Source organism: Labeo rohita, chromosome 7 (genome assembly GCF_022985175.1).
Source record: "Labeo rohita strain BAU-BD-2019 chromosome 7, IGBB_LRoh.1.0, whole genome shotgun sequence".
NCBI classification, from domain to species: domain Eukaryota; kingdom Metazoa; phylum Chordata; class Actinopteri; order Cypriniformes; family Cyprinidae; genus Labeo; species Labeo rohita.
In genome coordinates this window covers 38,010,770-38,082,858 of record NC_066875.1, presented here as the reverse complement: position 1 = coordinate 38,082,858, position 72,089 = coordinate 38,010,770, and the positions used below count along the sequence as shown (strand labels likewise).

Below are 72,089 nucleotides of genomic sequence, written 5' to 3'. Positions count from 1 at the left end.
ATATTTGGGAGTTATGTACATATGGGAGTTTTTGCTAAACTTGTGTTTCCATTGGGCGTATTTTCAATACGCAATTTTACTTTGCACAATTTGAAAGGTAAAGGAAACACAGCTCCCAAGACATTATAGTGCTTAAAAAAATTATGTGAAAAATGTTGCTTTGTTAGAAAGTAATGCTGACAATAGAGGGTTAAAAAAGCCAAAGTGGGGACGTTAGACAAAATCAGCTTTATAAACACAAGCACAGACTGTGGTTGTGTGTGTTTTCTGTCGTCTTTAATTCTGTGTTTGTACATCTTTGATCTGCCTCTGTTGTTCTTTTCGTTCTCTCTCCTCTTCCTCCTCTCTATATTTTTCTGCTGACAACCCAAAACACTTTCTTGTTAAACTTGAATTGATTTGTGCTTGTGTGTGTCAGTCTTCTCGACAGTATACACACGTCCCATCAGCCGTGAGCTATTGAAAGGAAACCGTGTGATGTTTTGCCCAATGAAATAATCAAATGCCCGAAAATATATTTTACTGCAAAGTGCATTAAGGGGCATGACCCTTCTGTGACCCTTGGGCGTGATCGATGGCCGTTTCGCATTACTTAAATGGGGTCATGTGACTGAGCGATAGAGTTACGCCATCAGTGGGTGAAATGGCACCCAGCCAATCGATGGCAAGATCATAGTGATATGGAGATAGAGAAAGGTCATATCAGGGTTAAAAGTGTGTGTGTTTGAGCTCTGTTTCTTCATTATTCTGTCATCACGCTTTTCATCCCTTTTCTCTCTCTCTTTTTGTCCTCTGTAATGCCATTAAGGGCGAGCCGCCTTTCTAACCCAGTTCTCCAGTGAGCTTTGACCTCTTGAGTAAGGTGTGTACAGTATGTGTGTCAGAGACATTTTCGCTGTACTCTGACCTGTTGTGTAAGGTCTGTATGTTAAGGTGTGTGTGTTTGTGTTCGTGTTGTGTAAGACTCCACGTTAGTGTGTGTGCGAGGTGTGCGATAAGAACTGGAGCCACTGAGACTGCACAACGACGAGATTCTCTGCAGGTCTGTACGAGATTTAGTGGCTTTCTCTGGACTGAGATCTGCGCGCGTGTGTGTGTGTGTTTGCTCAGCCTCTGCTGTGTTTCACACTCCAGCAACCCGATCCATTGCCTGTAGATGTGGGAGCCTGTATAGACGACCCCCATGTGTGTCTGTGTGTGTATGTGTGTCATGTTGCAGTCAAAGTCATTGTTGATGTTGTAATTGATTTCTCACCACTCTTGTTTCTGTAGTGTGAGACGTCTGGAGCACTAATTCAGCTGCCTTAATGCAGGTGTGTGTGTTTATGAATGTGTTTTATGAATGACTATTGGTTCTGTAGATGAAGTTGAATTTGTCTTTGTGCCATTATAATAAATAGGCAATTTGTCTTCATCTTTTGCCCTTAGTTCGCAGTTCACCTGCATGAAAAGTGCTAGGCCAGAAACGTTACACACATGCGTTGACACATTGGCAACATGTGGTGTGTTTGAAGACACTTGCGCAACATTTAATATATTAAATTAAATTAAATATTTAAATAAAACTCTGTTCCAAATGTTAATTTTATTTATAGAATTTAAATTTAGATTTTATATATTTAATGATTATTTATATTTACATTAATATTTTCAATTAATCCGTGTAATAAATAATGTATTTTCTTTTTTTCTTTTTCTTTTTTTTGATATACGTCCAAATGTAACAGCCTATCGAAAAAACAAAAAAAGATGTAGGACAGGGGTTTGCAGATTTTTAGATGTGGCCATTACACTTGGATGTCAAAAAACAAACAAAAAAACTTGAATTTTTTCATAAAAAGTTTTGAAATCATTAAATATAATAAAAATATAAATGTAAAAATAAATAATCATTAAATATAGAAATTATTAATTTTAGTGCTGTCTTACAATTAATTGCAATTAATCGCATCCAAAATAAAAGTTTTTGTTTACATAATATGTGTATACTGTGTGTATTTATTATATATATGTAAATACACACATATACGATATATATTTAGAAAATATTTACATGAATTTACATTGTTTATAATTATATTCTTATAATTGATATTATATATAAATATATTTGATATATAAACAACATATTTTTCTTAAATATATACATGCATGTGTGTGTATTTATATATACATAATGAATATACACAGTACACACACAAATATTATGTAAACAAACACTTATTTTGAATGCGATTAATCATTTGACAGCAGTAATAAATTTTAATTAAATAAATAAATGAAACATTTGAAACTTAGTTTCATTAAAATACATGTTATCTAACTTTAAAAAGGGAATGCAAGCTTGCAGTCGACTGTAATAAAGGGGTGGGGTTTAAGCAAATGATTGCAGAAGTCTGACAAACATCATCAAAGAGAAGTCTGTTGTTTTCAAGTTAAGACATTTTGATAAGGTTGATAACATATACTTACACAGTTTCTTGAATTTTCATGCCATGCTGACTTGAAACTGATTAACTTGCTGCTTCTAAGACTATTATTTAGTACTCATTCCCACTACTTTGATGAAATAATAACAAATGATATTAGTACTTAGCAAGTACCACAGCACCATCGGTCTATATTGCTGAGCCCTGATGAGTGCCTGAATGTACCCATGATATTGAAACAGGGCTCTGTTTTATGGTGTTGTAATGTGATTCTTTGTTCTACGATCATAATAATACCAGTCTTTTTTTATAGAGACACTTTAAGCTCTTAGCTGTGAGGTGGCATCATGAATAAGAGATGGAGAAAGAGAGGAGGGTTTTGTGGATTTGAGGTTTGATGCTGAATACTGTCTGAATCATTCGGTGTGCATGCGAGCTGGCGTAGATGTGTTACCACCTTGAGCGCGGCAGGTGCGAGATACGAGGAGTGTGTAAAGCTGATCCCATTTGTTTTTAGCAGCAGTATCACAGGCAACTGTGGACATTGCTTTCATTGAATGTTTATGTGGAGCCATTTGCTTGCAGCTATAGTGGCGTCCCCTGCTGTGTGTGTATGTAAGTGTGTGTGTGTGTGTGTGAGCATTCATGTGCTCTGGTTGAGAATAAATAGAACAGCAGTGTGATTTCACACCCCTCCTCCTCTCCTCCCATCCCCCTCCTCTCTCTCTCCCTCTCGCTTTCTTCAGCATCAGTGCATCTGTGTCATGTCACAGGGTTCTGCCGTCCCAGCATAACCCACCTCCCCCTCCTTCACACTAAACGCTCGCTTTTTCTCTCGCTCGCTCTCTATACATCATCTCTCCTTATATATTTGCACTTACTGTACATATATACACACACTCCTTTGATATGACAGCATCTGTCAAACATGCATTTGAAAAATTCATTTAGTTTGTCTTTTTCTATGTCTGTCATCACACACATGCGCGCACATGCAGCACATTTTTTCGTGTATACGTGTGCATGTGTGGACTGCAAGAGAGAGTGAGCACAAAAGGCTTTTGTATGTTAATGCGTGTTTGCATGTGTGTTTGTGCAGCCTCAGGCTCCTCCCCCAGGGAGAGAAGGACAGGTGTGGAACAGATTGAGTTCTGCCTCATCGACACTGAACACACACACACAAACACGCATGAACACACCTGCACGCTCACAAACACACATACAGCATCACACACCAACTCGACACAAAGCATGTTCACATACATAAACACAAATATGCGCAATTATTAGGGCTGGGCTTTGACACAAATTTCATGATTCGATTCTGATTCACAGACTTGTGATTTGATTTGTTTCGATATTGGTTATTTTAAATATATATGTGACCATGGACCAAAAAAGCAGTCATAAGGGTCAATTTTTCTAAATTGAGATTTATACACTATCTGAAAGCTGAATAAATAAGCTTTCCACTGATGTATGGTTTGTTATGATAGGACAATATTTGGCCGAGAGACAACTATTTGAAAATCTGGAATCTGAAGGTGCAAAAAAATCCAAATATTGAGAAAAACGCCTTTAAAGGTGTCCAAATGAAGTTCTTGGCAATGCATATTACTAATCAAGAATTAAGGTTTGATATATTAAGGTAGGAAATTTACAAAATATCTTCATGGAACATGATCTTTATTTAATATCCCAATGATTTTTGGCATAAAAGAAAATTCAATAATTTTGACCCATACAACATATTGTTGGCTACTGCTACAAATATACCCGTGCTACTTATGACAGGTTTTGTGGTCCAGGGTCACGTATCAGGTACAGTACATACCAAATTTTCTGAAGGAGAAAAAAACCTCAAGTAATGAGAGTCAGTTGGTACTACATTATTATAATATTAAAGGTTAAAATTAACCGATTTCTGAAGTATTTATACTAATAAAGTTACAATTACATAATTGTATTTCTACCCTAATTCGTTTTTTTAAATATAAACATTCAAATGGTGGCTGTCATAAAAACTTGATGGATTTATTTAAACTGAAACATTGAATAACAGTAAAAATTATCATAAATATATGTTATATGGCCCATATATTCAGCAAAATGCTCATCTTTAGAGTTAGTTTTTTTAAGCTGAATAATGAGTTTATGGTCACTGAATATGTTTTTCCTGAGGTAAATGTGATGTTACGTGACATTGTTTACAAGCTGTTATATTGACGTTTTTGCACGGTTGAAATACTGATTGAGCAATTACGGATTTTTGTAAGTTGTACTCTTTCTTTTAACAAACCTTCGGATGTTCATTTATGTTTATTTCGTGCTGTAACTGGTTAAAGTAGAGAAGATGACCAGTTCATGCGCACTTCGCACTGCCGCTTCTCTTGGACTGAGGCGCCACAATGCCATTTATTGTTTGAATACTGTAATAAAATCGACAGAATTTGAAATCTGAGACTTTGTTTCATATCAAAAGTAACAAAGCACGAACCTTATTGCGATTTGTTGGATGCAAGGTGCTGCAATGTTCCATTCATTAACTGAAAGCAGGCTAGACTAATCGATTCTTGGAATTTAAGAATCAATACTGTTTTGTAAAAATAATAATTGATTAAAATTGAGAAATCTGTATTTTTTACTCAGCCCTAACAATTATTTTGAGTTCAATTATATTGTCACCTTAGAATTATAAGGTTCTATCTGCATTCTGAGCACTTCTGAGTTCTATAGACTTCTGTAGATAGAACCATTTATTTTCTCAAAAAAAGGCCCAAAATTTACACAGCTTACAAAAGAAACATCACATAGTGTAAAAAAATTGTCACTGAATAAGAATATGTGAAAGACTCAATTTTGACAAAAATGTCAGATATAACCTCATAAGGCAACAGTATACTCTTACTATCTCTGAAAGTAATGGCAGAAATAGTAGCAATCTAGCATATGTATATCTTGAATTCGGCCGCTGTCTTTTTATGAGTGAGTCATTGAATTGTTCACTCAGATGATTTGTTCAGATCACTTATTCATTTAGGAATGAAACACCACTGGTGTGTGTTGCTCAGTGACAGCAGTTGATTGTGCTTTGACTGTGCATTGGTTTGTTAAAATCTCTATTCCTTTTACTAGACTAGAATATGCTTTTATACTTCGTGTTAAACCCAATATAGAGGGGAAGATATAGGGGAAGAGTCTAGAAAATCCCATGATCACAGACTGATGTTCTGCTATGAGGATTATCAACTGATGCTATGATTTAGTGTGTGGTCTCACATGATATTAAACACAGTTTCTTCATTTTCCAGTCTAAACGAAATCAAAACATCAGCACGAAACTCCCCGAATCCCCCTCAACATCCCCACATTTCACTGAATTTCTCCTGCTCTGTCTTTTTCTCAGTCTGCTTTCTCTTCCTCTTTTGGAGACATTATCGCATACTCATCATGCCTTAGATTTGTTGCATGCTTTAGATTTATTGACAGTGTGATTTTGATTGAGCATCTGGTGTTAAACCCGGTGTTTATACACAGATTTGTATAATTTGAGTGTGTTGCTATTTGAAGTGTACCCTAAGTATTTTTGTGTGTGTGTGCATTGATACTAGTCTGTGTGTTGTTTTTTGCTTGTGTGTGTGTGGTCTTGTGGTGGTTCAGAGACGCCATGTGTGGATCATATGTTTAAGCGATTTTGTAAGTTTTTGTGTGAATGTGAGTTTTAGTGTAAACAGATGCACAACACTACAACTGTAAGCCCACACACTCACACAGACATGGAAAATATTAAGTACATGTATGCACATACAGTGTAGAAAAAATTGTGTAAGTTGTTGTTTTGCATATGTAAAACATTAGTCATTTATATGTACCCATATTCATCAAGAATCAAACTGACACAATGTCAACACATTTCATTACATACAGATCATGGTAACCAGCCAAACCTTGACCTCTTGGTTACTCCAGCACATCTGATGGCAATAATGTACCAAAAGATTTTTTTTTGCTGACCAAAATTGAACACCAAATGTATCAGCAATGTATCACCAGCATCTATTAAATAGGTCGGTTTGCAAACCATCAGATACAGTTTTAATTACTTGCTCTATGTCTTTTGTTCAACAGCTGTTTGTAACCTCAACTTTCTACTCTTCTGTGTCAGTCTTCAACACAGCATGTGTGTGATGTCTCGAATTTGCTGCACCTTGTTTACTAGCAGAGGAAGACACATGCATACATTGTGGTACTCTTGTGAACACGTCAAGAGAGAAGAAATTGTTGAATAAAGTTATTTTGGTTTTGCGCACAAAAAGTATTCTTATGGCTAGGGCTGTCACTAACGGTTATTTTGGTAATCGAGTATTCTGACGATTATTATGATGATTAATCGAGTAATCAGATAATTATAATGAACTTTTTGTAGCAATAAAAATATACCCAAGTAAACAATAGCCTTTAAAATGACTTAAAATACATATATAATAGCAATGAGGCAATAATAATTAGTTCAAACAAAATATCAAAAGCAAGTAATCATGTGTTGTATTAAACAAAGCTGTTAAAATACATAATGTATTATAAACAATAGAGCTAATGCGCATTACACATTATAAAAAATGAAGGGCACCAACAGCCTGACAACAGCCTTGTTTTTACACTTTACTAGGCGATCTAATCCATGTTTAATATTAACTAAACAACATTTCATTCGGATGTCTCATTAATCTTTAATATTTAGCCATTTCTTTATGATAGAAATGCTACAGCCACTGTAATTTCTTGAATATGTGGACATCAAAATGTGTAAATTCGTTGGTGCTGATAGCCTTGCGACCCGAGCTCGAGTCTCGATTCATGGTCCTTTGCCAATCCCATTCCCAAATCTCCACCCCATTCTTTCCTGTCAATCTCTACTGTGCTGTGCGTTAAAAAGCATGGAAAAGGCCAAACAAAGTGTAAATTCAGAGTAAGGGGTTTAAACTTTTATTTATAAATTGCAGTGAACAGTTAGCATATTGAGAAAGATAATGATGTATTCTCCTGTGTTTGCATAGGTTAATAAACGATTTACCTTACAAATCTGATGAAATAGCGCATGTTGCGTTCCTAGATGAACATTATAATAAACCCAAACTCACAACAACATGCAGAGATGGAGTTTAAGACGCTCCACACATGTAAATAATAACAGTTTGTGGAGCAGCTTTTACTGTGAACGGAGCCGCTCTGAGATGCACGTACGTAACCTACACATATGTGAATAATTAAAGTGCATAAATTAAACCAGCATCACATATATTTATTTAATTGAATCATAGTGTTTGTGAATTCTTAGTAGCGTTATGGTTTATTAGGATTTTTAAAAGGGTTTAATATGTGGAATGCGCCACTTCCGGTATTTTGCCGATTACTCAACACAAGGATTTTTAAAATCGATTACTCAAATAGAATCGAAGAATCGATGCAGCACTACTTGTAGCTTTATAAAATTAAGGTTACAGCATTGATGTCACATGGACTATTTTTTTGAAGTCCTTACTACCTTTCTGGGCCTTAAATGTGGTAGTTGCATTGCAGTCTATGCAGGGTCAGAAAGCTCTCAGATTTCATCAGAAATATCTTAATTTTGTCTTAAGGGTTTGGAACAACATGAGGGTGAGTGAAAGAAAGTCACACAGGTTTTGAACAACATGAAGTAATGACATGAGTAAATGTTGACCATTTTTGGCTGATCTATCCCGTTAAGGCATAATTATGCCTGTGTGACTGTGCAATCAGAAAAAAAGCAGATATTTGACTGTAATTTAAAAAAAAGTTATGCTATGAAAAGACACTGACTTTCGGGCTATAAAACATTTAGACTTTATCTCTCCTTCTGTATGACTTTACCTCTTTGGGGCATAGTAAAACAGCTTTTACTAGTTTCAAACGCACACACAGCCCTAATGTTTTTGACAGAGTAGAAAAGCTAGTACCATTAAAGGCTGAAGACTATATTTGCTATGTTTGGTGTGGCGTATAATGACAGTCTGTACTGTCTGTCTGTGCTAGTCGTCTGCACTGGCCGGGCTCTGCAGGAACTGAAGTCGGTAAAGAAACGCTGGCCCAAAAGTCTGGTTCACTTCAGATCTGTGAGATTGATTTACACAAGAACTTGGTCCCTCAGGGTTCAGGATTTATTTGTGTTGTGTTTGTAATAGAGAAGGTGCAGAAACATGTATGAGCCTGTTTGTTGATCACCTCAGCGTGTTTTTACCTGACGGACTGATGTTCTTGTTGCTGGCTTTGTGTTTGTACGTCTGCATGTGTGTGTGCGTGCAAGAAGGACAGTTTTGTCTAGTCTGGCTGTCTGTGGATGTAGATGGAAAGTAGTTTATTGAACTTTGTAAGGGAAAAATGGCCGTTTTGTTGTGGGCTGCTGTCTGTTTCTCAAACTCAGGCTACTGTTATGTGGTCAGCTGTGTGTGTGTGGTTGAAAAAGTCCTACAAAAAATGCACCACACCCTCATGAATGACTGACAGATGTTCAAAGATGTTTTAAATATTCATGAGAGAGTTCAAATGCACATGCACAGATGCTTTTAAGAGAGTCTGCGTTTAGCGCTAGGGATTCCTGCTTGGCTTTGTTGGTTACTGTATAGACAATAGCATGTGTGTGGGTACAGGTTTGCATGTGGGTAATTTTCGCAAACCATGCATGGCTGAATCTGACCTTTTCATGCGACGTGTGGCAAAAGTTCACTAAACCAAATCTTCAGTGTGGTTTCTGCACTTAACGCCCACCTTATTGCAAACCCACACACGACTGATCACAACCACACGAACGCACGCAGACTAGTGGGCTGCCCCTGAAAGACCAAAACAAATGGACTTGCAGACATAAGCAGGATCATGATTTGACCTGGGATCACTGTCTCTGTTAGACTTCTGTAACATTGCAGTTCACCAGGACACTGGCAACCGAAAGGTTGTGGGTTTAAATTCCAGAAAATTTTGATATTTAATGTTTAAGGTTTGATGGTGGTAGTTCACAATACTTTCTATATTTAAAAGTGCTTGCTAAGGCAGTTACTATTACAGTTGTTAACTCTGTGGTAAGTCAAAGTCAAGTTTATTGTCATATTAACAGATTGAAGGGCTGTGGAGAAAAATGAAATGTGGTTCCTTCGGGAACATAACAATGTTCAGCAAATACAGGCAATAAATAAATATAAAAGAATATATAGTGGAACAACAGACAGTTAATTTTAGATCTAACCAAACCCCTGTAAATGTTGTATTTTGAAACATAACTTGTTTACGCATTTGACAGACACTTTTATCCAAGGCAACCTACGGTGCATTCAAGGTATGTTTTGCCTACATCTTCTGTTGTGCTTGTTAGGCAAATGGTGTTTGGTTTTACTTTAAAGTAATTGGTGTGGTGGACCACAAAATAATGAATAAAGAATATGTAGTTGGCTTACATTGAGAGAGGATCTTTAGATATCAGGACCTAATTGTAACATTAAGAAAACTCTTATTAATAAGGGTTTACTAAACTTTCCTAAGGGTTTGTAACAACTAGCTGCAGAATATCATAGATACATTTGGTGTGTTCTTTTGGTCAGTAAATAACTACTATAGCAACAGCCCGGAAAACCTTTGTAACTAACTTGCTACGCCTTGAACCACCTTGAACACCCTAGCAACTGCATTGCAATGACTTTGCAACCACCCACAACGCACTTTTGACTTTTGCACAGGTACTTTTCTTCAAAAAGTAGCTGTATGTCTGTGCTCACGTGAATGTTTTAATGTGTGTGTGTGTGTGTGTGTGTGTGTGTGTGTTTGTGTACACATTGGGGTATGTGGTCTATTGTCCCAACACGAGGATCAGCACTGAGTCATATAGTGACTAACCATCAGAGCAGGTGAATACAGTATCTTAAATCACGCAAAACAAGCTCACACACGAACATATGAACACATTTAGACTTCCACTGTGCACCCATAAAAGCGGTGCACGCGTACAGGTCTGTGTCAGCTTGAGTGTTGGTCGCAAGGAGCAGGTGTGGTGAGGAGTTTGGTTAGGTAAGTAAAGTGATATAACCTCAATGCTGTATAACACACAAAGTTGGTAAAACTGTGTCACAGCTTGTAATCTGGGTTTGAGGCCCTCAGGGGTGGAAAAGCTTTTCAGACACAGTTACTGTTTTACTAAAATGTTTTGACTAGTAGCTCTGGGGTAATTGTGAATGCATGTGGGGGGAAATCTTGTTTTTAGTTGAATAGCGTGTGTCTGTAGGTCAGCTTTTGTCTATGTTAGAATAGTAAAACCTGTAATTGTTAAAATTGTAGGGAGCAGTCATGTCGAAAACAGCTTAAAGTAATATAAAAATGCAAAAAAGTTAGTGTGAAGATAAGGTTTTGCGACAAGGGGCAGAAAATATTCCTACGTAAAAACTAAAACGTCCTGTGTACTAAGTTCTGACTGGTGTCTTATGGAAATCTTAAGTACGATGGAAGAACAGGTTTATTTTTTGTCTTTGGAGCAATGTGTGTTGTTTTTGGTTCTGGATGAGTGGCACTAGAGATTAAAAGGTTTTGGGTTGTCTTGTCTGCATTTCATTTTAAAGGAGAAGTACGCTTCCAGAGCTAAAAATTACAGATAGTTTACTCACCCCTTTGTCATCCAAAATGTTTGTCTTTTTTTCTTCAGTCGTAAAGAAATTTCACAAGTTCGCCTGCCCATCCAGTCCTTATGGGCAATGGTAAACAAACTTGGCTTGCTGTCCTTAATGGAGGCTCGAACCCGAGGCTCGGCTTGAGTGCAGAGTTCGACCCCCCCATTGCGATATTATCTAGAGGGAGAATAACAGAAACAGAGGAGGAGAAGGGGAGGTGGAGGGATGCCGGAAGAACGGAGGCTGGGACGGTGCAATGAGAGCTGCTAATATAGGCTTGTAATGATGAATGACAGGACTGAATGATTAGGCTCCTCCCGAACCTACGTTTGGAAAATCCTGAAAACATTTCAGGATTTTTCTCCAAATAGTGGACTTCAGCGGTGCCCCCAAGTTTGAACTTCCAAAATGTAGTTTAAATGCAGCTTCAAAGGGCTCTAAACGATTCCAGCCAAGGAAGAAAGGTCTTATCTAGTGAAATGATCAGTTATTTTCTAAACCAACTGACACAGTGTGTGAACTGTGTGTAATCCGGGTCAATACAGTTAGGGAAGGTCAAAAAACTCCCATCTCGTTTTCTTCTCCAACTTCAAAATCGTCCTACATCGCTGTTTTACCTTTTTTTGTAAAGGGCATTTCATCTTCTTTGCTTATTACTTTGTAAACACCGGGTCGGTACTTCTGCAACGATGTAGGACGATTTTGAAGTTGGAGGAGAAAATGAGATGGGAGTTTTTCGACCAACCCTAACTGCATTGACCCAGATTACACACAGTTCGTATGCACATCGCAGAAAATAGACAAGGCGAGAGTTTGAGGTTAAAGAGTATATAAATTGTCAATTTGTTCAGAAAATGACCGATCGTTTTGCTAGATAAGACCCTTCTTCCTTGTCTGGGTATTTTAGAGCCATTTGAAGCTGCGTTTAAACTGCCTTTTGGCAGTTCAAACTTGGGGGTACTATTGAAGTAAACTATATGGAGATAATTCCTGAAACGTTTTCCTCAAAAAACATAATTTCTTTTTGACTGAACAAAGATAGACATGAACATCTTGGATGACAATGGGGTGAGTAAATTATCTGTAAATTTTTATTCTGGAAGTGAACTTCTCCTGTAATGCTGATTACAGGATGTGTACAGTATCTCTGTTTGCAAATGCATTACAGTAAGTTGATGGCCAACGCCTCTGCGTGTTGAGTTAGCATAATTCTGATGTCTTATTGACAGTTGGAGGTGTACAGAACAGGCGAGTTGTGTTGAGTAGTGAAGTGACATATGTGCTGGGCGAGATGAGTGCGCATTCAGTAGGTCATCATGTTATAAGTGTGTGTGCATATGCCCCAGCTGGTGTACATGCAACAGGGAACAGAGAAAAATCTCTGCTGGTAAATCCAGCTAAAGCTGTGGTAAGCCATCTTGAACCCAGCAACAAACCAGCTGGTCATAGCAGTTTAAAGTCATGATTTAATGGAGGTATCACCAGATCTTTTCTTCCATATTGTGACATACATCTGAGCGTAACAGATCATTGAAAAAGAAAAAAAAAGTAGAGAAAAGCCTGATTATATTTTGTTTAAAAATAGGTCAAAAAATGTACAAATGAAACATGCAGTGATTAATTGTTCATTATAAGATCTAATGCATTTAGAAAATGTTTCATTTCATGCCGACTTTAATGTGTTCAAGCTGATTTGTGAAGCATGGAAGCTGGTTACCCAGCTAGAAACCAGCTGCCATCTTGAGCTGGATTTCCCAGCAGGTATGGGGACTGTTTTTCTCTTTTTTATATTCTTTCTCGCTCTCAGCCTGTCTCTCACTTTCATGCTCTCTGAGCACCGGTCCTCTCATCTGTATCAGGAACACTTTGAGTCTGAGTGTCACACTGTCCCTCTTAGTCTTAGGTTTTCTCATGTTTGTTTGGTCTGTTTCCACTTATAATCCTCTGAATCCTCTCTTCACCTTTTAAAGACTAGATTAGTCCCCTGTCTTTTGGTAGTGGAGATAGACACTGGCCTTCTCTCATCTAAATCCTGTAAACTCCCCCTCACTGTGACCTTTGAGCTTATGGAGTGTGTCAGGGTTCAGAGTGACATTTAAAATGAAACGCTAGATGTTAGCTAAGAGATTTGCTATCAGGGTTTGATTCCAGAAAAGATATCACTTTTTTTTTTATGTCTATTGATCTCTCCATCTCAGTGATCAGTCATATATAAAAGCCAGTTAAACACTGGCCTGTTATTTTCATCCTGACTAGTTACTTTTTAAGTGATAGCAGTGTTTTTGGCAGTTGTGCAGTGTTTGGATTTTAAGATTGTGTTGACTTTACAGTTGTTGCCACAGGCCTGTTTTAAAACTCAGAGCAGCTGTTTAGCTACAGGGGTGCGACCTTTTGACTTTAAGGTCAGAAGTCAAGCGGCCTAACCACTTCTGTTTTATAGTCATCAATAAACAAATAAATCCACTTTATCTAACCAAAGATTGCTGTAATTTTCATACTACAGAGAGAATAGTTTTGAGTGGGGCTTTTTAATGTTTCCCCTCAAACTACAGCTTTGGGTAGAAACAGAGAGAGAAGGTCGAAAATTGGTGAAAGTCAAAAATGAAAGAGTAGCAGAGTAAATTACAGTAAGTCATTTTTTTCTGGCCTTCCAGCATTTCCACCACAATAATTATACATTTTATTTTGAGAAATTATTTATATATATTTATACACACACACACACACACACACACACACACAGAGTTTCCTCTGAGGAGGCAATACAAAAAATTGTATGAGAAAAAAAATGAAACATTTACAAATATTACAAAATATTACAAAAAGCATGTATAAATCACTTTTTTTTTCTAAAGTAAAACTGTCCAAAAGTGGCACCAAGCAGGTAAAGTTATAGCAGTAGTCTGTGTCTGTGATTTATTTTTGACATTTTTATGCCTTTATTTAAATAGGACAGTGGAGTTGGACAGGAAGTGGGAGAGAGAGAAGGGGGTGGGATCGGGAAAGGTCCATGAGCCAGGATTCGAACTCGGGTCACTCGCAGCGCAATGGCGGTTAGTGTCAGCGCACTAACCACGAGCCTATTGGTGCCAACACCCATTGAGTTTTAACAGATGCCCTAAAGCATGCGGTGAGTTTGGTGGGGGGGTAATTGAGAATGAATGGGAGAAAAGCAAGTGAGAGGAGGCAATGCCTTCATCGGGATATGATTGGATATGACTGGTTACGTTCGGCTGTGAATGGTTCATACGATAAATCCCGCCTCTTGTGTTTGTGCGTGTTCTGCATTCATAGTCAGTCTGAATAAACAATATAATGGTATTAATGCGAAGAATTAAGTAAACAATTCTCACACTTATATATAACCACTTTGTCAAGACAAAATCAAACTCCAAATGCTCTAAAAACTTGATCTGTGAGGTTTTTAAGTGAGCAATCAGCTTGTTGAAATTAATGGTACATCTCCGCTTCTGTGACCAGTGTTTGCCAAACTCTGATGATCCAAAAATAAGTTTATTATAAAAAAGAACAGCTGAACATCAGTTCATAAATAACGTATTTAATTGTTTAAATAAAATATATTTTTTAAATATAAAATGCTTAAAAACACTAATTTGATAGATGAGATTTATACTTTGTTTTAATAAGTAGAATAACCTGTGAATTACATTGTTAATGTAAAAATACAATATAGATTTTCATTCTGTTTGTGTAAAGTAATGTTTATTTAATCAAGAAAATGTAACAGGGACATTTAATTTAAATAGAAATATAAAAACAAAAAAATGTGAAGACTTGCTTCCTCATTTCAGAACAGTTTTGTGTCTTTGTTTATGTTGTTTGATTAAATGTTGAACTTACTGTATGTATATATATCTATATTTATAGAGGGCCAGTTTTACTAAACAGGGCAAATTAGCACAATAGCGTAATTTCAAAACAGTGCCCATGGGAGGGGAAATTTCTGCGGGTGATTTATTAACAATGTGCAGCGCAAATTAGCATAGTCGCAAATAAAAAATAAAGAAATAAAGAGGTCACAGTATGTTGACAAGAACCGGAGGCCAAAAAAATGAAGGTTTGCTAAATCTAGTTTTGATAGACCTGGTATTGCTTGACTCCTAGTTGAGGGTTCCAAGTCGTCTTTTATTTCCTGAAGCAAATTAAAAATAACGATATGTTTGAATAATGTGTTCTTCTGGCATTCCAAATAAATTAATACATGTGGAAAAAATCCTCTCCCTTCTACCACGTGCTCTCTGTTCTCTGCGGTGCCTCCTCCTAGCAACAATAATTTCAGCCGTTTCAAGCGCAAAATAGTTTAAGACATGCTTTTTGGCCGTTAAATAATGGCGCAAATGGCAGTAATTTGACGAGCGCAAACGTTAGTAAAAAGCATTGTGTAATTCAATTTTGCTTGTGAAAGGGAATAAATGCATATTCAATAAGGTCAGGCGCAAAAATAAATGTGTCTATGCCTTTTCAGCGCTAAGTCTTCACTGCGGGCCTTTAATAAAACCTGACAGTACAATTTTAACACCAAAAGACAGTTTGCGCTGGTGTTAGTAAAACTGGCCCATAGTGTCTAAAAGAATATTCATATGACTCATTAAATGTCAAGTTTTGCAATAAACTATTTATGCACTGTGACAGTAAAATGTAGGTTTTGCATTTTTAGTAACAGCTGGAAATTATAAAACTGTTCTGAAACTGAATTACAGCTATCCTCATAAACACACTTTTATGTACTATGTGTATTACTATATAGAACATTTCTGACATTTTCAACCCACTCTTAATAATAAGACATTTTTAAGTTATAAAATAAGGTATGCAGTTGTAAATGCTCAATCACAGAAAACCATAGTTAATAAGAATGCAAGGCATAAATACACATACAAGATCAACAAATGTAAGATTTAGCCATGCTGCTTGCACTGGCTCATGATCACCTTGCAATGTTTATTTTTATATATTGTTCCTCCGATGTCCTCAGAGGGAGGTTATAGTCCCCCTACTGAGTGGGACATTCACTTTCAAAATCACTTGCATGGAGTCATTCATACGTGTGTGGGGTTGATGTGGGCAGAGGTAGGAGTTAAACCTGTGAATGAACCATCCATCCATGTGTGGCGGCTGTGACAACTAGTGCACCCTAATGCTGACTCAGTGGAGCCCACAAAGTGGGAGCAGAGTGTTGATCTGAAGGGCGCTGTCAGTTCTCACACACACACACATACCACTCATTTCTGCACATCTGACAGTTCTGCGTATTTCAGTTCTGTGTATGTGTGTGTTCAGAATTCTGCTGCGCTCGTGGGAACACTGCTATATTTAGCTGCCGTGTGAGAACGGGAGAATGAGCTCCGTCCCTCCCTGATTATAAAGCCAGAGCCAAGCAATCGGAACTACAAGCCTGCCTCTGGAATTCAAGTTCTCAAAAAAACATGCACATATCACGTTGTACTGACGGTTTTTAGTGTACTGGCACACTTGAGCACAATGGGTGGGTGTGGGTGTGAGTGGGAGAGATCACAGGGCGTCACACCCTGGTCACAGTGGTCATATCCCTACTTCCTGTCTGGTGTATCCTATTATGTGGCCATCGCCCCCCAGAGACACACAAACATCTGAACAGCAAAAGCAGTGCTGTAGCTGCAGTGTGATAATGGTTGTTGATTATTAAAGAAAAAAAAACGAAAAGCCATATTTTTCTTCACTGTTTCCCAAAGAAGCTATTCGCACATCTGCTGTTGTCGATGTTTGCCTGTTTTTGGTAGGCGTTGTGCTCAGAGCAGCTTACGTCCTGTGTGTGTGTGTGATGTCCTTCCGCTGCTGTCCAAGAAGCCTGGTTCCCGTGACACACTCCTGTGGTTTGGCCGGCCTGTTTTGTCTTGCTGCCACTGATGTAACCCTGCTAAATATAACGTGCTGATCACACACACGCATACGATGTCTGTTCACCATTAAATGAACATACCATCCTGTCCTCACACAGTCAAGAAACATCCTGACATGGCAGATGCCATTACCAAATAGAAAAAAAGATTCAGTCGTGACTGTTGAATAAGTCAGAAAAAAATTTAATACTCTTTCAGTGTAATTCAGCCGTTTCCTGTCTTTTTTTTTTGTTCATTTCAGCACTTTTTGGTCCATCTGTTATGTTTGTCCTATTTTTACTCCTCTTTGATTTACAAATATTTTTGCTCGTCTGGCTTGTTCATTGCTCTCAGATCATTCTCTGTAAAATATTTTTTTTCTCAACTTTTTTCAGCTTCAAAACTTGTCCTGAATAAACCCTGCAATAGCTGTCCTATTGTTTTTCAGTTAATCTGAACATCAGATTGATTTTTTTTTTTTTTGTAATTTCTTTTTGTTTTTAATTTTATGCCAAAATAATAAATAATAATAATAATGGAGTATTATTATCATTGTTGTTGTAGTTTAATAAATATAAATAAACATAAAAATATAAATTGTTTTGTGACAAAAAAGTGAAATCAACAGATTACAAAATCTACTACTAACAGCACCAATAATAATAATAAAGGAGTATTGTTATCATCGTCGTTGTTGTTTATTAAATGTAAATAAATATAAAAAATATAAATTGTTTTTGTCAAAATTAAAAATCAACAGATTACAAAATCTACTAATAGTGGCACTGATGATAATAATAATAGGGTATCATTATCATCATTGTTGTGTTGTTTAATAAAAATAAATATAAAACAAAAAATATCAATTGTTTTTGTGACATAACACTAAAATCAACAGATTATAAAATCTACTAATAAAAGCAATAATAATAATAATAATAATAAGAGTATTATTCTCAACCTTGTTTTTGAATAATAAATATAAATACATATAAGTATAAAAAACATCAGTTGTTTTGGTGATATAACATTGAAATCAACAGATTACAAAATCTACTAATAATAGAAATAATAATAATAATAAAGGAGTATTTTTATCGACGTTGTTTTTGTTTAATAAATCTAAATAAATATAAAATATAAAAAAAATCAATTGTCTTTGTGACATAAAATCAACAGATTACAAATTCCACTAATAATAGCACCAATAATAATAATAATAAAGGAGTAATATTATTGTTGTTTACTAAATATAAATAAATATAAAAATAAATTGAATAAAAATTATTATTATTATTGCCCCATTATGTACTGAACAGCATGTCCCAAGACTATATGTGACCCTGGACCACAAAACCAGTCTTAAGTCGCTGGGATATATTTGTAGCAATAGCCAAAAATACATTGTATGGGTCAAAATCATAGATTTTTCTTTTATGCCAAAAATCATTAGGAAATTAAGTAAAGATCATGTTCCATGAAGATATTTTGTAAATTTCCTACTGTAAACATATCAAAACTTAATTTTTGATTAGTAATATGCATTGCAAAGAACTTAATTTGGAAAACTTTAAAGGCCATTTTCTCAATATTTTGAATTTTGTGCACCCTCAGATTCCATATACTGAAATAGTTGTATCTCAGCCAAATATTGTCCTATCCTAACAAACCATACATCGATGGAAAGCTTATTTATTCAGCTTTTAGATGCTGCATAAATCTCAATTTTGAAAAATTGACACTTATGACTGGTTTTGTGGTCCAGGGTCACATATATAGTATGAAGTATTTTGACTGTACTTGAATGAATGAGGAGAGTAAGTCTTGGGTACAGCTTTTTTTGTCGATTGTATTTGTGTGATGAGGCGTGATTATCGTGTTCAGACTTATTAATAGTTAGAAGGCGAAACTGCAGTCCCGGGTGGCCGTGAGAGTAGGACAGTCACGAGTCAGGAGTATTTCAAATAAGGCACCAAGCGGAGACGCGCTACTTCGCGCTGTCAGGGAATTCCGGGAGCCGTGCGCTTGACGTCAGGAGGCGGCGCTGAAAAAGAAAGAGAGCGTGCGCGTCTACGTGCACAGCCAGAGCCGTGTCCCTTTAAAAAAAACCCAGCGCCGCTCACCGCAACTCGATCCCTGCCTTAACTCACAGACACAGCTCTGTGCTCGCTATAGAGAGCGGAGACTGACCCAGCAACAACATTAAATATCAGCAACACGCCCTCTGCGGAGAGACACAGCAGGCTTTTGGCTTCTAAACCGAAGGATTTAAGAAAATAAACGATTTTGAGGATTACTATTCTTGTTATTCAGCCGGGTCGGACTGCTATACGACAAGGAGAAGTTACGGATAAACTGCGCTCCCGACATTCACCGGTACTGACAGGAATTTTAGTCCCACATTCGTGTTTTAGCGCTTGTTTTTGTTCTCAGGCAGCTTTGACGCGACGCTTCTGCATTTTATTCCTGTTTCGCGTTAAGCAAAAGCGCCGCTTGTAATTCAAGCTTCTTTATATGTGAACACTCATAATTTAATCATTTGACACCTTTCGAGTGTCCTACATCAGACCTCTCGTAAGGAAAACTAAAAGATGTCCTCGTTTGTTCTCCAACAGATCCTGTCTAACTTTTGGGAGCGCTAGTTAGTGGAGACGCAAGCTGAACAAGTTTTACTACTAAAGGTAAGTCGGCTATCTCTTCTTCTCGGTTGTTTTATCATTGTTATCCCCATGGTAACTCGTGACTACTTCATAGTTAAGTGTTGGCCATGACTGAAAGAAATTACGCTCCTTATTACAGGGTAGCAACCGTGTGTGTGAATGAAAGCGTTGTAGTAACGGTGACCGGAAGATCAGCGCTCGTTCCCCACAACATTAACTCTTTACTACCCACGAACTCATGCCTTTGAGACAATAAATGGCCTTCTTTCTTTAGAGACATAATCTTTAGACAAATCAAAGCATGGTCTAATTATTGGGTTGGGCGTTTGATTGTGTAATATATCGCCGTGTTGTGTAAATGGGGTGTTCAGGCAGAAATTGTTTAGATGTAGTTTGTAAAGTCTCAGTCCCACGTGTCCGGTAGAAGGGGGTTGGGTTCACAGTGTAAACTGACCCAGCCCATCCCCACTGCCCTGTCCTGCCTACTTGTGTCAAAACAAAGCCATTTTTCATTTAAAAGTGCTAAAATATAAAGCATTATTTATCCAAAAAAGTTCTTTATTTTATATATGTATCGATGACCTTGATGCAGTCATTAGTGTCTAAACGTGACAACAAAATAGCTTGCATACTGGTTAAGCCATTCTGACTTAATATTAATATGTAATATGTGACCCTAGACCACAAAACCAGTGTATGGGTCAAAATGGTACATTTTTCTTTAATGCCAAAAATCATTAGGATATCAAGATCATGTTCCATGAAGATATTTTGTAAATTTCCTGTGAATATATATATATCGAAACTTAATTTTTGATTAGTAATATACATTGCTAAGAATTTCATTTGGTAAACTGCCAAGGTGAATCACCCTCTGATTCCAGATTTTCAAATAGTTGTATCTCAGGCAAAAAATGTCCTATCCCAGCAACCATACATCAGTGGAAAGCTAATTTATTCAGAAGATGTATAAATCTCAGTTTTAAAAAATTGACCCCTATGACTGGTTTTGTGGTCCAGGGTCACATATTTGAAAAGAAAGATGTTTATTTTTACTACTATTACTATCTTCGTGCATCTAAATGTTTTTGACTTTCAGCTCAAAATGTTGAAATTCTTCTTGAAGAAGTGAAACCAAACCAAAAAAGAGCATCACTTCATTGACCCATTTATGTGTGTGTGATCGCAATGCGATCCACTGCTCTTTGTTTGACACGGGAGGGCAGGGCTCCACTGCGGGGATGTGCCGAGCTGGGCAGTCTCATAAAGCTGAATGGATTGCCTCAGCCTGCTCGTGCTGAACTGAATGCGTCTGTCTGAAAGGAAATCATTTGCATCATTTTCTACTACAGCAAGCCTCCAGCCCTGCCTGGGGGTGGGGTGTTTTTTTCTCTCAGCGTTTGCATGTGCGTTCGAACATATTCCGGTTGCCTGGGTTAAGGGAATATGCAGGGGAAATTTCTCTGTAACACGCTAGAAGTAATATTTGTGTTGACGTCGAATAAACACCGCTTACAGCATGTAAAAGTACAGGGAAACAGTTAGGTGTTTGTCGTACGAGCGTGCCTGGGGGGCGAGTTGGGACACTCTGCATTTTACAGGCGGTCATAAACACAAGTGGAAGTAAATAGGGGGTATATGAGGGACAGGAAGATCTCTTTGAAGACTGACTTCTGATCAATTAGCACGACTGACATGAAAACAGAAAGGCTGCATTTGTTTCGCTTTGAAGTTGTTGGTTGTAAATTTCGAGAACGCAGCATCTGCCGAGTCCAGCGGGTGTTTTGAATCAGCCGCCTTATTGCAACATCACTGCCCCTTTATTGTGACGACATAAACCTGTGTTAAAGCTATAGGCCGGACTAAAAAAAGAAGTGTGTATGAGACTGAATAAGGGCAATATTTATGTCCGATACATGGAAAAAAAAATTAATTAGTCACATATTTGAGTCAATCTTCCCATCACTAATTTCGAGTTACGACAGAACATTCACAAGGGTGTGTTTGCGGTGTAAATTTGATCCTAACAAGTGGAGTAAAGAGAGAAGAACGGTGTAGGTTGCACATTTCATGTGTGAGTGTGTGAAATGAAGGAATGATGATGTATCACGTAGGTCAGTGGGCTTGCTGAAGTGCTTAATCATTGTACGCTTATCACAGTAGCCATTTGACAGTGATGATGAAAGAGAGCCGGGCTTACACGAGTGTGGTTATACTGGTATTTCAGGATCGTCCAAATGGAAAAAAAAAAAAAAAAAAAACCTTGTAGGCTTTAAAGTCCTCCTCATTCATTCCATTGAGCGTTAACGGCTGTGTGTGGGAGTTTTTCCCATGTTAGGACTGTACTTTTGTGGTAAAGGGAAGTGATGTAGGCAAGTTAGAGGAGTTTCACAAGAGAAAGCGTTTGAGTCTGTGAAAGTGTGTTATTATGAAGTTTGATAAGATGGTCTTAGGTGGTGTATTTAAAGACAAGAAGAAATGAAAGGGTTTAATACTGTCTGACACCACATTTTTTCCCCTCTGACTGGTTTATTTTTTCCTTTGTCACTTTGCCGGTCTGTTATCTCACATTTTGGCAAAAAACCAGAGTGAGGGGAAAAGGGAAAGTGAGTAAAAGAAAGGGAGGGGTGGTGAAACTATAGTGGGAGTGGTTGAGAGGAATGGAGAGAGGGAGAGAGAGGTGGAAAACAAAAAAGATCAGTCATTTTTCTGTGACTCAGTCAGATGTTTTTTGGATAGAGTGAGCAGCCAGGATGCAACACGCTGATCGTTGACGTGCGTCATAACGTGGGGGAGACGTGACTGAGGAGGGATTATTTTCCTGTATCGCAAACATCTTTGTTTGTCTCTAGCACACATTAAAGTCAAAATTTCCATCTATTTATGGTCGGTATAACTTTTATCATATTTCAGTTAGACTGTCTGAAATATTTTAGATGCCAGACATGACTCTTCGTTTCATCAGCTGGATCCCTCTCCAACTTTGCGAACGTCAGACGGTAGCACTTCCGTACGCCACGGCAACCTGTTGTCATGGCAACCTGAGAGCCAGCTTGTTTGTGATTTATCCTTTTTGTTACTAATAACTAATAAGTGTGCCTGTTTTGTTGGTGTCTAATGCACTTGCTTCTGGGAAACGAGGAGTTTGAATGTAGGAGGGGACTTTTGGGGGCTAATGAACCACACAAACAAGACAGAGAGACAGATGTTCAAGGTTTGACTGTTCCAGTAATGAAAAGCTGAGATGTTTTGATGGCTACGGAGAAAGGTAATTTCTGGTAGTTTGTATTCATAATGTTAAAAGAGAATGAAAGAGCGAACTCGTGTTTCCTGACATCTCACAATGACACATTTGTAAAGTCTGAGCAGCACATTAAAAGTTTTCTCGCAGATGGCTGTGCAGACACACTCCAGACTTTCATGTCTAGCAGACGTTCGCACACTGAGTCACTGCCATTCACGCACAGCACCCGTCTTTCAGCTTTTTGCCATTTGGGCCGTGTCTGTTGTGTAACGTGCTGGCACGTCAGTCACACTTTCTGTTCCTTAAAAGTTTTATTCTAGTTCTCAGAAGTACTATTACACAAGTTGACCGACAGCGGTACGGGTATGACCCAGACAGAAGGATCTCAGTAACATCTGCCTTATAGGACAGGATGAGAAACTAGACCAATATTTGCTTTCATTTTTTTTTTTTAGGGCCATTCATAAATACGTACACACAGAACATGTTCCACAGGATGTTACATCATTCCCCTCAGTCCCTTTTAAGACACCCTCCACTCATTTGAGAGGCCCACTTCCTGTTGCTCTGACGACGACTTCCTGTCTTATCACATCTGTTCTGCTTTCTTTAATTTCACATGCTGGCATATTCACAATCACAAACAAGCACAAAAGCAGAATTTTCCCTGGCTGTCGAGACATCAAGTCATCATAAGTCTGGTGACTTACGTTTTTGTTAAACTGTTCGAAGGGCCACTTTCTGAAGTTGGAACACAGGTCATATAGTCGTAATGAAATGGAAACTGATTATCTACAAAAATTGAGTTTGAATAAACACCATACCCTGTCTTACAACTGACTGCATGACCTGCCTCCATCCAATCAACAACCAGTGGATAGAACCATGTCCCCCACCATACATTTTTTTCCAATAATCTGTGATGTACAGCACAAAATTTTAGAAAAGATGTCACTTTAATGCATTTCTGTGAACGATTTGTGCATGTTATCTCAAAGTACATCATCAACTCCACCTCTGAAATGTTTTTTCTTTTTAGATGATGTCACCAAATCACTTTTCAGAATCAAATTAATTTCCAACAGATAACATCGTCCCACACGATGCATTTTTTGTTTGTTTTTCAAATAATATCCTTTGTCATTTAGAAATATGACACGTTACAGAGGTAAAATGGCTTGTAAACTGTTTCATGTTGACTTCTCCCTTTATGAGTAATATCAGTGTCAGTAATACACCTCATTCAAGGTAATGACTAAAGGTTTTTTCTCAGCAGTGCTTACCACAGTGACAGCATAGTTGTTTACTCTTAGCAGGACATGACCACTAGAGTTACTAAGAAAAGCATCATGTTTCTTTTTATGTCGACTCAGAGAGAAACAACAGAGAACTGAGGCCTGAATTCAAGATTCATACTAGTAAAATTGCTGATTTTGTTGTCAGGAATGAGTTGGTATTTAGATTAGGGTGACCTGAGTTCTTCCCCCTTCTAGAAAGACCGTTTTCTGAGCACCTGGTTTATATATTAGCCTATATATTTATTCATTAACATTTGATACCAGATGGACAACATTTTAGTGCTTGAGGGTCAATATCATATTGATGCCTGTGATGTTAGCACTTATCTCCAAGCGCTCCATCCAGATGGATTTATCATCTGTTTAGCAACCCGTAAATCAGGAGCGTTGAGCTGGGTCGAGGACGATGACATGAAAACGAGAGCAGGGAAGACAATCATGGTCTGTGCGTAGAAGCCAGTTGTGACATTCTGAAAGCGTAAAAGGGCCAGTTGTGAAAGTTTTTATTGTAATGTTATTTTTGGAAGGGTGGTGCGAGGTTGAGGAGGGGTTGGCGCAAAGTTACATGTAGGCGAAGGGCTAGGCCGGAGAGTATACAGAAGCGAGCGCTGCGTGTGTCCTCAGCTGAACTCACTCTCTGGATCAGGATGTACACTCTGTTGAGTGTGGAGGCTTTGAGTGTAGGCATGGAAGGCAGTGACGCTATCGTGACGACCCAGCTTTGCATCATTGGCAGAGGCAGACACACACACACAGAGGGAAGGGAACAGACGCAAGCCTACTGTGACGTTGTGCTTCCTTGTGCCTCTGTGTGTGATCTCTATCTGAGGTGGGTTATATAATGGCCAAATGTGAGTACTCACCCACAGGCCCTTCTGCCGGCTCCCTTTGCTCACCGAGGAACATTCCAGCTCTCCCATTTCCCCTGTACTTCTCATCTACCTATCTTTATCAGTGATCTGTTCTCCCTCTCCTGGCCTAATTCCTTGACTCCATTCCATGTCGTTCTTTTTCCGCATGCCCGCACGCTCAGCTGTTTTGGCTCTTCGAGTTGCTTTGTGGTAGTTTCTGGCCTGAATGAGGACGCTGTCGTCATGCTGGGAGATGACATCATTTGCACAACCCGTAGCACTATTTTGAAATGGAATTGTTTTCACATTGCCACGTTATTGATGTCAGCCCCCATCTATTCAAAAGTGAATCATAACCTAAATAAATTTTTTTTTAAAGTGTACTCGTCGCTTCAGACGTCATATCTTTTGGTCCGGCTGTATGGTTGGTTAGTTCTCAAGGTGATTTCCTGAAGGTTTTTTATTGTTGTTTGATTGGACAGGTTTGGTTGGAGACGCCCACATATGTGGCCTTCATTTGGTTTGGTGTTTTTAGGCATTGATCTGGTAAGTATGACGACCAAGCCAGTGACTGGAATAGTTGTTTGATGTTTGTTGTCATGGGGAATTTTATCAAGCTGAGGGGCGACGTGGGGGTGAATGGGGAAATTTTTTAATTATGATATCATCGCTGGAACATTTTTGATTTAAAAGTGATTTGAAATGTTAAATGACTTTTGAAGAGTTTTTGAAGTATGAGTAAATACAGATGATGATATTTCTAGAAAAAAGTTGGCTAAAGCATGAAAGCGAATAGAGATGCGACCAGTAACCACACAACCACGTTTACTCTTATAATCAATTGCACCGCAAGCCACCTGTTTTCTCCTGTCTGATCAGCGTTGGTGAGTTTCGGATTCCCCGATTTGGTGAAACATTAAAAAACCCCACTGTAATTTTACAGTTCGTATGTTTTGCATCCAAAACAACGCACTGTGACAGATATCGATGACGGCACACTTTCAGAAATTCCCTGTGCTGTCACTAAGGTGGGCGTCCCCCGATCACCTGACCGTAAAGAGTGTGCGAGAGAAGGGGGCAGAGTCTGGCTTGTGGGGTAAGCCCTTTCCATGGTTGAGTCATGGGAGTTCCCCGGTTACACAGCAGACAGCTAGCTGTTATCAGACCTAGTGTGTGTTTCGATTTATCTCTTTTGCAATAATAAGGATCAGTTTCGGGGTGCTGTATTGTTTCCACGTTACTAGAAATCGATATAACTACTACTCCAAAACATGTTCTCGTAAAAGCAAAGCTGTAGTAGTATGATTTGTCATTCTGTGAGAAATGTGGAAATGTAGTATGGAGAAGTTTCAGTTTGCATTTGTGTTTTTATACTATGAATGTACACTGAAAGCCACTATACAGTCTACCTCGGCAATCTTTTTTTAGGCAATAGACACCCAGTTGAACATTGCAAAAATTAAGTTTTCAGTAGGGCTGCCTCCTAATAGCCTACTGATTGTTAGTTGACGAGAAGAGGATTGGTTGACCAAAATTTTATTAGTTGCTTAGTGGCAGAATGTTTTTTTAAATAATGCACAGGAAGTGGCAACGTCATGCAGTCTGTGATGGACAGATCATTAACGGCTGGTGTATGTAGTAATACAGTACATCGGGTAGGACATCCAAATGCTCACCTATCATTCATCAACTTCAAATGGCCGCTCAATCTAATGTTAAACTAGAAAAATGTGCACTGTTTAAGTGTCTGTGCGAAATGTGGAAGCTAAACAGTAGCGCGCTCACTGCATGACAGGTGGTGGTGTCGGTGTGGTCACCTGCTCCTAAAATACTCCATCATTTTTGGTCATGCAGATAAGAGTAATACATCTTTTGAATCTGCACTCACAATAACAACAAAACATTGCACTTTTGTAAATTAATGAAAGCAAACATGATGCGCTCTCTTCCATCTCGGTCTCTGTAAACTTGTTTTAAGTAACCGAAATTCCGTGTATACTTGCCTTACAGACATGAGAAATACATCTATAGAGAAGCGAAATGTCTACTTTTTCTACTAAATATTCTCAGATTATGTGTGAATCTGTATGAAACATGCATACAGGCGCATCCACTACTGTGGAGATGACGTGTCGCCGACTTCATCAAAGAAAGCACTAGTCAATAAATGATTAAAATGTTAATGCAGCCTCCTTACTGTGTTTCCTGACACATTCACAATAATTACTTCTGCCTGTTTGCTGTGGCAAGCTTTATACTTGTGCTTGAGTGCTTATTAGGCGATGTAGGCAATTAAAGGCATTATTATGATTTAAATGGTTTATTAATAAACATGCATTTAGTTGACTAATCGCTTAAAATGAACGACTACTAGTTGACTGCTAATCTTTAGTTGACTGAAAGGCCTAGTTTTTCGCATAAAGCTTTAGCTTTTTTTCCACTGAAACTGGTTTAAGGTCACACTATATTTGGCAGACTCATTGCTGAAGACTCTTGGTTTACTGTGTGTACGTGCCACTTTTATACAAACTTACATTTTCTCTTGTGCTAAAAACATATACCAACCACAGAAAACATTTTCTACTTTCTATAAACCCATCAATGCCACCTTTATTTCTCATGGGGGTGTTTTTCTCGAGCCACAGTTGTGATAGTTGGCTTTCCACACCGATACTTCTCTATGAGAGCCAGGCCTGTGTTTATTCAGACACCTCCCCACAATAACTCTCACCATTGTGTGTGAGAGACAGTATCATGGATTTCCTCTCACTGTTGTCCTGCTCACCACCCATGAGTTCCTGGTGTTGCAGACAGATTTAGCTTCTTTTCATCATGTTATAACCGAGTTATAGAGAGCAATTTGTTCATCTGAAATGGTTTTATTCATCATTGAGCTCCTAATAGAGAATGGAATAATATGGGAGAAACAAATAAGTTTTATTAAAACAAATTCTCATCTGGGTTCTTCAAATCCAAATCACAATTTGTCAACTTTTTCTTCTCCCTGGAGTCATTTCTGACACCCTGTCCATGACAGGTTATTGATGGCACAGCTGCGAAGCCTGGCTGTTTTTACAGCACTTGTGCAGATTGGATGGAATGAAGCCAATGTAAAAGATCAGAACACAAATGAGAGTAAAGTCAAACTCAGTGCACTGATGATTACCTCTTTGTCTCTCCATACAGCAATCTACGACTGACTCGGCTGAGATGATCAACTGTTGGTGCTAAACTCTAATTCTTCAGACGTTTGAGAAGTGGTGCTAGATGCTTATTTGACAGGTAAAGTGTGTGTGTGAATATGCAGAAACTGTTCTAAGAATGCAATGCACTGTCGGGTCACGATTATTTCAGTACCCACTAGCAGCTAATTCCAGCGTTCCTGAAATATCACAGAAGCCTTTTAATAGTGCGACACCATGAGCCAGAGAGGAGTGGGTGGGCTCCTGTGCACTGTAGGCTTAAAATACACACACATACACACTGTCTGATTAAACCTGCTGAGCAATGAATAGCTCACACACTGTATCCAAACAGTCTCTGAATATTGCCACATACTTATTTATCTTTAGACTAATTCATGCCTCATCACCAAAATTGCAGCTCAAAGATTGTACTGATGTATTAAAGGCTTGTGAATTTCGTCAGCAAGTGTTTCACTGCATGTTGAGTTTATAGCCCAGGACTAACCCATCAGGTTATACAGCATTTTATGGATGACCAGTTTTGCATCTGTGGTCTGTTTAATTGTATAAGTGTGTGTGTGTGTGTGTGTGTGTTTACTTTGTGCTATAGAAAGAAAGTCTGTGTGTGTGTGTGTGTGTCACACTTGAAACACTTTTGCCAAGTCCATAATTAGTGTGCACTAGGCGTCCTTTGCTGTATGGGTATATATGCATGTGCCAAGTGATTTCAATCGGGTGTGTGCGCACGCTTGCCAATATTTGTGCATCCAGCGCGCGTTCCGTGTGCCATGTGTGTTCAGAATGCATGGGAAGCTCAGTGTGTTTGCATGCGTGGGTGTTCCATGGGAGCACAGCCGGTCTTCTCACTTTGGTGTCTCCCTAAAGAACACTTTAATTTTAGACCCGTCTTTTTTCCCTAATCTGTCCATCCATCCTGTTCAAGCCTTCTGCTGTTCCTTTGCTCCCTCCACCCCTTGCTCTCTTTCTTTCTATCCTTTCCTCACTCCATCACGCCTGGCCTAATGAGATTAACCTCAGTCTCTCTCTTGTCATAGACACACTCATACACATGCAAATAATCGAACTCGAGCAACACAACACAAGTACACACACTCCTTTATGTACACATGCACACAGACACCGCTGGCTTGACTCCAGGGCTTTGCTCTGCTCGTCCCCTCCCTCCCATCACTCTCACCCTCTGCCAAGAGGCCCTAGGAAGGGTTATAATGACCTCAGTGTACTCACCCTACAGGTGAACTCCCACAAGCCCATCTGTGCACCCTTTCCTCCCATTAGAATACAGAAGAGCGCTGCCCCCTAGAGGCAGCGAGTGGCAGTGAAGTTCTAGAGGGTTCCTTTGTTATTAGCTGCCTTCAGGCCAAACACTCATACAGACTACAAAGGATGTGTTTTCCCCCTGTGTTTAATGGATTTGGCAGTTATTTGTGCCTCACCCCCTTATGTCCCATCTCTCCTTTTTTCTTGCTCTCTCCAGTTGGCAGGAGTAGCAGTAAACAGCTTCTCCTTCGTGTTGGTGAGTGGCCCTCTCTGTTTTGCAGTGGAGGGCTTCACACTCACAGCTAGTGTGGTGAGTAACCATGTGTTCTGTTCTCTTGCTAGAGTGTAGCACTGAACATTCATTTATATCAGGAAGAATATTTTCTGCTTGTTAGCATGTATGACATTATGTTATTCACTTTAGTGTTTTAATGTTAACTGAAAAAAAAATAATAAAAAAAATGATAAAATAGATGTCTGCTCTGCTATCTGACTTAAGCCAAGACAGCATAATGGTTTAGTAGATAAATAGTTAAGTTTCACAACCACTTTACTACATTTTGGAAAGAATGCACGAAGTTAATTATTTTTACCCAGCAGTGACGGATGTATTGGCTAAGACACTAAAGACGTGTAGGAAATTAAATTGTATTTGTTTATTGTCTAGGCTGGATGCATCACACAGCAGAACAGTTCACCGGGTGCAGCACACGGGACCCTTTTCCTCTGGACGGACTCAACCGGGGACCATGGGCTCCCGTGGGCAGCCGCGCCTGGCCACCTCCCTCCAGGTAATATACCTCATGATCATGCTTTTAGTCACTTTTCTGATAAAGTTGTGTAAACTGAGCTATGAAAAGGAATGATCAAAGCAAAACCTTGTTTTCTTATCTTTTGATAGGTGCTTACCAGGTGTCAACCAGCACCAGTTCCTCCCCCACATGCCACCCAGTCACATGCCTGGGCTAAATCATCCTAGTAAATTCTTAAACAATGGGTGAGTGTTTATTAAGCTTTATTCTTGTTTTACAAATGCTTCTGGCAGAAGTTTGTTAATGTGTCCTTGTATTTCCAGTCCCTTACATCGAGGAGATAAGCAAGACCTGTCTCAGGCTTTGTTGCCAGGGTTACAAAGGATGCCCCCTGCTCCTCCCAGGCCTTGGGAACCAACCAGAACTGGCCAGGGATATGAGCCATTGCCTGGTGATAACCATAACCGACTGCACAATGGCTACAATGCAGGACCCCCTGCACACCTCACAGCTCGAGCCAATCAGCTACTGAAGGTGATAATTGATCTTATATTTCACAACTATACCTTTTATATGCTGTTTTGTTATAGAAAAATCAATAGAGTTCTTGTATAAATCAGTATTTTTAAATGGCTAGCTTTGTATTACACTGAATGTTTCCACTTAATTGAACATGTAGTGCACTTAACTGCATTCTATGGTTGAGACCACTTTCGCCAACTTCTCTTTCTTTCGCTTTTTCTACAAGTACGGTGCTCCTCATCCTCAGCTCCCAGCCCATGGCTCACGGCCCATGCCTCCATTACCTGATATGTGGACTCAACCTCAGAGTCAGCAGCAACCCAGAGGACCTCACCCTCATTCTGGACAGTTAAAACGGCCTGGGCCCCCTCTCGGAGAGCACTCTGTCATTCAGCATACCCCTGCTCCAAGTCTGCATCGGCCCATGGAGGACTGCCCCAGTCCAAACAAGAGAAAGAAGAGCTCTGGTTCTGAACAGGTTAGTCGAGCACGTATCACGGCTCACCTCTACATTTTTTTTTTTTTTGTTTTTTTTTTTTTTTTTTTTTGTCCTGAAATGCACCTTTAACAAGTGTTCTAAAAAGCCCTCTTTTTTTATGGCAGACTCCTCATTCAGCCATGCAGCGTATATCTGGGCCGCCTGTACATTTGAATCAGCAGCCATCCTCCAACTACCCCCCACCCAAACCTGGCTTTTGGAACCCAGTGCACAAAGGAGGAGCTCCCTGGAACCCGAATGAACACAAAAGCAGACCCGTCGATGTACAGGTCAGTCATTGCTGATCTGAATGTTAATATTCAGTAATATTTTCTTGTAGTCTGTCTGACAGTTTAGTATATGTCACTGCCGCTAGCTTACACACTACACACTTTCAGTCCTGATTTTTCCACTTGCCAATGGAGATTGTGACAAAAGCCAGAAATCAGGTGTAAATCCATTTAGCAGGTTAAATATCTAGACCTGTCTGTAATCCAACTCATGTAGTGTAAAATGTTTTTTGACTGTAACTGACAATAACAGTCAACAGTAAAGAACAGCAATCCGACAACTTTGAAAATCATGTATTGTGTCATCATTATTACTGACGTTGAGTCTTCCTATGTCCTATTCTCTATTTACAGGAGTCAGCTAAGTCAGGAATTGGAAGTTTCCCCTATAAAACGCCTCCCTTGAATCCACCAACCATGTCTTCATCCACCATTCCCAACACAAGAGGCTACGAAGAAAGCAGGGGTCCTCCACCACAGTCCCATAAAACTGCTCAGTCACCACAGTCTCTGGGACCACCTTTACAGAACCCTCACATCCACCATTCTACATACTCCTACCCCAAAAGCAGATCTTTAGCCCAGACCCAAGGGGAACCACATGGTACTACTCCACAAAGAAGACATGATTCTGGAGTGAGATCTTTGGATAACCATGCTCCACCACCACCTACATCCTCATCATCACCACAGGCAGATAAAGAGTGCCCTGCACCCTCACCAGCAAACCACACCTCTGTGCCTTACAGTCACCCCCAATTCCAGCCTCACCCAGGGCTGGTCCATTCCAGCCCACCAGCCAGCAGCCAGGCCCAGGCCACAGTACCTCAGCACAACCCCCATAAACCCTGGAGGAACCAGGTAACGCAAAACCTGTACCTGCTTAATACTTAAAAATTACTGGCTATTTAATACTATTAAATAGTAGTATGCTGCACAATATATTATGTAAACTATTAATGTTATCAGGAGTTATTTTGTGTCCTATAATTTGCTAACTATAATATTCATTTCCCTTTAGGAATCACGTGACTTTTCAGCAAGAGGGGATTCTCAGGTTGCCGCGCGCCTTTCTCAGGCACCGAATAGGCTTGCTGGGGGCGACCAAGGTCCAGGGACCCCCCAACGTGTGAGCCCTCCTCAGGGCCTTGCTCGAAAACCTGTCATTACACCAAACCTAGAAACTCCTCATCCACCTTGCTCTCTGGAACTATACACCAGTGTTGGAAGCATCCCTGCCATGAGCTCTGCACCCTCTACCACCTCCTCAATTCCCAGCACCCTGAGCAGCTGGAGAACAACAGATTCTTCAGTGCTCATGTCAAACCCAAACCATGTATCCATGATTGGTCAAAATGTAACACATCCAGGGTATCAGGGTGTCCAGCCTGGTGTTCGAACCCTTCCAAACCCACACAGAGGGGCACAGTCTCAGATTCAGTCCACTCTTCCCCACACAGGACAAGGCAGACCTAACTACACCCCAGTGTCCTCTTCTCCCTCCACCCTAAACTCAGGGCTTCAGAGATCAGGGGAGAGCGTCATCACCAGCAAGACTTCTAACACTCTCCCTCAAATCAGTTCACCTTTACACATAACAGTCAACTCAGCCCTCCACCCAATTTCTAGTAATTCTTACAACTCGGCATCCATCCAGGCTTCCTCCTCAGTTTCTCAGGCAACTACTACTGTTCCAGCCCCAGTCTACCCAAGGTCCTGTTTGCAGTCTGCTGCCCCAAGCTCTCAGTCCATTGCTGATGCTTTGAATAAACTTGATGCAGAGCTGCAAGGCCACATGCAAGCAGAAGAGAGGAGGAGAGACCAGGACGAAGAGAGGAAACGGAATGTAGAACGACAAGATGTGGAGACAAAGCCACACGGTGAGTCTGCCATCAAGAGTTTGGAACGTTTGCTGTCAGGTACTACAGCTGAGCCTCCACCTCCTCGTTTGTCTCCAGCCAATGCACTATCCTCAGTCTCGCCTCCTAGCCAGAATTCACCACCTTATCCTTGGTTGAGTCGAGGAGGAGTGCCCCCACGTCTTTCTGGAACTGCTCCAAACGTTACGGAACGGTCACAACCACCTCCTCTCACCCCCCAGACGGAATATGCCCGTGAGAAGCAAAGGCAGAGAGAGAAATGGAAGAGTGGAGCACCGTCTCAAAATCCCATTGGAAATCCGTCATACCCTTCAGAGTCAGGTCTCATCAGCCCCTCCGACAGCCACAGCCACACCATGCAATTGAAACCTGACCCATCCAAAGATGTCCCCATGTTGAAAACCTCTCATGATGCGGAGATTATAGACTCTATTCCCAACCCTCCACCCCTGCGAGAGCCACCCAAACTTTACCAGGCTTTCCCCAAGGATGTTCGCTCTTCATGCACGACTACAAGCAGCCTTCAAAAACATATGTCCAGTACAGGACTTGGTTGTCTGGGTAGCAGTGCTAGAAGCTGCAGTGGTGACTCTGATGGTGCCCAATTTGAGGAGGAAACTTCTGAACTCTTGCCTGATGGATTGGCTAACATTATGAAGATGCTGGATGAGTCCATCAAGAAAGAGGAGGAGTTGTATTCTGGTCAGAGTGGAGAACGGGCAGTACCAGAACCTCCATTTTCGACAAACGTGGCACCTGTGAAGAGTTATTTATGCGCACCAGACCTCATGCCTGCCCTAAAGCAATCTCCAGCTGAGGATTATCAGCCAGATGGCCATGCGAGCCCACCTGTGTTGAGTCGGCAAGGTTCACTGGCATCTCCTTGTAGCCGTACTTCTTCACTTGAGGAAGAAGAGGAGGTTCTTAAGGTCATTCCCAAGCCTGCTAATCCCATTAGCATGCAGTCTCAAGAAAGCAGTCTTGCCACAACAGGAACCAACTATCGGCATAGTGACCTGGCCAAGCTGTATGGCCTTCCAGAGATGGAGAAAAGCGAGTGTGAGGATGATGAAGAAGAAGTGGATCGGGAGGATGACACTCCATCCTGTTCACCACCACAGCGACCACACCTCCATCAAACAGGTGTTAACAGCATGTTTAAAAACCTTGCTTCTGTACTCGAGAGCCAGAAGTACACCTACCGAGGTGGACCCTTTGGTCGTCCTCCTCCCTCTGCTCTAATTGGAGTGAAGTACTCTTCATCTCTTTCTCTGGAGCCTGACATTTGCAGACAACAACAAAGCACTTCTCCCACATCGGGTTCATCCAATCACCCAGGTTTTAGCAGTCCAGCGCAAACCCCTGCCATTAGTAACTCAGGTCAGCCCCATCCCCTTTCACCTACAGATTGGGCATCGGAGAGGAACAGAGGGGATAAGATAAGCCAGTCAGATATTTTGGGCAGTGATGATGATGATGAAGAAGAGATTTCAGAAGAATCCACAGGAGAGAAGGATTCTGGAACTGTGAAAAACTTGTTGGAAACACGGCCAAAGCTGACCACCATCTCCGAGTCTTCACTAGCGGAGCTAGGTCATAGCTATGAGGTGAACAAACACATACTCCCTTATAAAGACCACTCAAAGACAGAGTCACAAGAGACATGCAAATCCGATAAAGAAAAGGACCGGCACAGAGACAGAGATCGAGAGAGGAAACACAAACGCAGTAGCAAGAAACATGAGGACAGGAAAGAGAGAAAGAAAAAGCACAGAGAAAGGCACGATGATGCATCTCTTTCCTCGTCTTCATCTTCCAGCTCCAGTCGACGACACAGGGACGGAAAGTCACACAAGGAGAAAAAGAGCCGGCAGGTACTGGGTAACCTGGACCTTCAAGGTAAGGAGTTTAGGGAGAAGGAACAAGAACGTGACGGAGACAAGAAGAAAAGGAAAGAGGAATGTAGCCGACCCCAGAGTGAAGGAGAAGAGTGGGCACGGAGTAAAGACAAGGGAACCAGCTCTGGACGTTCCTCTGAACTCCCATCAGCTTCTTCAGCATTATGTTCTGACGATTTTCAGAAACTGAAAGCACTGACAGATGGGCCACCCAAAGAACTGAAGATACGCCTCATAAAGGTGGAAAGTGGGGACAGAGAGACATTTATTGCTTCAGAGGTAGAGGAGAGGAGGATTCCTCTGAAGGAAATCACCATAAAGAACACAGCTAGTGAAATTATCAGAGCCTGCAAGTAAGCAAATTACTTATTGACTGCAGTTGCAATTTATTATGAAAGGCCGTATCTAATACTTAATATCTTGTTTCAGGGGAGCTCGCGTGAAGGGGAAATTTAAGGAATCGTATCTCCTACCTGCCTTCTCAGTTAAACCAGTTTTGACCACAGAACTGCCCATCCCGCGAGAGAAACTCAACCCCCCCACACCTAGCATATATGTAAGTGCTGCAGTAGCATTGTTAGCATCTCCTGCCCCCTTGTGGTCTTTTTGTGAATTATATGCACAATAACCTTGATGCTCAGATGAATAAAAGTTTGACTTAATGATTCCATATTGTTGTTTCTCTGCAGTTGGAAAGTAAAAGAGATGCATTCTCTCCGGTCCTGCTGCAGTTCTGCACAGATTCAAAGAACCCTATTACTGTCATCCGGGGACTTGCAGGCTCCCTCAGATTAAGTAAGTTTATGCATATTGTATTGTTGATCGATGGACCGATACATTTTGTAACTTTAACGGCTGCTGTTGTGGAAACTAAGTTGTATTCATTTTTCATTCTTTCCTCTTCATAGATCTTGGTCTGTTTTCCACTAAATCTTTGGTGGAGGCCAATGCGGAGCATGCAGTAGAGGTCCGGACCCAGGTCCAGCAGCCAGCTGATGAGAACTGGGATCCCAGCGGCACTGGCCAGACCTGGCCCTGCGAGAGCAGCAGGTCACATACAACAATTGCCAAGTATGCCCAGTACCAGGCCTCCAGCTTCCAAGAGAGCTTACAGGTTTGAACATAAACTCAAATTAAGACATAGTGTTTGTTTCCAGAGATTTATTGGTCGTTTTGCTAATACTTTGTAATTCTTGTTTGTAAAATTCTGTGATATGAACTATAAAATGAATTGCCATTTGAATCATAAACATCATGCACTCAACTTACCATTGTATTCCTTCACAGGAGGAGAAGGGCAGTGATGACGAGGATGATGATGAAGATGAGAAATCGGCCACCAACTCTGAGAATACAACCAGTAACTCTTCAGCTCCCAGCTTTAGGTAAATACTTTGCAAGTTAGGACAGCTCTTAATTCTTGAATTTGTCTCTTGTATATGTATGTACACTTTGTATGTCTTTTAAAATGTTGTTACTTAAAATGATTGGATTTATTTTTATAGTTCAGAGCAGAAAGCTGTGGGGAAGATAATCAAATTTGGAACCAACATTGACCTATCTGATCCCAAAAGGTAAGACTAATATGCATAATTGCTTAAATGTGTGCGAACTTTTCTTATCATCGTGTTTGGATGATATAAGAAACTTAAATATGTAAAACTACAAGACCTGTTTGTGGATATAGAAACAGGATGCTGCCCATGTACTGCGCTAGTGTGTATCCAAATCAAATCTGAGTTAACTAAATTTTGTTGTGTCTTTTTCTTTAGATGGAAGCCTCAGCTGCAGGAACTACAGAAGTTGCCGGCATTTATGCGTGTGTCCTCTAGTGGGAATATGCTGAGTCATGTAGGCCACACCATTTTGGGAATGAATACAGTACAACTCTACATGAAAGTCCCTGGCTGCCGCACACCAGGTTTGACACAATCACAAAGAGCTTTCTTAATTTGAGAGTTGTGGGATAGATAGAGATTACATTTTATGTTTAATGCTTGTGTCATCAGGACACCAGGAGAACAATAACTTCTGTTCTGTAAACATCAATATTGGGCCTGGAGACTGTGAGTGGTTTGCTGTCCATGACAACTACTGGGAGGCCATCAGTGATTTCTGTGAAAAGTAAGAAAGAATTAATTTACTGAAAACACTTTCAAACGACACCTAACAGCCATTATATTTTTGTAAAAAAATACTTTATTAACAAGTTTGTAATTTTTTTTTTTTCTCAGGCATGGAGTTGACTACCTGACAGGATCATGGTGGCCGGTTTTGGATGACTTGTACCGCGCTAACATCCCTGTGTACCGGTTCATCCAAAGGCCAGGAGATCTGGTATGGATCAACGCAGGCACTGTGCACTGGGTTCAGGCCGTGGGCTGGTGCAACAACATTGCTTGGAATGTGGGACCTGTCAACTGTGAGTAACCTTACAAAATAACTCAGTTCAAAAAGTGCTGACTTTTGGATGTTTTAGTACCTGTAGCTGAAATTCATGATTTTTATTTGACATTTTTATTTGTAACATAAAATATGTATGATGTGTGCCAGGAATAGCCTATTTTAAGTGGAAATTGTGCTTGTAGCTGCAGTGCGCACTGTAGCCTGTATCATTTCATATTAAATCACGAATGAAACTACAAACATGCGTGTCAGATCCATGTCACGTTCAGCAGCGGCAGCTTTTAAAGTAATAGCAGCCAAATAATAATAATAACAACCCAGCTGCTGTGATGTCTGTTAATCAAAAAAACAAAAGAAAAAAGAGAAAATCAATAACTTTTGTAGCTTTAATGATTTAAGTATATTTTATATAGTAGTTAGTGTTTGATAACTTTATTCACTTTATGTATACTTCTTTCTTGCTAAAGGTCACAGGTAAATAATGAGTTTATGTGAAGATTGTTTTAAGTTCACTCAAATTAGAAGTTATTTTTTGAAGTCTAATAATTGTTAAAATTGATAGTTCTTAATTATACTGTAATGTTGAATGGCTATAGTCATTGGTTAAATATTAGGAAAATACTGTCTTAATATTGTTTCTACGTTAATTTGAAGATTAAATGGGGAATTATTGCAATTTAAAAGTATGTTTAAAAGTGTTAATGTTAGGTGGGATTAATCAGTTAATCCCGATTGATTTTGTTTATTTTTTTTAATTGACTGACAGCACTAATAATTACAAGAACATTTGCAACTAAATGTTTAAATTGTAAAAAAAAAAAAATGTTTTTCTCCATTTGTAGCTTATCAGTACCAGTTGGCTTTAGAGAGATTTGAGTGGAACGAAGTGAAGAAAGCCAAATCCATTGTTCCCATGATTCACGTATCCTGGAACGTGGCACGCAACGTCAAAATCACTGACCCAGACACTTACAAGATGATCAAGTGAGTACACAACAGCATTATGTTTTGCCAAGTTACATCCCAGTTAAGTAGCATGGGCAGTAAATACATTTGCCTTTCCTCCTTTTCAGACACTGTCTCCTCCAGTCTATTAAGCACATTCAGATTCTGAGGGACCAGCTGGTCGCAGCAGGAAAGAAGATTTCCTACCAGAGCAGAGTGAAGGATGAGCCGGCCTACTACTGTAACGAGTGTGATGTGAGTAGATTGTGCTTCATTATTTGTAAACTATAGGCAGGTTCTTACAACAGAGAAATAAAGAGGAAAAACATTTAGAATTTGGATTTCGTGATAAAACTGACAATTTAAAAGCTGAGCTGTGTTATATTAAAAGCAACAAAGCATAAAATTTTTGAAATTACTGGGTGGCTGGCACACTACAAATAATGAAATGCTATACTCTCAGTTTTTTGAGAGTAATTGCTACGATTTAATTCTCAGAATTTCGACTAATCTCAAAATATTTTGACTTTATTCTCATAATTTTGAGTATTCTCAAAATATTTGGACTTCATTCTCTAAATATTTTGACTTTATTCTCCAAATATTTTGACTTTATTCTCCACATATTTCGACTTTATTCTCGTAATTTGGAGTATTCTTAAAATATTTGGACTTCATTCTCAAAATATTTGGATTTCATTCTCTAAATATTTAGACTTTATTCTCAAAATTTCAACTTTATTCTCGAAATATTTCGACTTTGTTCTCCTAAATTTTACTTAATTCTCAACATTTTGACTTTATTCTTGAAATATTTTGACTTTATTCTTGAAATTTTGATTTTATTCTCGAAAACGTTTCATCTTTATTGTCAAAACATTTTATCGTTATTGCTGAAATATTTCAACGTTATTCTCCTAAATTTGACTTTATTCTCGAATTTCGACTTTATTCTCGAAATGTTTCATCTTCATTGTTGAAACATTTCGACTTTTATTCTCTGAATATTTAATCTTTATTCTCGAAACGTTTCAACTTTACTCTCGAAATGTTTTGACTTGAATCTCGTAATTTTAGATTTCTAAACAATTTTAACGTGGCACTAAAACGTCGTTGTAGGTTCTACACAGAAAAACCCACCTGCAGAATTCCATTCCAAAAAAGAATATAATTAACATACAGCTATGTCATCTCAAGTTCTAAAATAATAATGCAAGTTTTGGTTATTCAAAAAAATGTAAAGGTGCCATGCATAATTGTTTTTGCAGTTTCTTTAAGAGTTTGTATTTGTTTTGTTCTTGTGCAGGTGGAGGTGTTTGACCTGCTGTTTGTAACCAGTGAGAATGGCAGTCGGAAGATGTACGTGGTGCACTGTGAGGACTGTGCACGACAACGCAACCCAAACCTCTCCAATGTAGTAGTGCTGGAGCAATACCGCATGGAGGAGCTCATGAACGTGTACGACTCTTTCAGCCTGGTGAGTGCGCCCACATGCTTTGTCAAAATGATCAAATGTGAGCAAAGCTTCAAAAAGAGCTAACCGCTATTATTTATGTGTGCTTTCTCAGGCTACCAGTTCCAGCTCCCGATGAGGACGTCTCATCCCTTTCCCTCACACAGCCATAACCAAAACTCCTGCTCGCAGGACAAGATCTTTTATTTTAGTCCAATTAAGACTTAAAACATTTACCGTTGGAAAAAAAAAATTACTTAACTACTGTTAATATTTGTTGAACAGCCAATCGAGAACCAGTTTACTCAGCATTGTTTACAGAACCAATTAGCCAATAAGACTCCAGTTTACTTCTGTCGGTCTTGTGTACCAACCTCTGAATGGCTCTGCGGGACTTCAAATGGAACGCAGTTTGGTGCTGTCACGGCTTACAGCGGCAGAGTTGCCGAGATCCTGTCCGTTGTTCTTGGTTTTCTTTCATGTTGCTTTTTTTTTTTATTTGAATACTGAAATGTGTAAATGCTCTTTGTACTTTTCGTGGGTGCTTTTTTTTTTTTCTTCAATAATTTATTATTTTTAAACCTAGAACAGCCTAGATATATACCACATTGGCCTTGTGACTTGTATTTAGTGAAGAGATAAAAATTAATAATACTAATAATAGAGCTATGGACATTTTTCTAAAGCATTAAGAATTAAAATAAATACAGTTGTTCAGAATGCTTCAGAACATACGGGTTTTAAAAGACTTTTTCAGTTTTAGTATGGAATGTTGTGTTTATATCATCAGGACAAGCATTTTAGGATTGCAATCATTTTTCCTGCATTTTGTGAGTATAATTGTTCAGTTGCATCAGTTTTGTTCAGTGAATTGTTTCTCACCTCTATACAGATCTATTCGCTTTGATTTTTTTTTTTTTTTTTAAATTGTACTTTTTTTTTATTTAAAATGTTTTCTATTTATTGGATATAAAATGTTCTCCCCTGCCTCAATCAGAGATGTATTAAGGGTTTCTATTGTTAGTCTAAATCCTCTGTAAGATTTCAAGGGTGCTGTTTATTTTCTTTTTTTTTTAAGTTTTGGTGCTTGCCCCTTTAAATATCTTTCCTGTCTATATATATATTAAATCACTCATAACTGACTCCTTGTCCATGTAGATTGTAGAGCACAGAAGGTAGGGTTTGATTAATCAGAAAAGTTGTCTGTTATACACAAATGTTTTCAAAAGACAGTTTTCCCCACACGTTAACAAGTGATTTATGTGATCACTGTTATATATCTGAACACCTGCTCACCTGCCAGTTTAAATGTTTATTTAGGAAAAAAAAAAAACAGAAAGAAAAAGATTAAATCCAGGGGCTGTGTTGATATGAGTTCTCAGATTAGACCTGTGCTCTCTGAGTCATTTTATTTTGTTTTCGACTAAGATGGTGACTTGGACTGATGTCAGTAACTCTGAGCCTAGATTAGCAGCTACTCTGTCATGAATTCAGGTGATTCATGAATTGGGGCTAAAAACCGTTTTTGATACTCTTACACATTTAGTGGTGCTTCTGTCCTGTTGTAAATGCTGTTTGAGGACACGTTCGCAGTGCTGAATACAGCAGGCATAAACTTTCTATATACACAGTATACAGTAATTGGCTGCGGTAGGTTGTCATACACCTAAACTGTATGGCAAAAAGTCACAGTGAACTGTAAATTGCGGCATTTTACTGGAATGAGTAACAGTGTGAAAGGGGATTTAACGCATTATTGTTTTTGATTTATATACTGTAATTTTTTTACAGCTTAGCGTTAGCGTGAAATAATTAATGTATTATCAGGAACATGGTTTTGAATATGATATAGATGGTGCTGAGTTCTTCTTGAGCTACTCTCAATTTTTTTAAGAAATATTTTTCCTGTTGCAATATACACACTTTCCTCTTTTTCTCATTTTTATTTTATTTTGTGGTTATTTAAAATCTGCACTGTTTTGGAATTCACACACGAAGCAAACTGAGCCAGACATGTCTTAAACACTTTGTGAATTCGTGTGACATTGATATGATTACTCTGAATAAGATTAAATGCTTTTGATAAACTTTGATCTGTGCCGTGTCTTTGTATTCATTCAAAGCATAAGGTTTCAAAAACCTTAAAAGATTAGTTCACTTTCAGAATAGAAATTTCATGATAATTTATTCACCCCAATGTCATCCAATGTCTTTCTTCAGTCGGAAAGAAATTAAGGATTTTGAGGAAAACATATAATTTTTCTCCATATAGTGGACTTCAATGGGGAGCCAATGAGAATCAGTTTCAGTGCAGAAATAATGGTCTTAAGTAGCAAAATGATCGGTCATTTTCTAAAAAAAATCACAATAAAATTGATATACTTTTTAACCACAAATCATCATCTTGCGACCCCACGCATTACGTAGTCACATTGGAAAGGTGACGTCTGATAGACAGAAGTATCAACCCAATGTTTACCACAGACTTAAAAAATATGGACGTAGTGTCCTTGACGATTATGACTGCTGATCTGATCAATGACTGATATATTGTTTGCTTTTAGTATGACTACGAAAGAACTGTGATGTTTAGCCTAATTTTTATTTGTACTGTTTTTTTATTTATATGTTCCATTTGTAAAAAGATCTTCAGTTAGGAGGTAAAGTGATTATATACAGTAAGGTCTGACGAGACACATGAAATCAGGAGAGAACCATTCAGTTAAGTTTGTTGCAAAACCTTTTACTGTGCTTGAGTGTTGTCTTTTACATATGATTATTCAGAAAGTAGAACTGAAATGACATTTATTATAAGATAAAACAATTCAAAATGCAGCTGCAGACCATACGATCATGTATTTGGTCATTGAGAATTTTTTTTAAAATGTGTGAAGATCTCGACCTTGTCTCCTTGTGAACTTGTGTCTCATCTTGTCTCTTGAATTAAATGTCAACATTAATGATAATCAAACAGCAAAAGACAAGGAGAAAGTCACTCCATACTCCCTACAATCACATTCACATCTATGCAACCAATAAATAAATTACTACTAGAGCACAAAATTGTTTACAAGAGCACATTTTTCTTCATTCGATCTAGTCACTTCATTCCGCTCTCAAAATGCACCAGATTTTTGCATTTAAATTTAAAATGAACAAAATTTTCTTATGGGGGACATACCCCCTAAACCCTCTAGAGGAACCAATGTGCACCCACTACAGTCTCACAGAATCCTGTGGGGACACTGGGACTGTAGAGGAAACACTATAGGACTGGCTGTCTCATGTGTGTATGCCAGTTCACCTTACTATTTGCATGTGGACCATATATGTGACCCTGGACCACAAAACAAGTCTTAAGTCGCTGGGGTATATTTGTAGCAATAGCCAAAAATACACTGCATGGGTCAAAATTAAGTAAAGATCATGTTCCATTAAGATATTTAGTAAAATTCCTACTGTAAATATATCAAAACTTAATTTTTGATTAGTAATATGCATTAGTTAGAGCTTCATTTGGACAACTTTAAAGGTGATTTTCTCAATATTTTGATTTTTTTGCACCCTCAGATTCCAGATATATAAATAGTCATAGCCTATCCTAACAAAACATACATCAATGGAAAACTTGTTTATTCAGCTTTCAGATGATGTATAAAGCTCTATTTTGAAAAATTGACCCTTATGACTGGTTTTGCGGTCCAGGGTCACATATGGCACTATATACATTTCTCCAGTAACGCATAATGATTAAAGAAGTCCACTTCCAGAACAAAAATTGACAGATTATATACTCACCCCTTGTCATCCAAGATGTTCATGTCTTTTTTTTTTTCAGCCATAAAGAAATTGTTTTTTGAGGGAAACATTTCAGGATTTTTGAACTTCCAAAATGCAGTTTAAATGTGGCTTCAAACGATCCCAAATGTGGTTGTAAACGATCCCAACCGAGGAAGAAGGGTCTTATCTAGCGAAACGATCATTATTTTCATAAAAATAATACAATTTATATACTTTTTAATTTCAAACGCTCATCTTGTCTCACTCTGCCTGAACTTTTTTTTTTGGTTCATGACAGTTAGGGTCTGTGCGATGCAGGATGATTTTGAAATGATTTTTGAAGTTGAGGGAAAAAATACGATTGGAGTTTTTCGACATACCCTAACTGTCTTGAATCAGAATACACAGAGTTCAGGGAGAACGAGACAAGACAAGCGTTTGAAATGAAAAGCATTTAAATTTTAAATAAAATAACCAATCGTTTCGCTAGATAAGACCCTTCTTCCTCGGCTGGATTGTTTGCAACCCCATTTGGGATCGTTTGAAGCCGCATTTAAACTGCTTTTTGGAAGTTCAAAATCGGGGATCCATATCAGTCCATTATATGGAGAAAAATTCTAAAATGTTTTCCTCAAAAAACACAATTTCTTTATGGCTGAAGTGAAAAAAAAAAAAGACATGAACATCTTGGATCACAAGGGGGTGAGTAGGTTTTTTTTTTTTTTCCCTATCCTAAGTTTTTGAACCAGAGTACACAAACTTTTAATTAATGCAAAACAAGAATACAGAGTTGACATTTAAAAGATGCTTGTACATAACACACAAAGTAATATACAGGAATATACATTGTCACAAATATACATTATGTCAACTGAAATCAAAAAAGTTGATAGAGAAAAAGTAGGAAAAAATAAGAGAAGACACGCAGAGCTATTGCAAGTTATTTGTGATTAAAAAGTTTACAAATTTTTATTTTCTTTAAAAAGTGACCAATCGTTTTGCTAGATAAGACCCTTATTCCTCGGCTGGGATTGTGTAGGGCCCTTCGAAGCTGCATTTAAACTAATTTGGACCTTCAACCCATTGGCTCCCACTGAAGTCCACTATATGGAGAAAAATCCTGGAGTTTTTCTCAAAAACCTTGATTTCTGTGAACTAATCTTTTAATGATTTATAGCAGATTTATATGAGTAATGGAAAAAAAATACATGAGACATATCATATCTCAAAATATTACTTAATGGGGCTTTGTCAAGATATGGAAGCCTAATAAATAAATGTCTTCTTTATAAACAAAATAAAGTCTTGGTGATTAAAACAGTGTGTCTCATATTTATCATCAATTTGCTTACATTTTTCAAGTGTATCACACTTTTTATAAAAAAATAAATAAAAAATTAGCAAATGTTTTCTTACACACTATTGCGGTTTTGTCATCATACCGCCATTTCATCAACCCGTACCAGGCACACTGTGTTATCTGCTGTCGAGTATTTATCCTTGTTTATTCATCTCATATTTTTGTGTCAGGTTCATCCATATCAAACTTCTTTCCTGTTCTTCTCTGCTGACGCAGGTTCAGAGAGGCCAGAGCTTGTTTACATTTGTGATCAGCTCTATCACTAATCTTTGATGTTTGGCACAAGAGCGGTCGCTTCATGAAACGTTCCATAGTAAAACACCCATGTGGGCCGGACACAACGGCTCCAGCGGTTCAAGTGATGATCAGATGCATCAAGCGGCCTCGTGCATCCACCGCAAAGAGTTCATTCCAACTGGCAACAAATTATAATTCATGGTCAGTTATTGCATACATTTTCTCCCATCATAATACTCCCAGAAACTTTTATCTAAAGTGCCTTAGGAGTAGCAACACAAACCATCTAGGACCTCAAGCAAAAAGTTCAAGAAGTACATTGGAGGTTCATTCAGAGGTTAATGTTGCACAGGCCTGCGGATTTCCTACTTCCTGTAAGTACAGGAAGCTCTTTCACCCTTCCTTTATCACATTGGTTAATTCTGCGCTACTCAGAAGGCCAAATCCTTGTTTAATATACAAAGTCTATCACTGCAGCGAACTCAAAACTCAAAATAGCACTTGCCACAAATACAAAAAAAAAAAAAAAAATGCAAATATGCAGGATGAGGATAAAAACTTTTTGGCAACAAAATTATTTTACTCTTCTCTTGTTTGCATCCTATTAAATGCTAATATGTACTGCGTATTAGCACAGGTTTTATGTTTTAATTTGAACTGCCTTGAACTCCCTCGTTTGAGCGAGGTCAGGGGTCGCTCCCCAGGGGAACGGAAACAGTAAACACTGACTCTAGAAAGCAGTGGGAGATTTTCTATCTGACAGACATTAATTGATCTGTCCGTATTTCTTATCAGTTATGCAACCCAGCGTTTACTCTATTCCTCCCATGTGCAACCACTCCCACTGTATTTCAGATATTCTTTTCATCATGAAAGAGAAACCATGCTGCTCAACTCCATCCTTCTTTCTGCTCTCTCAATCTGTCCTTGCCATCAGTTGTTTATAATACTTTCTGTTCTTTTCCTATGTGGCCTTCGAAACTGAAGCCTGATCAAAAGACGCTAAACCAGCCTCAGTCACGTCAAATGTTCAGCTTTAACTTTAACTTTTAAGGATGATTTGATTACGTATTCACACAACAGAAATGAATTATTCATAATGTATTGATTCTTCCCAGTTCCTCTTTTTAAATGTTCCTTTCTAAAATAGCCAACTGCTGTTGTACATTCTGAATACACTCAGAAAGTCTTCCAGTTTTGTGACACAGTTTTAACACAACGACTAGTCATTAGGCTATAATTAAACAGAAAACTGAGATGCCACACATTTGACCACTAGATTGTGTTTTCTCAGCATTTCAACAATGCAACTACTATTAACTTTTTATTTGAATTATCACTCAGTTGGTTATTTATTTATGTATTACTATGTCTTCGGAAGGATTTTGTCTTTCAAACATTATTAACTTTTCATTAAAACCTCTTCAGTTCCTTCACAAGCCCTATTTTGGTAAACCCTGAAGTAATGTAATGTTTAATAACAAAACATGGAATATATTTTCTTATTCTTCGTGTTTTTATATCAATATGGTACAAGACAATCCTATTCAAATCAAAAGGATAAACAAGTTCACACAAGTCAAAATCAAAAAGTAGTCTGATTATATTGCCTAAAATTTTTAATGTAATGAATTACGTTACTAAATGCAATTTTTGTGTCATGTGACTTTCAATCAGTAACGGATTACAATTTTCAAGTATTCTACCCAGCTCTTATATACACTGCAGTTCAAAGTTTTGGATCAGTAAGATTTAAGTCTTTTCTGCTCATTAAGGCTGTTTATTTCATTAAAAATACAGAAAAAACAGCAATATTGTGAAATATTATTGCAATTTAAAATAGTGGTTTTTTTTATTTTAATATACTTTAAAATAAAATTTATTCCTGTGATCCAAAGCCACATTTTCAGCATCATCACTCTTCAGTGTCACATGATCCTTCAGAAATCATTCTAATATGCTGATTTATTATCAGTGTTGGAAACAGCTGTGCTGCCTAATATTTTATTTTTGGAACCTGTGATACTTTTTCCAGGATTCTTTGATGAATAAAACGTTAAAAAGAACAGCACGTATTTAAAATAGAATATTTTTTGTAACAATATACACTATAATAATATTCCTGTGATTTCAATGTTGAATTTTTTAGCATAATAACTCTTCGCATGATCCTTCATAAATAATTCTAATAAATAATTCTAATATTCTCATTTGCTGCTCAAAAAACATTTATTATTATTATAATGTTGAAAACAGCAGAGTAGAATTTGTCAGGTTTCTTTGATGGATAGAAAGTTTAGGAGAACAGCATTTATCTGAATAGAAATCTTTTATTACATTACAAATGTCTTTATCATCACTTTTGATAAATTTAAAGCATCCTTGCTAAATACAAGTATTAATTTTTATGATTTCTTAAAAAGCGCTGTTACAAAATGTTACAAAAGCTTTTTATTTCAGATAAATGCTATTTTTTTTAATCTTTCTATTCATCAAAGAATCCTGAAAAAATTTACTGAACTGTTTTTAATATTGAAAATAATAATAATAACAACAACAACAATTATAATGTTTCTTGAACAGCAAATCAGCATATTAGGATGATTTATGAAGGATTATGTGACACTGAATCCTGGAGCAATGATGATGAAAACTTTTTTTATAGTTTTATAGTTAACTTTCTTATTTTATAGTTTTTGCTATACTTTGGATCAAATAAATGCAGGCTTGGTGAACAGAACAGACTTCTTAAAAAAAAACATTAAAAATTACTGTTCAAAAACTTTTCACTGGTAGTGTATTTGAATGATTTCTGAAGGATCATGTGACACTGAAGACTGAAATAGCAATGCTGAAAATTCAGCTTTGCATCACTGAAATAAATACAATTTAAAGCTGCTGAAGAACGATAAAAATGTATCCCATTGTGTATTTTTTTTTTCCTTTTATATATATGACAGATTAAATCCAGAATCCAATCAATTTTTTATCCCCAATGTGACTGCACTGTGAAGTGTTGTCACAATACATGCAGTGTTTACACTGCTACTGTAATTCCACATTACAACTACTCTACAACAACTACTACCACACTACTACCACACACTACAATACTACAACTACTCTAGATTAAGTATTAAAACCTGTGACATTTGCTTTGATTGTGACAAACAGAAAGAGAACATGGTTCTTTTGATGTCTAATTACATTCCTAACCACTTCCTGATAATGTTCCTAATTCAAAAAGCCGCGTGAACAGCCTCACGTAAAAGTTTGCATAGAAAAATCAAAATTGCGCACGTTGGCTTGCTGTTATCTCCGCAATGTCCCCTAAAAGACCAGCCATCGTTGCATAATTGCATTATGGGTGGAGGATGATGGATAACATGGGTTCATACGTAGATCACGTAGACATGGTAATATCAACCAAACCAATACATGATTACAGGAAAACAAACACTCGCCACCATGTGGTCAGAGCAGTTTACGGTATGTCATGTCCTCTCTATCCATCAGGAGTAATTAAAGTCCTCACTTTGGCTCTTCAAATAAACATTCCTTCCCCCACACAAAGAGTGAGGAAAGACCAAGCAAGAAGGGTAAGGGAAAAGGGGAGGGGGGCATGAGGCACTGCTATAACTGCCAGGCAGGACACATCCATATCTCAGTCTGCCTCACAGAGAGAGAGAGCCAGTGGACAATATACAGCAAATCTAAGCCAAAACCAACTACACTTCAGGAGCACAAGAAATGTGAACAACGATCAATCATTTTTAGAATTTGAAAAATTCTAGAACTTTTTGAACAAGGAATTCCAAACAAAACTTGAAAATAAAAGGAGTGCACGTTGTGTTAGACAAAGGCATCAAAAAGAAGAGGACTACTGGAGTCACACCATCGGGTGAGTGGAGGGTGTGGAGGGCTTGATAAGATGCATGTGAGACTGACCTATCAGAGTCTACAGAATGAGAATGTTTGGAATTTACACTGATACATGTATCTGCTTGATCACTCTTTTAACATTAATTCACATAACCGTTAACTCAGCAATAACTGCACTAATGAAGAACTGCTTAACAGTGAAGTAATGTAAGGTTGCATCATTTAAAATAAAAAATAAGCCTTCTATTGATATATGGTTTGTTAGGATAGGATAATAATTGGCTGAGATACAACTATTTGAAAATCTGCAATCTGTGGATTTTAAAACTCGAAATATTGAGAAAATCGCCTTAAGTTGTCCAAATGAAGTTCTTAGCAATGCGTATTACTAATCAAAAATTAAGTTTTGACATATTTAGGGTAGGAAAATTACAAAATATCTTAATGGAATATGATCTTTACTTAATATCCTAATGATTTTTGGCATAAAAGAGAAATCAATCATTTTGACCCATACAATGTATTTTTGGCTATCGCTACAAACATACCCATACTACTTACTACTGGTTTTGTGGTCCAGGGTCACATATGTTGGTCAAAAAAATGTCATGAATCAATTTAAATAAGACGTGAAGAACTGAAGCAATATCAGACCTCCTAATGCAAATGGAGAAGTTAAACCTTTCCAAAACGCACCTATACAACTGTTAAGTTGCTTTTTATGGATGGGTTTATAGTAAGCTATTTTCAGCTTTATACATGCTTAAAAATGGTTGCATCTAGATAATAGTCCCGAAGTTAATTTTCAATTGTTTGATTCTCAGAAACATGGAAACAGAGTTCGCGGGTGGAGTGGTCTGGGTTATTCAGGTTTGGCATGGTGTGAGCTTGTGTTCACATTTCCTGTGAGTGGTGATCTAGTGTTTGTTATATGTCGAGTCACCTGCCATATACGCGCTAACAAACAGAATACAAAGACAGGAAGGCAACACAACAGTCAGCAAGCGCACAAATGTGCACATCTCCCTCATCATGCATCATTGATGGCATATTCAGGATCTAGTGTTTAAGGGTGAGAGTGCATGTGTGTGTGAGACTTGTAGACCATCCTGTATCCATTTTTAGATGATTTGTGTATAGGACTGTATGACTGTATTTACGTAGTTTGACCTCGGTCTATTGTTTTGGAGTGCTAACCGTTTAAGCAGTGGGGAAAAAAGCTGAAGTAAAAGTACTATAAATACATCATTAAGGGATTTATTTTTCTAACAATCACTGTATCCTGAAAGGGTGGCTCTCGTAGTTTTACAATAAAGATTTATGCTAAATAAAAATTACAAACATATTTAAAACTGAATCATTACAGTGATTGGTGGAGGGTGATTAATCATCAATACCTTAAATTAACCCTCTAGTTGAGCTTCATTTCCTTTACTAAAAATGAGTGCTGGGCAACGATTAATCATAATTAATCAAATCCAATAAGTTTTTGAGTACACAATATATGTGTGTGTACTGTGTATATTTATTATGTCTATATGTGACCATGGACCACAAAACCAGTCATAAGTAGCACAGGTATATTTGTAGCGATAGCCAATAATACATTGTATGGGTCAAAATTATCAATTTTTCTTTTAAGCCAAAAATCATTAGGATTTTTTTATTAAAATATTTTGTAAATTTCCTACTGTTAATATATCAAAACTTAATTTTTGATTAGTTATATGCATTGATAAAAACTTCATTTGCACAACATTAAAGGCGATTTTCTCAATATTTATTTATTTTTTTGCGCAATACTTGTATCTTGGCCAAATATTGTCATATCCTAACAAACCATACCATCAATGGAAAGCTTATTTATTATCAGCTTTCAAATGATGTAGAAATGTCAATTTAAAAAAAAAATTGACCGTTATGACTGGTTTGGTGGTCCATGGTCACATAAATACACACGCATGCATGTATATATTTAGGAAAAATTGTATGTTTATATGTTAAATGTAGGTATATATTTTTATATTATATTAATATAAATATATACATGTAAATATTTTCAATATATATTCTGCATGTGTGTGTCTTTACATATGCATAATAACAGTACACACACTATTAATGACGTCCAAAATAAATGTTTTTGTTTATATTTATATATTTATAAATATATATATATATATATATATATATATATACACACACACACACACACATATATATATAAAAAAATAATATAAACAAAAACATTTATTTTGGACGTCATTAATAGCAATTAAACGTTGTCCAGCACTACTAAAAATATAATTTATTTTGTTATTTGGGGTGAAATTCAAACTAGATGTGTTCTTTGTGAGATTCACCCATAAATGATTGAAAAATAATAACAATTAAGATAAAAGTGATAAAATCCCCAGAGGTGATGGTTACTGCAATGTCAGGGCCTCTCATTCTTCATCACTTGATCGTATCGCCCATGTTGTTCCAAACACACTCAAATACCAATTAGTTTCCGCTGCAACTTTCAGATAACAATCAGTCTTTGATAAAAGGCCTAATTAAAAGATCACAAACCTCGTTTCCTGGCGCTAAGCGATTTAGAACTTTTAGAAGCTGAACTTTTACAAAGCAGTTTGTGAACTGTCCAAAGCAGATATCAAAGTCACCTATGACTGCATTCACAACTGACAATATTTAATTTAATGTATTTTCTAGGATTTTGAACATGATTCTGATGGCCATTGAGAGAGAAATAACCTTAGACGGCTTAGTGTAGCCACTGCTATTTTCAGGGTGTTGACAGCAGTTTAATCTCAGACTTTAGGAGAACTGAGGTTCAAGATGGGGACTGAAGCCTCATCTGTAGCCACTTTCAAAATGAGGCTTGTATGATTTAATATCTAAAAGCATAAAAGATTTTAAAAATTCAAGTTAACCCATCAACGGATAACTGTTCTTGAACCCCTTTCAACAATTTCCAGAGCTCCAACAAAGTGGTTTAGGCTTACAACTGAAACTACAAAATCTACTGAGTGCTATCCTTTCACAATTTCAAAGTAATTTGTAAAGTCCTTCATTCTCTGTTATCATCAGATCAGAATGAGCATGAATGGCACACTGGAGAAGGGGGCTCATCACCAGGCCCTCGACCTCTCTGAAGAGCTCCCAACCAACAGCCATCATCACCATCACCATCACAATCACACCAGTCTCCAGCATACAAACTCCTTGGCCTCCACTGTGCCAGCCGGGACCCCGGTAGGTGGGTCTGGAGTGGTTGTTCCGCCACCTTACTCCGCTGCGGAGGCTGCAGGAGGTGAAGCGCCGCTGGAGCTCCGGGGCTCTCTGGACTGCTGGGCGTGTTCGGTGCTGGTGACAGCGCAGAATCTGGTGATTGCAGCCATCAATGCCTGTCTGGCCGGGTTGGTTTTCGGGCTCATCCTGACCCCTGCTATTGTCATGGTGGTGTTCGGGTTTATCTGTCATTCAACGGTAAGAACATGGAAACATCCAGCAAACTGGTTGCAACGTACAAAATAACATGCAATACACACAATTTATAAAAATGTTTTTTTAAGGATGCAAGCAAATGAGTTTGGATACGACAGTAAACTTGCAGCTCAATTTTTTTTTCTTCTTCTTATGTGAAGAGGACATTTATGCCTTATTTGATAATTATTATTATTATTATTTATTATAATAATGTATATGATTTAAGTAAATAAACCTGGTTGATGATTTTTAAGTAAAAAGATGAAATCATTAAAAAAAAAAAAAAGTAATTTCACACAAACTTTACTCAGTAAATTGTTCCAAAGATCATAAATATACAATGTAATATACAATACTGCATATTAAATATATGATACACAACCAGTATTTAGTATGGAAGGAGTTGGAAAGTGGAAAGAGTTAATAATAATAATCAATAAATTAAAAGATAATGACAAAACTTCAAAAGTAATAAAACCAAGTCTATGCAAAAAAAAGTTTTTAAATAAAATTTAAGGGCCCAATTTCACAGACAGGGCTTAGACTAAGCAAGGATTAGGCCAATAGATCAATTAGGAGATTTAAGTAATTTTTATAAACATGCTTAGAAAAAAAATGACTGGTGTGGATCTTAAGACAAAACAAAGGCACAGATATATTTTAAGATCAGTCAATGGAAGTTTCTTTCAGTTGAAACAGCTCAGACTTACATTTTAGTCTAGGACTAGGCTTAAGCCTTAAGCTCTGTGAAACTGGGAGAAGATTTTGCAGATCTAATATCAGTGGGAAGACTATTGCATAATAATGGAGCATTCACTGCAAAAGCTATACAATTTTTATATTTAGATCTTGGAACAATAAAATCTATTGAAAAACAGCCATTTATGCTTAAAACGTATTGAAAATTTGGGCCCAGAGACAAACAGGGACCTGCTGTGAACGGAATGTCCTTTATAATCTGGGAAAAAGACACAGAATAAAAGCTAATCATGATTCAGAGATACTCTTCTAGGGATTTATGGGAGTTTGGCCTCTGTTTCTCTTTGATTCACCAAGTAATCTCTTAATCTTGGGCATTTCTCAGCAGTCTGAGCGCAGGAGTATTAGCAGGGGCAGGTCAGGAGTTGGGAGGATGACGTCAGATGACGAGTGTTTTCAGGACAGGAGTGGATTACTGGAGTTTAAAAAACGTTTTCTCACAAAGTTGTGTAGCGACCGCCCTCAACATTCTTGCACTTTGACCCACAGAAGAGTAGATCTGCTGCTTCTCCACTGTACCACCAAAACACTCTCTCTCAGACTCTACTACAGAATTAAGTTTCTGTAAGATACAGACCCTCGTTTCAGGCTATAAGAAAACCGCCTGAGTTATCTTCACAGCGCCCATGGGTCAGTAAGGGTCACTGTGTATAAATAAAGGCTGAATTCTTCTGACCTCTCCAATTACCAGACCTCCAAGATCAATGACCACTCCGACCAATTAGGTTCCACGTGACACCTATGAAAGAGAGGTAAACCCAAATATCTGTAATAAGCAACAGACCACCATGGTAGTCCATGGAGTGAATAGTCTGTCATTTCAAAATAGCAGTCAACAACTCAGGTTTTTGTCAAGACACATAGACCCATGCAACGTCTACATTCATCCGGATACATTTTAAAACTGAGTTTTCGTTTTAAAACGCTCTCTGTCCACATTAGCGTTTTCAAGCACATTCCAAAGGTTTCTCATTCATGTCTGAAACATAAAACCTGACGATACAGACTGAAAAGGCATACGTTTTCACGTACTTTTTTGGCAGGCTCATTTTGTTTACGGAAATATCTCATCACTGACGCGTCCATGTCGTGCTCACTCATGGTTGATCAAAAATTCACCTGCCTTTATTTTTACCGCAGGACAGCAACTGAAAGTATATTTTGTGTCATCTTTTTAGGGCTGTAATATGAGGAGTGTACAAAGTGAATATCTTTAGCAACACTGTGAAAGTGAATAGCACATAACAGGCACAATTACCGGTATTTGCGTCACCGATTTCAAAAGCCTCAGTTTTCACAGTCGACACTACAACGCAAAAACTGCATTTTCAAATGTATCCACTTTGGAGAGCATTTTCAAAAAAACTCCGTTCTCCTTGACAAAAACGCCGTCTCAGAGTGGACGGAAGGCCAAACATGGAAAGAAAAAAATGTTTTCAGACGAAAATGTATTAGTGTGGACAAGGCCATAATGGGATCATTTATGAACATAGCATTAACTCCAACTAATGAATAAATCTTCATAATTTAAGACCAAATCTAAAAGACTGAAGTGATGAGTGTGCATTTCTCTCTAGGTGGATCTTTTCTAAACATATGGTTAACATCAATGCCACATAGGTCTGGTTATAAAGCATCAGTTCCCTGAAACTACTGCATTCAGCTCTAGTCTTATCTGGACACACAACAGTTCTACAGACAGCTGGAATCCCCCAGAACTGTGGCTGATTTCTAGCTTTGAGAAGATTTACATTTTATTGCATTACAATCATCCTTTTTCAAAGTGTTTTCTAAAACTACTTACAGCATAACAATTCACCCAAAAATTTAAATTTGCTTACAATTTAATCACCCTCAGGGCATCCAAGATATAGATGAGTTTGTTTTATTTATCGGAGCAGATTTGGAGAAATTCAGCATAATATCACCTGCTCACCAACGAATCATCTGCAGTGAATGGGTGCCGTCGGAATGAAAGTTCAAACAGCTGATAAAAACTCAATAAATATTAAATACACATGGCTCCAACACTGAAACAAAACACTAACTGTTTGTAATAAATCCATGTTTAGGTGTTTTTAATTTCAAACTGTTGCTTCCAGCTAAAATATGAGTCTTCTATCCATAATTATTTCTACAGTGAATAAATTAATAAAGTAATATTTAAAAAATACATATTGATAATAATTATGAAATTTAATTTCTAAACAGTCAAATGCACACAATAAAATAATAATAAATGTTTGCTTTTCACAGATGCAGTTGTCACAATGTCATTTAATGGTCACTGGATCTCTAATGAATGCTTTGTTTGTAGGTGTGATTTTTACAAGCATTTCCATGAGTGAAGAAACCTGTCAGAGTGAGAAAGCGCAGCTCAAATTGCAGATGGTCTTTATCAGTTTTCTCCCTCCTACTCTCTGTTTACTCAGTCGCCCTTTTTTCCTGCCCATTACTTTCCTTTCCTCCAGTTCACAGGGGGATAGATGAGGAATGTGGGGGTCTTTTATCTTTCAGTCCTTTCCATTATCTGCAACACCACTTAACTAAAAGAACTAAAATGAATTATAATGTATATTTAAAATCTGTCCATATAATATTGTTGCAGCTTCAGGCAGGCTGGTGCAGAATCCAGGCATTAATATGCAAGATTTATATTCTGGTAGTGATCAGGCACAGAGCAGCTCAAAGGGAGGAAAACAAATCTTTCAAAGTTTATCATATATATTTCAAACAATGTCACAATGACAGCTGCACTTCTAATATTAATGTTTGCAAATTTTAGCAATATTTTTGCAAAAAAATATATATATATATTTTAGTGAATTAGACCAACAAAAATATATAAAGAAAAAAAATACACTTAGAAAGAAAAGTCACTTGGATTAATTCACTAATGAAAACAAGCATATATGCTGTTAGCAGACATTCCTGTCCAGTGGGTCTGTTCTTTGTCTGTCCACACCTCAGAGATGCATTCCTCCAGGGACACTTAATTTCTCTTTGACCCTCCTCAGCTATGCCTACATGCATTCCACCACTCATCCTTTACCCCACACTAGTCAAATGTCTTTCTTTTCAGGTGCGCCCACACGGTTCTTTACCATACTGTTCGGATCTACTCACTGATGGCGGCTGTGTGGCTCTGCTGGTTGTGGGTTTCTTGCTAGTGACTCCACTCCTGGTTCTGGCCTTGGCTGCGTACTGCCGGCTTGCTCGTCACCTTCAGCTGGGTCTGTGTTTTATTCCTTACAGCCGTGCCGTCTACAAAAACCTTCCAGCTACCCAGCACCGTGGCTTGACAGGGGGCTGCTGTGGACAGCGATCTGGGAAAGGAGAAGGGAGAAGGGGAAGGTGTGGGTGTAGAGGGAAAGGACTAAACTTCTGCTGTACTGGAGATACGGAATGTTGTGAAAGAACACACTACACATTATAGACCAAAATATCCCCACATAAAGATATTTAAATCTGTACGACAAAGAGAAGAAAGGAATTCCTGTTCACTGATTTGCATATTTTATAGACAGATATACTATATTCATCAATTTCTGATGGTGTATATTTAATGCAGCTGTTATACAAAATCAATTTAAATTAGTCAATTTCAGTATGTGACATTTATAAAATAATCAAATTCAAGTAGTCAAAAAAAAAAATAAAAACATGTACTCTTTGTATAACATACTATTTGCCTTATGAAATAGCACATTTTTTCTAAAGAAATTGTCAAAAATATTTTATTTTTTCTTATAACATGTACAGTGTTGTGTATGTCAAATATGTTTCATTAAATACAAATTATTAAATACTGCAATTTCACAGAAATGGTCTGCTCTCCTAATTTTGCACTATATTTCTTTTGATAAAATAAAAAGTACTCGAAGACAAAAAGCCAGGGTGTCAAAAGAGATACTAGAAATGGTTTGTCAGTGTCTACATCCGGGACAAACACAACCAAGCTGCGTAACTACAATTTATGGAAAATAAGTAATCACTCCAAATTAAAAAAAAAAAAAACCCAACTATTTAGAATGAATGACACTTCTACTGAAGACAGAAAAACACCTCAGCTTGCGATTAAAAGAAAAAAGAAAACACAGCGCCCTCTAGTGTTAGAACCACTGATCTATCTATATAATAAAGTTGTTTAGAAAGTCATTCAGCCCGGGCCAGGGCTACACTATATAAAAGAAACATACAAACAATCTAACTCAAGTTGGAGCCAAGCTATCACATGTACAGAACTCAATGTGAGTATTTAGACATGCTGCTGCACAAAAAGCATTATGCCTTTCCATTGTTTTCTATGTAAATACGCACTAGGCCAGAGATTCTCGGCTCTCTCTTGCCCTTCCAGAGTTTAGCTCCAACCTTGATCAAACTCACCTGCCTGTAATTTTCTTTATACTTTATTCAGGTGTGTTTGATTAGGGCTGGAGCTTAACTCTGCAGAAAAAGTGAATTTTGAGGGCCAGAGCTGAGAAACCTTGCTCTAGACCAGGGGTGGCGAACTCCGGTCCTGGAGAGCCTGCAAAGTACAGCTCCAACCCTAAATAAACTCACCTGCCTGTTGCTTTCTAGTAACCCTTCAGACATTGATTAGCTTGTTCAGGTGCATTTGATTAGGGCTGAAGCAAAACTATGCAGGGCTGCGGCTCTCCAGGACCGACGTTCACCACCCCTACTCTAGACGGATGTGGACTGGAGGACCACTGTGCTTGCGTCTTTTGCAGCGTCTTGCACAAGACGTTTTTAATAAACCTAATCAAGTAAGTATTTCAACTTATACAGGCAGCACCGCTCCTGAGATGCCTCGATAGCATACATTCAAGTTTATATTTGTATTATTAAATCTATTGTGATTGAGTAATCATCATCTTCTCTGAAGAGCACAAAAAGACCTTCATTGGAGTCTGCATGTTATCATTAATAAGGCTTTGCTCAGGAATATCAAATGTTACTTCCACCCCTAAAAGGAGAAGTCCGCTTCCACAACAATTCACAAATAATTTACTCATCCCCTTGTAATCCAAGATGTTCATGTCTTTCGGTCTTCAGTTGTAAAAAAAAATATGTTTTTTGAGAAAAACATTTCAGGATTTTTCTTCATATAGTGGACTTGATTGGTGCCCCGATTTTGAACTTCCAAAATGTAATTTAAATGCAGCTTCAAAGGGCTCTAAACGATCCCAGCCGAGGAAGAAGGGTCTGCTCTAGCTAAACTATCAGTTATTTTTTTTCGAAAATAAAAATGTGTATACTTTTTAAGTACAAAAGCTCGTGTAGCACAGGCTCTGCGATGCGCGTTCACATACTATTGAATGACATCAAAAGGTCACGCGGAACTACAGACCCAGTGTTTACAAAGCGAACGCGCAAAAACTAACAAAGTGCAAGTAAGTCAAACGCTGTTTACAAACAAAAAGGTACAACGACATCGGACGATTCTGAAGTTGTAGGAGAAAATAAGAGTTTTTCGCCATACTCTACCTTTCTGAACCGGAGTACACAGACGGTGAGCTGAGAAGTGATTCGTAGTAGTGATGGGAAGTTCGGATCATTTTACCGACTCGGACCTGAGTCTCGTTCAGCATAATGAACGAATCTTTTTTCGAGTCATTTCGTTCATTTTAGCAAAATATAATTAAAATGTTACGTGTTACTTCCCTAACACATCTACTGCTTACACAAACATTGATCACACTACAAACAAGACAAATCTGTAATGCTATAAGAAACATAAAAGACTAATTCATTGTTTACCTGGGTCTTTAGTCTATGATTAGCTCACCTCACCTCTTATCTGACAAGTTTTCGGGGTTGAGTCGTTTGTTCATCACGTGACGGCTCCATAAGCTCAACCAATGCATAGTGAGCCGGAAAAAGAATTGATTAGCTCATCTCTGGAGTCTTCGGGTTCGAGTTGTTCGTTCATCACGTGACAGCCCCATAAGATCAACGACTCGAAAAACCCGAAGACTCAAAACGGGTGAACTAATTCCAGTACAGAACCTAATAGGATGTTGCGCATGCGCGACTGAACGAATCACTCCCTGAGACGACTCGTTCTTCCCGAGTCACATTAAAGATTCGTTCAAAATGAACGAATTGTTCAGGAACGCGAATCCAAATGCCTGTGCTAGACAAGCTTTTGTGCTTAAAGTATACAATTTGTTATTTTTCGAAAAAAATGGCCGATCGTTTCGCTAGATAAGACCCTTCTTCCTCGGCTGGGAACGTTTAGAGCCTTTTGAAGCTGCATTTAAACTACATTTTAAGTTCAAAATCGGGGCACCAATCAAGTCCATTATATGAAGAAAAATCCTGAAATGCTTTCCTCTAAAACCATAATTTCTTTACGACTGAAGACAGAAAGACATGAACATCTTAGATTACAAGGGGGTGAGTACATTTGTAAATTGTTGTTCTGGAAGTGAACTTCTCCTTTAAGCCTAAATTGCTAGCTGAAAGCAATACGTTGCTAATTGTCGGTAATGTAACCGAAATATAAAAAATGTAATCCTAATAATGAGTCAACAATATGTTTATTATCAACATGGTGTTTTAAGTAAAGTTTACCTTGAGGTGGCAACACGCAATATGGCCAATATGTCAATGCCTAGTTTCAATAGTTTGTGGCAAATGATGTGGGCAACCTGTAGTAGTAAGCATATGCCACTTTGTCTTGGACAAAGGACTATCCTGCTGGCAGAGTATGCAGACAGCTTCCCTCAATTATCTGTTCTCCTGGAGGCCACCATTCACCACTGTATCTTTGGACAAAGGATTTGACAACCATATTGTTCAGGAGATATGGGAACTCTACAGCCAATATTCAGCTCAGAAGGAGAGGACAGGTGATTTTGTAGCAGTAGTCCAAGTAACTTGACACAGAAGGCACAAAGCTGTCTGTTGGTGGCTGCATACACCTTAGGGTTTAATGACAGATACTGATATTTTGTGTCAGCAAGAGTTAGAGACTGCATAGCAGATGCAGTTACCTTTAAAGAAAATATATATATTTAGCTTGTATTCCTTTTAATGTGTTGTAACAGGGGCACAGGAATAGGGATGGAATTGTGTTTATTTTATTTTACAGGATAGTAAATGCAACACAGATATTTATACATAACACTGTGTCTGCACTGGACACAACTCTTGACGCTCACATTGCACTACAACAGCTGTAGGTTATTATTGCTGTATCCAAAAAGCACACCTTACAAATATTTTGCCCATGCAGTACACACATTTGAGAACTTTAGAAATTAGGGTTACCCTTCAATGAATATATATTTTAAAAAAATATATTACATGCTATATCAAAATTATATTGCAAGATGATAGATCTTTCATGATAGGAGGTCCAGTGCTATGGACAGTGTACCAAAGCAAACAGGAGAGGTGAAGGTGGCAAGGTGAGTTGTTGGTTGGCATGGGATGCTAACTCAGTGAGGCTCACCAAGCTATGTTACCTAATATTCTCACACATACAGATAAGTAAACTGAAAAGCGTCCGCTTGCCTTAAATTAGTAGCAATAGCCTCTGTTGGCATAGTGATTGAGACACTTTACAGGCGTGGTGTGGACAAGAATGTGGTACAACTTCAGACTCCTGCATCAGCTCCTGCTGTTGGACATGGGAGGACATGTGATATGACTGATGCTGATGAGATGGCTGGATGTGTGGCTGGTGCTGATGTGACTGGTGCAGGACTTCAGCCATGTCTGGGAAATGCAACATCAACAGCCGACACTGCACATCCTAAGGTAACTGTTGAAGTCTGAGTACTCCTGTGGTTGTTAGATAAGAAAACTGTTTAGGTCTAAGTACTCAGTGGTTGTTACATAAGGTTTTGTCATTGTATTCTACCAGGTGACATTTGAGAGTTGGCACAAAACATTAAGAGTCTGGTCCTAATGGGCTCCCAAAGCAGACATCATATGGCTAAAGGAGGATGAATAAAGGGGACTCTTTCAGAGGGCAATGTCTTATCGAGACAAACATGGCAACACAAGGTGGAGGAAAGACTTGAAGGATGATAGGATGTGGTTCCAACCTCTTGAATTTCCAGGAGTGGTGAAAGGGAAAGTCGCCTCCGTAGACTTTTTTTTTTTTCAATAGCTCTGTTTTTTTTTCTGGAGACCAGTTGGAGTGTGGTGTTACAGCCTTCACTGTCCAATGTCTGACTGGCCAGCACGTATCAGTCAGAATGCTTTTCTGTACCATTGTGGATATTCCAAAATGGTGAGACAGATCTGCCACATGTCTAGCAGGTACTCCATGCTGACTGAGGTCCTGCCATCCCCAACGCTGCTGAGGAAAGCCTTTCTTATTGCTAAAGCTGAAAACATTGAGGACTACCAAACATAGATCATGTCCACTTTTAGCAAAGTCTTAAAGTACAACTCCAAGATGGTAAATTTAACAGTCTTACAAACGCAAAAATAACACGATTAAACTGAGGCAATACTGTGAAAAATTAAAACTGGTATAAATATTTGACTCTCTTTGTTTTGTATTTATTGTCAGATCTGTAGGAAACTTCCTGGAGATGGAAAAAGCACTGCAGAATGGAGCACCAATGTGGCCAACGAGCTGGGTCAGATCCTCATAACGGCCCTGACCTGTGAGGAATCACAGGGCAAAATGTGGCTGATGACTGAATGCCTCATTGAGAGGTAAAGAAAATCTGGTGAGGCGAACTCATGTATTTGGACCATGTCTTTGGACCATGTCTACTGTCATGTCCATGGGGTGTCTTCAGCCGGACGGCTCTTCAGTGAGTGGACAGTCTGTATATGTTGGTACAGCTCAATGTCTTCGACTGAATTGAATCCATTGATTTGATAAGGCCCAAAGGGCACCCTACTCTACCCTCTCGGTCTTTGCCTACAACAAGGACAACATGGCATTCCTGGTACAGGTAATTTTTTTTTTTTTTTTAAATGTCCATGGTCAACAAATAAATTTGTCTTGGTAACACAAGCAATATGAACCACCTTTTGTTTTGTTGCAAAGGAAAACTGTCAGCCAGTTTATAACCATTTACAGATGAATAAATGTTCAAATACTTGATTTGTTTTCCCAATAAACAATGATCATTTTCATCAATGGAATGACTTTTGAACCTAGGACACATTTCTCCTTTGTTTTACTACAGCCTGAATGGTGAAAGCACACGGATGACTTTTCTCTATGGCCTCGTACTTGTGTGGAAGAAGTGGAGTGGTGTCTGTCCTGAGAGAGGGTAGGGATGCCCCCACAGCTTGCCTTTCATCAAACAGGTGTTGAGGCATCTGAAAAGTACTGTTTCACCACGTATCCACCTCACTGATAAATTCGGGGGCAAATCTGCACATTTCCTGCTACATCTGGCAGGTTGTGACAAGGTATGCATACATGTTGTCCAAATATCAGAGGTTAAAAAGACTTGAAAAGCCTTGACGTTTTCCATATTAGCCTTGGCCTTGCTCTTAGCTTCCTTGTATTTTGAGGCCACCATATTATTCAAAGCCTAAAAAGTGCAACAATGACATAAATGCAAGAAAGGTTATACATAAAAATATTGTCCAGTGTAAAATGTTAAATTGGCCTGTTTATTCATACTTACAATTACCTGCTTGGTAGTGCATAGGTGGGATCCAGAAAATGGATAAGACCCATGAACCCTTTATTCTCCACCACTGCCATATCCTAATATCTCTGGAACCGAACCACACAGGGCCCTAAAAATGAAGATACCAAAAAAGTTTGATAATAACCGAAATATAAAAGGATATTAAGGTATCTTTAATACTACTTGAGTTACAAACATGCAAACTTCAAGGGGGGGAGAAAGGGGAAAAATCATTTTTTTTCCAGACTGAATGATAATAGATTTACCTGTCTTAGTGATTTGATTGCAGCAGACCCAAGTATCCCTGTTTAAGTCTGCCCTCTCTGCAAGTCTGTCCTCGCTGCAGCCTGTAGCACGATTTAAAACTGGATGTCTGCGTGTTATCATTCATAAGGCTAATGAATATCAGTTGTTACATTCACCTTACATTTATCAAGAACTGGAATGCTGAAATGAACACACTGCTAACTGTCTAGTAAATTGCAAAGTCCTATATGTATGAGTCAACAATATGTATATTTTAATTTCAGCATACCTTGACATGATGACTTCAGTGATCCAAGTTTTGAACCCACGTGCTCCACCGGATCGTCAGCAGGCCGTCTTAATGGCAATGAAGGTGTCCTGTGCATACAGAGAGAAGTCTAACCTTTCCTCTCCCACCTGCACAACTGCTAGATGAGTCCACTGCCTTGGTCCAAGCAAAAAGGCTCCTTCATGCAGAAGGGTCACTCTGGACATTACGCTATCGCTCCTGTCAGAATGTTTATCAATGACGACCTGTCATCTGGAGTTTGTGTGGAGTTATATTATTCACACAAAGTTAAAAACATGTCATTCTATCAGCGAATCACTAATTTGCCCACTGTACAACTGCTCAACTCATCAAGAGCTCCTGTATTTGCCATGGTAAGAATTTTCTTCCTGTGTGTGCGTGTATCATTATGATGATTATAAAAAACAGTTTCCTACAGGTGTGTTAGATATGGATCCACTGTTGTGCACCGTGCACATTTTATACAAGCATGCCACAAAAAAGGCAACAATGCCTTCTTAAGGCTTCAAAGGAGGCCAAGGCACTGGCATCTCACAACACATGCTATGTCAGGAACACTGTCCAAGATAAAAAAGATGGCTTATGAAGAAGGTAATATGTCGATTTGTTTCCACCGTATTTTTACACTGACTTTTTTGGGCTTGTCATTAAAGTAGTTACAATTTCTATGTCTTCAGCTAAAAAGATATGTCAGCCCATTACCTCAACTCCATCAGTGGTGCAGTACCTTGGCCAGCTTATTCTGACCTTTGGCAAAAACAACGGCCAAAGTTTTAAATGGCTGGTGGAGAACGATGTTGGCTACATTAAGTAGTAAGTACTGTATGTTGCACTAAATCAACATTTTCATAACTTGTTTGTTTATAAATTAATTTCCTTGTGATATTTTAGTCTGTTTGATCTGCACATAAAGAAAGCCATCCCAAAAGAAAAGCTAGCCCTGACAAGTGTGTGAAGGACTGCTGAGGTATGCGCAGCTGTTTCCACAAGTCTCCTGTCACCTCGAGGTCAATGTGGACAGGACCATATATGGGCAGGGCTGCTTCAGGTCATTTACATTCCTGGAGATGTGGCAGTGGTACAGCCTCCACAAGACTCCAGCCTGACCTGCAAGCTGGGACTGATCATGAGAGAAAAATGGCACAGGAGGCGTACTGCTCTGTGAAGCAATGGCTGGTGATCAATGAGAAGGACATCACCACCAAATCAGGTGCTTCAGGCGGTACATTCTTGACAAAGAGGCACCTCTCGAACTCATGTACGTGGACCGTGGCTGCTGCAGAGTCTACTGTCTTCTGTGAAACAGCTCTTCAGTGAGTGGACATACAGGGGTATGCTGGTACGGCTCGACATCTTTCATTTGGTCCCTCGATTTGATGTGGCCCTGCGGATGGATCACCACCTGAAGTATGCCCTGTTTATATCCGCCCTCTCCACGAGTCTGTCCTCGCTGCAGCCTGTAGCACGATGACGTAGCTGGATCAGATCCAATACGTACTGGATGTCTGACACGTATGCGTGGTATAGGGACTGGTATTGAAGCTAGTATTTAATGTAAATTAAACTGTATTTATGAGTTATAGGTGCGTTTCATAGGCTTACACAAATAATATTATACTGTGATTTTAAACTAGTAAGTGTATTCAAACTTTAAGCAACAATGGCGTAGTTTCAATGAAAGTTTTAGGATGTAAGTTATGTTTATTTTTTTATTTGTTTGATTCATTTTGGAAATAAAAATCTGCTAATTACAATTTTGTTTGTTCTTTATGAAAAAAATGGGCTGTATTTTTTTCCTCTGATAGTTCTCAATAATTTGTTCACGAATCAAATATTATTTTTCGTTCTCACTCTCTGTGCCATGACAGAGTATAAAAGTTATAGGCCTACTAAAACACTTAATATAAATTTAATGGTTGTTTTTTTTTATTATTATTGAAAATGTTTGTAGAATAATATAATACCTAAATAAACAAAATGCAGCAACATTAATCTAATCTAATTTTGGCTCACATCTTATTAATTAGCTATTTGCAGTGCAACGTCTGCATATCAATCATGTTACAGTGCTTGTTGTATCCTTATAATAATGGATACAACACTGATATGTGCATCCTGGCGATAACATAAAATACAGGCTATTAAAAAAAAAAAAAAAAACTTTTGAACGTTTTTGAGACTTTTGAAAAAAAGTTGTAAAGATGAAAACATTGTGGATGATTTTAATGAATTTAGATAAAGTATTTACACTAATGTAATGTAGGTCATCGTATATATTGTAATGTAGGACAAACACCTTTGATACATGTACTGCATTAGACTTTACTAAGTCATTAGACCAAGCCGCTGTGGATAAAAGCATCTGCAAAATGAATGTGCATCTGTTCAACGATGCTGTGACCATCGACCACATCTGGGAGAACGAACAGAAGCACCTTGAATGCATCCAGGATCCACCAGGGTGGAACATATACACCATCATAAAGTATGTGACCCTTAATGGTGTGTGCCTTCCACGATACAGCATGGTGAGAGGGAGAAAGGCTTTCATTCTTTTCTGCCCAACATTATCCTAGGGCCCCACTCTACCCTTCCAGGTGTATCTGCTGGCTGGCACAGGCATTGAGGAGACAAACTACAGGCATCCAGTTCCTGCTGTTGATGAGCGAATAGTTTTGGAATATCTGTTCTCTCAGTCATCAGAGCTTTTCAGTGTTCCTGGCCATTATGCTCAGACCAGAGAGACATTTTGAGCAGATGAGGATGATGAGTTTTCAGTTGCCTTGGCAGAGGAGGAGGAGGAGGATGTACTAGCTACAACTCTTTAAGTGAGGGTGACCGTCTGACACTGAGAAACAATATGTGCCTCACTGACCAGGTGGAGGCGGATCCCCGTGGTGGAATATGTGTGGGCTAAATCATCTCCCTGGGTACCAACATGTAGAAGAGCTGAGCAATGTCCTTGTTGAGACTGCCGTGGAGGAGGGAAAGCTTGCAATAAGTGATTCAACCAGACAGAGGGTGATCAGTATCTGGAACAAGCCTGACCTCCATGATCCAGAGGTTCGATAGCCTTGACTCGGCACAATGGGGTAATGCTCTGCTTGGCCGCACAAATGGAGATTCATCTTTGGTGCAGAAGTGAAGTTCAGTAAGTGTTGCTCAGCCAATCATTTTGTTGTCTCCAGAAAGAACCGACTGATGTCCTGCCTAATTAAATAGCTGTGGCTTCTTCCTGGTTGTGGCAGAAAGGCTGTGGTCACCATTGAAGCATCAGATCACCAAAATGTACCATGCATGTGCAGCAGAGAGTGACTGTGGGTGATGCTGAACTCAGGATTCCTATCCTGAAAATCAACTCAAAGTGCAAGTCATCATCATTTTTATCATTGTATGTAATCATATTTGCTGCAGCATCTGTGATAAGGCTTTTGACTCGATGGATTTTTTGGCTTGATTTCCCATTTCTCCATAACCTTGTCTTTTACAAGAGGTATATTTTCAGCTGTGTGGCTGTTTGGAAACTTTTCTATCCCCAAAAAGACAAGCTTATCATTTTCATCAATGTAGTGGCAGGTTATGGAAAGGTATGAATAATCCATGTTGTCCACATATCGGAGGTCAAAAAAAAAAAAAAAAAAAAAAAACATCTTGACATTTTCCATTTTAGCCCTGGCCTTGGTCTTGGCTTCCTCACATTTTGATGCCATCGTATTATTATTCAAAGCCTAAGAGTGCAACAATAAAATAAATGTAAATGAAAGGTTATACATAAAAATACTGTCAGTGTAAATTGTTAAATTACCCTGTTTTTTCATACACACCTTCCTGCTTGGTAGTGCGTAGGTAGGATCCAGAAAATGGATGAGACCCCTGAACCCTTCATCCTCCACCACTGCCATATTCTATTATCTCTGGAGCTGAACCACACAGGGCCCTAAAAATTAAGATACCAAAAAACAAGTTTGATAAGAACCAAAATATAAAATGATATTAAGATATCATTAAGATATCTTTAATACCTCTTAAGGTACAAGCATGCAAACCTTCAGGAGAAAAAAATTGGGGAAAGTGCCCTCTCATATTTCAACTCTACCCTTTGTTATATAATGCAAGAAAGATGGCTAAGGTAAACAGATTTTACAAGTAGTTTTACCATAGTTCTACGCTATATTAAAGGTGCAATAGGTGATTGTCTTTAGAAACATTTTGTTATGCTGATTGAAATTCTCTTCACATCCTGATAGCAATCATTAAGTTAAGTGGTCTAAAATGTATGTATATATATTTATATATTCTGTGGATTGGCTTTCCTACCAGCCTGTCAAAGATGTATTTACATATGTCTGCGCACACTGTTTGTGCAGACAGGATACAGCATCAGCGCGTTCATGTACGCTGTGCATGTCAACAACCTGATCTTCCTTCCTGATACTGTAAAACTTTTACTAACTGTACAATAAAATGTTCTTACAGTTAATGACATGATGATGAACAGCCGCTAGAGGTAGTTTTGTGGCAGACTGACAATTGCGCATGTGCATAACCTGTGTCTGTATGGTGGAGAGGTGACTCGCTCTATGGTCATCTGTCTCTCTTTATTTATTTCCTTTCTGTGTTTCTGAGTTAGATGCATGCTTGCGTACATTTTTCCCCTCGCTCGATCCCCATATATGTGGACGAGTGTACTGACGTGTGAGGAATTTTATTAAACTCCCACCATCTTCACACCACTCAGTTTTCCTATCTGGGATGTTGAACATTTCAAATGGGTGTTACAATGTATTGTAATGCTATCTCTGGTAATCTAGTCCGTGTGCATTGATGCGTTCGGGAGGCGTGGCTTTGGACAGCGATTTGCAATGTTTAATTCATAAAGATTTATTTTTAAATGCAAGTCAATAACAATTGAAGCCAGAGCCAATGGTAAAAGTCTTTGCGTGACAAGACCCCGCCCAATTTTCAAGGTTCTGCCCCCTTTTTTGGAGTTCCTGCCCTCATTTGGAGATCTCCCGTATGCAGTTATACATACTTGATTCACACCTTGTAAAAATAAAGATGAATTTTTATTTCAAATGAAATAGTTCCCACACATCATAATATAACTACCTTATAGCAGTGTATATTTCTGTATAACTCTACTTTTAACCAAAAGATCAGGGGAGAGCGCGAACGCAGTCCCCCACTACCAGAAATTATGCAGTCGAGATTCCCACATTTGGGGAATTCGCAGGGGTCAGCACAACCAGAGTGCAATGGCTGAGCCTCACCCTGGGTGAACCACCTTCTTGATCATGGTATCTCCCCTGCCAGGTAAGTATGAATTCTCCACCGACCCTGAAGGGGGGGCACTTAAGGGAACATCATTCTTAATGATGATGAGATGCTACTTCACTCCATATGGTTCATCATAATAATCTAAATCAGGGGTGCCCAACCCTGTTCCTGGAGATCGACTTTCCTGCAGAGTTTAGTTCCAACCCTAATCAAACCCACCTGTCTGTAATTATCAAGCGCTCCTTGAGATCCTAATTAGCTAGTTCAGGTGTGTTTGGTCAGGGTTGGAGCTGAACTCGAAAGTCGATCTCCAGGACCAGGGTTGAGCACCCCTGATCTAAATCCTCAATCTACTTTAAACACTATCCCCCAGTTTCACAGACAAGGCTTTGCCTAGTCCCAGACTATAGTATCTATAAAGTCTGAGCTGTTTCAACTCAAAGAAACTTGCATTGACTGATCTTAAAATACATCAGTGCCTTTGTTTTGTCTCAAGATGGACACCAGATACCAGTAATATTTTTTTCTAAGGCACGAATATAAAAAGTACTTAAATGTCCTAACTATGGCCTAATCCTGGCTTAGTCTAAGCCCTGTCTGTGAAACCAGGCCTAGATCTTGTTAAACCATTGGTCCTTAAGTTTTTATATTTGTAGAAAGTCTACAGTGACTAAAGCCAACTACAGTCAGGCAATTACGCCTTCTGATTGGTCAAGAGTCTACACAGACTGTAGGTCTCTCCTCCAATCATGCAGAAGATTGACTGTAATCAATCAGACAAGAGATGCTCCCAGCTCTAATTTTGTCTGTCCATTGACACTTTCATACTGAGCACAATCATTCCATTATCATAATTTAACAAACATTATACAGGATTATATAGCTAGAGCGACAAGAAAATGGAGAAGGTATAAGAGTAAAACCAAAGTAAAAATACTTACAATATTTAGACAAATCTATGAAGTTTCTACACTAAATGGTACCTGGCTTCAGTAAACTGACAGTAGCATATAATTAAATATAGCTACTACTCTGGTAGGCATTAGGTGGTACTGTTATTTTGCTGGTCAATTCAGATCATCAAATACAGTCTAAAAAAAATCCATGACAACGCTGATCGACTGTTGGCACAAAAGCCCACTGAAATTTATACACAGTTTATTACTTCAACATTTGATTAACTTCTAGTTTTGTCTGAATGTCTGTCATTTATTAGCCACCAATTGAAAAATATGTTTTGCTCATTAAATGGTGCAGTTACAGGATCTACCAACAGGGGGAACATGTACCAGCCAACCAAAACTGTCCCACTGCCTCTGTGCAAAAAGAAAGTTAGCCAATAAATAATGTCTACTCGGTCACATTCTGTTTGGAAAAAAAAAGACAGTTTCATCATTATATAATATTTTGTAAAGATAAATATCCATTCTAAACACCCTGCATAACCTAAACTTTGCTTTTTTTGACCATTTTAGGGGGGGTGCACCGTTCCCAGAGGTACTGCAATACCAGGTCGATGCGTGGAGTGGACGGAGCAAGCCCCTATTCCATCTCCCTATTCCAAAAATCAATTTAATATATGGTGCCCGGGTAGGGCACGTATCAGATATTAAACTGATAAGAACAGATACTACACTTGATCTTAGCCAAAAGGCCGAGAAGCGATACCCACAAATGGTTGACAGTATGAACCACATTCCTTGACACGGCAAATCTGATGATGGTAAGCTTTTATCTAGTTAACTTTTTAAACTTAAATAGTTCTTGTGCAGAATGTGATTGTTAACATTGCTCAGGTATGGCTTACAGCATCATATAACGCCCCCTTACTTGAGCACCAGTCGTTCACACCTTAGATTTGAAAAGGTTAAACAATGGGCGTACTAAGCTGTGATAAAGTGGGAGGGTAAAGGGTGGGAAGAGGGGAGGGGACAGTATGAGGAGGGGAGGGGTCAAGCACAACAACACAACTTAACAGACATACAAATCACATTCACTACAGACATTAAAGAACAAAGTGAGTAAAGAAAAAAGTTTAATTTAAAAATGTGACCATATATGAAGTAAAAAACTTAGTTGCCTTCTGTATCAGAGAAACAATATTTACAACTATCATGACTAAATATAGTAAGTTTTTCAAACTATACTTTCAAATATTGAATTAGCATTTTATCATTTCAAGGGAAATAGTACATAATTATAAAAACTGAGGACAAACATTAAAAAAAAAAAAATCTTTCACAGACCACCATATCTTTCACAATATATTCATCACTTTCAGGATCACAACAAACTGACGATTGACAATGATTGTTTAACACACATGGGGAAACAAAAACATATTAACTTCTCTGTCCATTCTCATTTTAATTTTCAAGTATGTATAACTGCAGACCGGAGACCTCCAAATGGGGACGGGAACTCCAAAAGTGGGCAAAACCTCCAAAATTGGGCAGGGTCTCATCACACAAAGACCTTCACCATTGGCTCTGGCTTCAGCCAATTGAATCCTATGCTGTAATCACTCACAAGCTCTCCCAGGAGCTGTCCCAGTGCAGGAGAAAGGTGCAGGAGAACCGGGGCATCCTAGGACTTGAAATTCGCAGGGTTGGAGGAGGTAGTGACGCTGGGTGTAATTAAAAAGGTCCCATTTTCTGGTGGGAAGTTAAGGAACGGCCCGGCGATTTTATATCGCATAATCTTATTAACTCTTTATCTACCACGCTATTCAGCACCAATCCTGCAGTGCACTGGTTTCACTGGTTCAGGTTAGGGTAAGGTGTTGGGTAGGTTAAGGGATTAGCAATTGTGTAGGATAATGTAGGAAACCAACACTGTGATTGACACAACCAATAAAACCTGGTTTGTTTTAGAATCAGCTGTGGGATGGAGTTTGTGCTGAAGTGGATTGGGGGAAATAATGCACATGTGTTTCATGTGCCTGTCTGTCAATGAGAGGAAGCCACGCCCTATTTTGGAGCACACACCCTGTTTTGGAGTTCCCGC

General features: G+C 38.5%; 2 protein-coding genes, 3 long non-coding RNA genes and 2 other non-coding genes across 9 annotated transcripts; 4 read left to right on the top strand and 3 right to left on the bottom strand.

Annotated features, from left to right (window-relative positions):
• The first annotated feature begins 19,043 nt into the window (after nucleotides 1-19,043).
• On the top strand, nucleotides 19,044-42,211 carry kdm6ba (lysine (K)-specific demethylase 6B, a). The gene is made up of 23 exons (XM_051116238.1): nucleotides 19,044-19,353; nucleotides 19,593-19,658; nucleotides 28,217-28,312; nucleotides 29,714-29,806; nucleotides 30,164-30,287; nucleotides 30,398-30,493; nucleotides 30,572-30,782; nucleotides 30,997-31,248; nucleotides 31,374-31,538; nucleotides 31,893-32,399; nucleotides 32,560-35,669; nucleotides 35,746-35,872; nucleotides 36,006-36,111; nucleotides 36,225-36,430; nucleotides 36,604-36,701; nucleotides 36,822-36,890; nucleotides 37,089-37,237; nucleotides 37,326-37,440; nucleotides 37,551-37,738; nucleotides 38,565-38,706; nucleotides 38,796-38,922; nucleotides 39,974-40,144; nucleotides 40,236-42,211. Exons 5-23 carry the CDS (start codon nucleotides 30,169-30,171, stop codon nucleotides 40,257-40,259), a joined length of 5,982 nt encoding a protein of 1,993 aa, XP_050972195.1. The 5' UTR covers nucleotides 19,044-19,353; nucleotides 19,593-19,658; nucleotides 28,217-28,312; nucleotides 29,714-29,806; nucleotides 30,164-30,168; the 3' UTR covers nucleotides 40,260-42,211.
• A 6,845-nt stretch (nucleotides 42,212-49,056) lies between these two features.
• On the top strand, nucleotides 49,057-57,292 carry tmem88b (transmembrane protein 88 b). The gene is given in 4 exon segments (XM_051115925.1): nucleotides 49,057-49,398; nucleotides 52,473-52,871; nucleotides 56,713-56,973; nucleotides 56,976-57,292. Coding segments are annotated over 3 exon segments (675 nt in total). The 5' UTR covers nucleotides 49,057-49,398; nucleotides 52,473-52,478; the 3' UTR covers nucleotides 56,997-57,292.
• Nucleotides 57,293-60,341: 3,049 nt separating this feature from the next.
• On the top strand, nucleotides 60,342-62,921 carry LOC127167696 (uncharacterized). Of its 2 annotated transcripts, XR_007828013.1 has the most exons (4): nucleotides 60,342-61,400; nucleotides 61,507-62,049; nucleotides 62,164-62,557; nucleotides 62,795-62,921. It is a non-coding gene; the product is annotated as an uncharacterized LOC127167696 (long non-coding RNA). The 2 variants fall into 2 exon arrangements; XR_007828012.1 differs by having other exon boundaries at nucleotides 60,342-62,049.
• Nucleotides 62,922-63,044: 123 nt separating this feature from the next.
• Nucleotides 63,045-63,869, bottom strand: LOC127167698 (uncharacterized). Of its 2 annotated transcripts, none has more exons than XR_007828016.1 (4): nucleotides 63,786-63,869; nucleotides 63,517-63,623; nucleotides 63,245-63,359; nucleotides 63,045-63,148 (listed from the first exon to the last, which is right to left on the bottom strand). It is a non-coding gene; the product is annotated as an uncharacterized LOC127167698 (long non-coding RNA). The 2 variants fall into 2 exon arrangements; XR_007828015.1 differs by having other exon boundaries at nucleotides 63,053-63,148; nucleotides 63,251-63,359.
• On the top strand, nucleotides 63,827-65,551 carry LOC127167697 (uncharacterized). Its single transcript, XR_007828014.1, has 3 exons — nucleotides 63,827-64,397; nucleotides 64,484-64,619; nucleotides 64,698-65,551. It is a non-coding gene; the product is annotated as an uncharacterized LOC127167697 (long non-coding RNA).
• A 3,412-nt stretch (nucleotides 65,552-68,963) lies between these two features.
• Nucleotides 68,964-69,127, bottom strand: LOC127169033 (U1 spliceosomal RNA). The gene has a single exon (XR_007828174.1). It is a non-coding gene; the product is annotated as a U1 spliceosomal RNA (small nuclear RNA).
• Nucleotides 69,128-70,558: 1,431 nt separating this feature from the next.
• On the bottom strand, nucleotides 70,559-70,749 carry LOC127169039 (U2 spliceosomal RNA). Its single transcript, XR_007828180.1, has one exon. It is a non-coding gene; the product is annotated as a U2 spliceosomal RNA (small nuclear RNA).
• Between the last annotated feature and the right edge of the window lie 1,340 nt (nucleotides 70,750-72,089).

Excerpts from the sequence above, each read along its gene's own strand:
- kdm6ba (XM_051116238.1), top strand. The coding sequence starts at position 30,169 with ATGCATCACACAGCAGAACAGTTCACCGGGTGCAGCACACGGGACCCT. Across the intron at positions 30,783-30,996 it reads GAGCCAATCAGCTACTGAAG|TACGGTGCTCCTCATCCTCA; the intron begins GTGATAATTGAT and ends TTTTTCTACAAG. Across the intron at positions 31,249-31,373 it reads AGAGCTCTGGTTCTGAACAG|ACTCCTCATTCAGCCATGCA; the intron begins GTTAGTCGAGCA and ends TTTTTATGGCAG.